Raw genomic sequence first — 71,493 nt, forward strand, 5'->3', positions numbered from 1 at the left:
CTTTCTAGGATATCAGATCATTTTTTTAGTGTGATAAAAAATCTTCTGGAAATGAAAAGACACAAGATGTGAAAAAGCCAAGCCAGAGAAAAAGAGTAGTTGTGATTGATTCTGATTCTGATGAGGAAACTAACAGAAAATCATCTAAGCGCAGCAAGACTTCTGTGGCTGTTGGTAAGTTGGAAATTGCAATTGATTTTCAAGATAACTCCTTGGTATTTTTATAATTAGCCATGAGTTAGGTTATTGTTGTTAATATCAGTATATAATTAGTAATGGTCCCTTTTTTTAACTACCTTTTCTTTTCTTAAAGTGAAATTACAATTTAGTGTCAACTTAAGGTGCTAATATATAAATTTATTCTTAGCAAATGTGAATAAAAGATAAATGTAATGGATAAATAAGAATTATTTTTTAACATCAACTGTTTCTTAGGAAGTTTTTTTAGTAACCAATTGCCATGCTTTGACGAGAATGTATAATAGTAATACTACAATCGTGCTGTGACAGGACAGTCTCACCAAGAGACATTGACCATGTAGTTCTATTGTTTTTCTGCACTAAACAGGCTGTGAATTTTCACAATCTTGCCAATATAATGTTTCTAAATAGCATAACTGAATTTTTTATTTTGTAGCCAGCTAATGTTTTGATGATCTCAAGGAGAAATTGTGGTCTCGTACCGAAAGTTTGTACACAGTAGATCTCTGAACCGCAATGCTGGACTGCAGTCTGCCCCACGGTAGTGCTGTGTTGGTAATTGTTTGTTCTCTTTATTTTTCCAAATTGGATTACATGTACTTTCTAAACATCACAGAAAGGAAAGTTATTAGGTATACATGATGTTATGTCAAAACGCTGAAAGACTCATCTAAAAACTAAGGAGCTTAAAATAAGTGGTAGTGATGAATAGTCACCGAATTTCTTATATTATATACCGCTAGTGACAAAATTTGCTAGGCCACCACAACATTGTGGAATTTCCTGCAAATACAGCTTGTGACGATAAACCATAAACCGTTCCACTGTATTGGTATAATACAGTATTTCAGTTATTATTTGGTTTGATAATGAATGAGAGAATTGGAAATTTTTGACTAGGAAAGAACTGTGAATTTTGAAAAGTGATTTTGAGTGACAAACCCTGTTTAATTAATTAAAATGTTTATTCACTATTAAAACAAATTAATTTCTTTTGGATTTGTACTGTTGATTACCATCTCTTTTCTCACTCAAAAATCCTCATCACATTGTTCGAAGTAATATTTCCCAATGTCTGCTTACTTGAGAAAGAGTTTTATCATTGATAACTAAACTGTCATCTATAAATTACAAACATGGTAAGTTTTAGATAATTAATTTTTATTACAAATAATACGATTTAGAAATGGAATAAATCAAGCTTGATTTACAGAACATTAAATTCTCTCCTAAAGTAGTATGTACAGTAGAGTCCCATTAATCCGACCTAATTGGGACCGAGCTCTATTCGGATTATGTGATTGTTCGGATTAGCCAGAATTACAGAAAAATACGGTTTTAAACTTGAGAATGGGTCTATTTTGTTATAGAATTATCAACATTTTTTTATTAAAATATGTTTTCTGACTGTTGCATTGTATTTCTTGACAAATAAACGTGTTTGCGAATACTAAGCACATTTACCGTATTTAGTGTGAGAGTTCTATTGTTAAGCAATGTGAGCGTACTGGATATTGTACGGGTCCACGCGCTATGGGACAACGAGAACCTGGGTGATAAGGAGAGTTGGTGCCACACGCAGACGGTGCAGCAGCGCTTAACCTTGCACTACGATACTTAGAGCAACAGGCTACTGCTACACCTGCCGATATCATGTTTATGACACGATGGTGAAAACTACGCGTCATCCAATAGACTCTCTTCAATGCGGCAGAAGACAATAACTGAATTTATGTCTTTTAACAATTAATATTGTACTCAATAATAATATCAGTACTGTACGTCCAATTTTTGTTTGATTTCACTTAATACAGTCATTTAACTCATACTTAACCTATAAGTTTCAATTTGGTACTGTATTTAACTTCATTATTTTTGTACTGTACCGTACACAATTTGTCTTAATAAAATACTGTATGTCTATTTAATTTAAAGTTTTCTTTGTTTATGTACGAAATGATGCACCCATTTTCATTGTTTATGTAATTAGTTCCTATAACTGTTCATTATCGTTATAAATAATTCCTCCTGGACCTGTTCGGATTAACCGACGTTCGGATTACACGTGTTCGGATTAGCGGGACTCCACTGTATATATATATATATATATTTTACTTATATTATGAGTTTTATGAATTAAATAAGACTTTTATATTGTTTCAGAAAACCCTAAAGAAATTAAAAAGGAAGAAGATTCTAAAACCAAATCAAAATATTTTGAGCCGGAAAAAGTTAACGCAAGTGATATTTTTTAGCTCCAAGCCAATAAAAAGGGACAATGCCCGCAATATAATTAAGGTATGTTTTATTGGATTAAATTTGATTGCTTTTCTTTTCAGCTCTTCACACAAAATCCTACCAAGATAAAATATAGAGACTAATAATTTTGTTTTTTCAACTACGTATTAAATAGTATAATACTTTCACGTGTATTTATTATAGAAAAGTAATTAAAATAAAATGATTTTTGTACAAATAAAAATTGTAATATGCAAAGGTTTGAAATAAAATTGTTTTTGCATGATTTTTGGATCCAACAAAAATTAATTAGAAGAGTAAATTACACATCAAAGCTTGTAATTTCATTTAAGGAGAATGTTATATTGGGTTGACTACATTTCCCATTAAAAACAGTAATATGTTCTCTTTTTGGTAAATTATTCAGGTAGGTTTGCTGGAACATTTAAAACGTATTTTGCTAGTGCACTTTTGATTTTCACATCAGTTTTTTCATAGTAGTATGTCATAATCATTATTATTTACATGTTACTTGTTTAGTTCTAATTTTATGTACATAATAGTACAAAAAATGTTAACCATGAATTCATTTTTAGAAAGCTGTTCCCAAGGAGGATAAGGAATTCCATATTGATAAAGATTTGGAATCAGAATTGTTGAATCTTGATGCCGTTGGACTTGACATACTGGACAAAAGTACAACTGATTCTCACATAATCAGTGAAACAGATCAGGATAATAGTAATTCAATCAGTTTAAAATCAAACCGATGAATTAAATTCAGTAAGTAAAATAATTATATTTATATTTTATTTCAATACAAGTTGAGCCATTTCTGTTCACATTTTGACCCTTTTAATTCCGGCCATAAAGTCAAACTAAATAGGGCTCAAATTAACCCTAGAACTGGCAGTTAGATTACTCGGTATTGGCGGGCTACTTTTGGGTATTTTGCAGATGTCTTAAAAAAAATGTAAGTATATAAATCAATATAACCATGATATATTATATATGGTTGTATTCATAAATAATTGTAGAAAATATCTGCATAAAAATATTTTGTATAACTATCCTGTACAGAATACCAAACATAAACGCTTATAAGGAAAAAATAAAATGTGGGACCACCCCTGGAAAACAATATTTTTATTGTTCAATTATAAATTCAAGATAGCCTGATTTTTAGAAATTTTATGTAGTTATTATCATGTTATAAATTAAATATATATCATGATAATTGTTTGATCTGAATGTTTATAATTTCAGAATATTGAAACAATGCGCGAATATGAAAAAGCATGCAAAACAAATCCAAGCTTTTTCAGATCTGAAGATCTGTCATATAAATTTTCCTCAGTTATGGCTCTATTTTATTAATTTAAGAAAGTAGACCTAGTTTAAAAAAGGGTTAATTTTACTATATAATATTAGTTTTGGCAGCAGTCATGCAGAGAAGTCCCAAGCAACTAGCCTAGCATGCAAACATAAAATCCAAAAACAACCAATTCATTATTAATGAATTCACACAAAGATAACACTCATTACACAACACACAACAACAAATTACTGCATAAATTACACCACTACCAATTACTTCAATTAAATATAACTCAATTTAGTAGATTTTCAAACAATAACAAACAACTTAAAAATGTTTCAAACTCTGAATTCGTCTCTTTGGATAGAACGTAAGCGGCTGTCAAAGAAGATTAGCATTAGGAGTCACAGATTACAGATTCGATTGGTAACGAAGGCTCAGCTAAAATAAAGAGTAGACAATAGACAATAGACAAGTTTCTTTATTGACATATTCTTAAAGAATAGTAATAGAGTCACATATTACAAAAAGTTAGCTTATGATGAAACAAAGTCAAGGTTTTTGTAGTCTCCATTCTCCATTGCAGGCATTCAGGAACTCATCCAGTGTATAAAAAGGTTGATTTACTAGGAGGTTATGCAGTCTTCCTTGTAGGGCATTCCTCTTCAATCCTTTCATTGTATCTGGTAGAGCATTCCACAATTTCCGGCCGATGTAGGATGGCTTTTCCTCAAAGATTGCTGTGCGATGTGGGGGCAGAACATAGTTAGTTGCATGACGAGTATTGTACGAGTGGAAGTCTTTCCCTGTTTGAAGACTCAGACTATGAGCATGTAGAATAACTTCTTGAATGTACAGAGCAGTGATAGTCTTTATGCCAAGGGCTTGGAAGGCTTGCCTGCAGCTTTTGTTGAGGTTCAAGGTCAGCAAGGATTCTGATGGCTTTTTTCTGTAGGATGAGCACCCTGTAGGAATTCGTCCTCTTTACATTGGTGCCTAAATATCATTAGTACAAGGCGGAAATACTTTATAAAAAGTGTTTTTACAGACGATGTACCGACCGACCGCCCATTTTTAGGTGGCTGCCAACACGTGTGGCAACGTAACCATCAGAAAACGGGTAGTTACGAGTTTGAGGGTTAAATAAAAGAAATATAAACATATAAAGTATAACACTATAAATAACTCAACAATTAATTAATTGCATAGTTGGTTGTCATTAACAGCTGCTGATATACATATAGAAGTATAGCAAGTTCCTACTCTTCTTTTAATTAAGGTTCTTTTCAATTAATGGATATACCACAAATTATATGTTCTATAGCATTGTGAAATACTGTATACAAATTTAGTTCGCAACTTTATTGGAAAGATCGTTTCTTTGTGACCATTTTAGTGTAGCGCAAGTGTAAGTTTCATAATTTAAAAATTAATCTGTGAAATTCTTAAAAAAAACAGACATTCTAAAAAAAAACAGTGTTGGAATTTGATTGGTGTCCTACATGTGAACTTTAGGATATAAATAGGTAATGCAATATTTTCCATAAAATGTTACAAAAAAATTGATGTTTTAGTAGTTAATTAATGTCAATAAATAGGTATTTATAATTGAGATTTGAAGCATTGATAATCCACCTTTTAAATGCTCTTAAAATAAGAAAAATATTATTGAGTTAAATTTTTTAAAATAGAGTCCTAGCACTAAACATTTTCTTTACTGTGATGAATTATATTTTCTTTTAAGTAGAAATAATGTTGGCAGCATCTAATTATGAATCAGTTTGTTTATGTATTAAAATGAACATTAAAAACGGGCATTGTGAGTTTTGGCGAGTAAGGTGGATGCATTGGCCGCACCAATTAATCCACCATCTATCGTTATCCGTTGTTCTTTGTGGTTTGGGGCCATGCAAAAAACAATTTTTGGCATGTTCAAATGGCCATGAAGAATGGTGTGGAATTATACCTTATATGCAATATCATTAATTAATATTCTTCTGTTTGCACAGACAATTTGCCAAACTGGTGTCTCTTGGCATTGACTTTAGAAATGTTTTTACTCTACCTCGTTTATAGATCTTCAAAAATATGAGGTGTGTTCAAAAATGATCCAAACTTAATCTGAATAAAGGTTATTTATTTATTAACATGTTTTTAATAAGTTATCTCCTTAAAAATAGTCCCCTTAAGATTCCAAACACTTATTCCAGTGCTCTTGCCACTTGGAAGTATCTTGAAAGCCTCGTTCGGAATGAACTTCAGTTTTGCATTATGTTATTTCTTGTCTCAAATGAGAAACGTTTAAGGGACATCTTCAAGAGGGAACACCCAGAAATTGTGAACTGCAATATTAGTTAACGAGGATACTCTGTTTAACCATGAAGTTTTGAACATGGGGGAAGAATGCACTGCAGTATAGTCCTGATGAAGCTGTCCAGATTTTGACAGGCATCCATGAGTCGGGATGTTTTATACCACATTGGATCACGTAGAACATGCAGAACTTCTGAATAGTGCTCTTTAGTGTCGTTTTCACTCTCAAGTGCATTCTTGTGAAGAACTAATTTTTGCTGTCTATAGTCAGTATGGCCTAGAGTGTGCTTCAAACTTGAAGTGCTTTTTTCAGATGAGGCGATTTTACTTGTTTCTATTAGGAAGACTGCATTTTGGTATCTGGGTTATACACACATTCAAAATTAATCGCCTACGACTTTTTTGAGCAAATTTGGGCCAATTGTGTGCATTCTAACATATTCTGAGCAATTTCAAGTCACACCTGTTTTTGTTCTTCTGACAAGTCCTGTGGAACAGTTTTGCAAAGACTTTCTAGTTGTCAAATCTTCTGTTGAAATTCAATAAACTGAACCTTTACTGATGCTTTCCTTTGAAGCTAATTCATAGAGTAATAATTATCAATCCTCCACCACTAAAAAGCAAACTCGATCGATATCTTTATCATTTTGATTTGTACCTGGTCTTCCAGAAAGATATTACAATAGAAGAAATACATTTACCAAGTAGCCAATTTTTTAAACTATTCCTTAATTTCATATATGAAATAATATTTCAATTTCATTATGTCACTATCACCAACTGTTATGTTAACAGGTAACAAATAAACAGAGTCCTGATCTTGAAAAATTCACACGTGCAGAGAAACAAAAAGATAAAACTGAATGTGATGATATACCAAGGAAAAAGCTTAAAACAAAGGGGGATACATTTTTGTCTGAAAGTATTAATACATTTAATAAAGTTAAAACTAGTCCTGTGAAAACACCAGAAACTAATAACAAATATAAGTCTCCTAGTAAACTATCTCTAAAATCGCCAAAGAAATCACCATCAGAAAATTCTTTATTTAAGAAATCTCCTTCAAAGAAGACATTAACCTCGAGTACCATTCCAAAGACATCACCGTTTAAAAAAAGTTTGTCTTTAGATAAGCCTATCCACAAAAATCAAAATGATAAAAAGGAGTTGAAGAAAGACTCAGAAAGTAATAAAGCTATTTGCTCAGAACCTGCAGTAAAAAGTAAAGATGCAAAAGAAAAGCAGCATTCTACCAAACACAATGAAAAAGCCTTTTCAAAAACGTCACAAAAAGATACAAATACATTGTCAAAGGAAAAATCTGTAACATCTGACATGAAATTAGAAGAAGTTAGTAAACTGTCAAGTGCTCTTAGTAATCTGTGGGTAGAGAAATACAAGCCAATTACAACAAAGCAAATCATCGGCCAGCAGGGAGACAAAAGTTGTGTCAATAAACTGACGACTTGGCTTAAGAACTGGCACCATAACCATTCAGGACAAAAGAAGTTGGTAAAGCCTGGTAAGTAATGATTTTTTAATTCTTATTGTGAACAAAATTCTAAATAATTTATTAATATCTTGATATTATTGTTTACGAGAATAATGTATTAATAGAATAAACATTGTATTTGTGCTGTTACTAATAAATAATACATAATTTATGTTCTTTATATAAAGTAATATTTACATTTAATGTAAAAATAAAAATAAATTTATAATGTTTTTTTCAGTTTTGTCGTGGATGGATAATCTTAATCTGTTTTTAATGTTTTGAGGTCTAATGCAAATAATAGGTAGTAAAATAAAATCACATGGAAACCTTGATAATTGGTATTTAATTTGTATTATTTTGAGTACATTTAGAAAACTCAGTGTAAAACCCTCCATTAACAAGAGCACTTTTGTTTGTTTGTTCTGTTTGGAATAATCTTTGTACACACCAACTGATATGGCAAAACAAAATAAAAAATTTGGTTACATTCTAAGAAATAAATCATTTAAAAATGGATTTTTTAAGATGTTATCTTTTGTTTGAAACTAATAACATAGAAAAATGGTTTAAGCATTGTGAAAATGGAATAAAAAGTTTGTCTTCTGTAAAGATTGTAAACTGTATGTCTAGAATCTATTTCTAGAACTGAGACAAAATATATTGTAATTTTCCTTGAATTTTTTCCTTGAACCTATGATTTAAATTACATATCACTTGGTTTGTTTAAGAGCAAATAATAAATAACCAATAAAAAGGTTTCAACCTTGGAACTAATAAACTTTGTAAATTATTTCTGAATTTAATTTAAATCTCAGTCATTTAAAGAGCCGAAGGTCAAAAACTGCCCTTTAAATCTGAATCAAAGTGACAAACATGGTAACAAGTGTCGAGTGGTGACGCAGAATCCAGCTGGGCCAGGATGGGGGAGCTGAAAGGACAACCACCTGAGACTCCATCCGAGCTGAGCGGGAGATAAGTTTTGGCCACATTAGTGGCCTCCATATCGCAAAGTATTAATATCCAGATATACAAAATTCGTTAATGAAAGTTTGCTAATCCCAGGCTAATATCTTTTTAATGTTTCCCCCTATACTTGTAAATTATATCTAGGATGAATAAATGCAGAGTTTTTGCAGTCTATTTATAATCCAACACTTTATTTGTTTTGTTTAGGTCCTTGGGTAAAGAATGATGATGGAGCGTATTTTAAAGCTGCTTTACTGTCAGGTCCACCTGGTGTGGGTAAGTCATTTTCATTTATATTTATTGATTCTGGTCAATAAACTATAATCTAAGTCATATATTTCAATTTATTAGTTTTTCTAAAGTTCTGTTTAGCAACAGAGCAACAACAATAGGACAACTTTGATTGACAAGGATTGACAATAAAGTAATTATGATCAGTACAATAAAAACATTCACATTTTTGGAAATAGAGTACTAACCCAGTATCAATGCTGCTGGTTTAGCAGTGAAAATACAGTGTATAATGTTGAAGTTATTGGCTAAAGATCGTGGCTCAGTAAACTTTCTAGTCTGTTTTAAAATGTAATTTTGTGAAACAGATTTAACTTGCCTTATACAAATACAAAATTTACGTCTAATAACTAAAGGTTTCGAGCACAAGGGGTATTTGTCAAATATCCCTTCAATAGGTTTCTAAAATAAAATACTAGTTTATAGCACAATGAGTGCACAGATACATGTGCCACTGTGCTGTAATTAAACATCTTTAAATCAGAAGATCATGACATTCAGTCAATAATAGTGTGTTAAGTCAATGACACCATTTTATTTTCAAAGTTAATTAATATTTTACTTACCATATTTTCCACTGCATTAAATTGTAATTTTCCTACTATAATCGTTCTTTATTAAAAATATTTGAATGAAAATGTGTTTAGTTGTTTCTTTATGAATGATAGAAATATATTAGAAATATTACTGACTACAAGGGACTAAAGAAGTCAGGGTTAGTAACCCTGTTATACCCTGATTTACCCTTGTTATAAATTAAATAATGTAAAAAACATATTGTTATAATTAATTACCTCATGATAGTAAAAATAATCTAAATAGTGGACATTTATATCTTGAACACTCATGTAGACATTACAATATATATTATCATTCAAATGAGATAACCATATAATAAAATAAAATAACATTATTTAAAAAATTAAAACACGATAATTATAAACTTTGATTGATAATATCTCAACACCTTTAAATTCATAAAAACTATTATATTTTTGATGCCTTCTACAATTTTATTTTTCTAAGTTTATACTACATTAATATTTCCAGTACTTTTGTTTTATGAAGTGTAGGGCCTCTGAAAGTATGAGCTCTAGGATAGTTGTTTCACTCTCCACTGTGTAAGACTGACCCTGTTCAGCAGTTCCCCTCATCTCTCACCTCAAGTAGCAATACAAAACAATAGCAATATGTTATTAAGTGCATGTTTTAGAGTAAGTGAAGTTGACACACAACATGGTGGTTGTGATTCCTGACTAGGCGTGCTATAACGTTTTGGTATGATTCGTTTAATTAACCTAGTTTGTAATTATGTATTAGGTTAGTTATTTACCTGAAGAAGAGATCAGATTGCAGATCTCGAAACATAGTGTTACTGATTTTTTTGTTTCACTGAACGATGGCAAATGTCCGGAAACATCCTGTTTCCTTCACAATATGTTACATTTATATTTTCTAATGTTGTTTTACAGGGAAGACAACTACGGCCCATCTTGTTTCCAGGGAGTTGGGGTTCGATGTGGTTGAGTTCAATGCTTCAGACACTCGGTCGAAGAAACTGCTTCACCAAGAAGTATCAGAGTTGCTGTCAACTAATTCTTTGTCGCCATTTTTCACAGGTATTCAAATATTTTAATTAATAACGTGAAATACAATTTTTTTGTAGCAATCCTTAATCCTCGTACTACCCAATGACTTATTTTGAGTTGTGTTATTTCCGATTCTATGGCGTATTTAAACCATTAAACAGAGCTTTAACCCCAACAAATATGATATCTATGTGTTCCCAATGAACAAAACTATCCCAAATAGGTATTAACATTTCTGATAAAAAATCTCTTGATTTTTAGAAACTTATTAAGTAGTTGCATAGTTAGTACCAACTGCAAAGTTGTGAAAAGGATAGAAAAATTACCTGTATTTCCAAGTGTCATACCATAGGAAAAACTTTTTGTATAATATTTCAATAAAAAAGCTTATATTCTATACTATTTGAAAGAATTATTGAATTAGAAAAAACAATACTATCAGGAATAAATTTTAAAATAATTTTTCAAATTAAATTTTTCGCTATGATTTTCAAATTTGCATTTACCTAATAAAACATACATTTGGAATTACTGTGACATGACTTTTGTTGTGTTTGCATGTAAGGTAATATTTTATAATGACCTATCAAAAGATAAAAAACCATTCTATTATTGGTAAATTTGTTTTTTGTTGTTGTGTATGTTAGTATGAAATGTATGCCTTATATATTTTTACTGTATACTGGGTGATAAATTCTGTCTTTTGGCCATTTTTTACAAAATGGGAAACTCAATATTAGGTTTTTCTGTAAAATTTAGCAGCCACTAGTTTTTACAAGGATATTTTTTATGAGTGCTAATATTATTTTCAGTTCACTATTCAAATTCTACACACATTCACAAAAATAAATATGTATAATAAGCTTATCTTTGCTTAAAGCACATAGATTTAATAGTAATTTGGAAAAAACCTTGCAAATTGGCCAATATGGCCTTGTCTATACTGAAGTTACTTCATGCTCAGTTGGAGGGTTGATTTATTGCTTATGCAAAATTCAAGGAATTATAATGTGCTTGTTTGTACATCCGTTGTATTGAATTACATTTCCATTTTTTTTATATACAGCACTTGGTCTTTAAATCATTAAAGAAAAATTAATTTGGTACATAGAACATAATCTAGTCATTAAAAATTTTGGAATTTAACACTCTTCTAGCACTTGATTGTTTTCAATACTGTCATGATTAATTTTGTATTTACTCACAAAACAATCGTTGTAAAGTAAAAGCAAGCAAATCAATAACAATGCAGACGACGAATTAGCAGAACGGCAACAAACAGCTGCCCGGCTGCCGCGACCGCAACGCGACGACGAGTTGTAACAAACCACTTTTTTACGATATTCCATTTTGGAAGTTCATTGGCTATTATAAAAATATACCAACTCTTAGAAGTAAGTAGACAATTTGTAAGTAATAACACCAAAAAATTGTTGCTCTGTCTTAATTCAAAAAAGTACAATAGGGTACTTGTAGGGCTGAGTACTTATGTCAGCGCATTATATTTCAGTAACTGAGTATTAAGTGTAATAAGAAAATATGGATGTTTCAGGTAAAGGAGATCAGGTAACCAAGAAGCATGTGTTGCTGATGGACGAGGTAGACGGTATGGCTGGCAACGAAGACCGAGGAGGTGTACAAGAGCTGATACAGTTGATCAAGGGTGCACGAGTTCCTATCATTTGTATGTGCAATGATCGCAACCATCCCAAGATACGCAGCCTCTCCAACTACTGCTTTGATTTGCGGTTCTCTAAACCCAGAACTGAACAAATCAAGGTTTGGGACCTTCAACTAACTAAATCACTTTAAATTATTTAATTAAATGGTCTTTTTTTTACATATCTCAATGTTTTATTGAATGAGTTTGTTGGCACAGTTTCATGAGATAATATGTAGAGTGAATATGAGTGTATTGTTTAATTAATTAACTTCTCCAAATTATATTGAGGAATGTATATCTCAGCAGAGCAGAATTAATCTTTCCACAATTCCAATTGTAATGAATTGCCATATGATTTTTCTAGTTTGGCAAAGAAAGTTTTATTACTTTTTCAGAAATAGTCTCGAAACGAAAAACAATCTTTGTTGCAATACCCAATATAACTAATATCTATATTTTCTTGTTCATACTACGTTGAATCTTTGCCATACAGGATAGTTTTTCTCTTAGGGCAAGAAGCTTAGAAATTGCACTTTTTCCTAATACCAACCTTTGTGCTGGTTCTGTAGTGACAAGATATTCTGGATGGGTGAGGTTGGAGGACATCCATAGGGTTGTAACACAGCAGTTTTTGCTATATCCAATGTAGGTTTAAACTGGAAGATATAAACTAGCCAGAAGTGAACCCTTTTGGGGATCTTGTACATATTAGGTAACGGGGATAGCGCAGTATCATGAATGGCTGAAACTTAAAATATAATATGACCAGTATGACTGATAGTGATCAATATCTACAGGCAGATGTGTATTATTGGCGTATTGATCACTATTGGCCATACTGGTTAAGTTTCGGCCTATCATGATATGTTTAAATGGCAACACCAACTACAACCATTAAAAGAAACCATCAAGACACTTCCAGAATAATTACTTGATAAACAATATGTTCTGCTTGTCATTTTAATATGGAAGAAATAATTCAACTAAAAAAAAAATTGAGTAATACCGGTATGTTACTAACTGCTCAAGAATTAGTTACCATTGCATTGTAAATGCTATTGTATTCACTTATTAGTTACTGTAGATATTATTAGATAATTAAGTTAATATTATATTTGATCCTTTAATTCAGATTTGTTTGTATTGTAATATTTCTATTGGCACCAATAATGCATCTCATGTTGATATCAGCATTAATAACCCAGTACCTCATACCTTCAATTAGAGTGATTCAGGTTTAGTTCTTTAGTCAATAATATTTTAATGATTTCTAAAATAAAACCCAAAATTATGTATAGCGTTTCTATATTCTAAAATATTTTACTGTTATTCGGAGATTTTATTATTCAACAGGCATTTATGACATATATTTAATCTTTGCCATTGGTTTTAAGTGAAAATAAGTTGGCATTATCCACAGAATTCATTGGGGTCTGTTTAAAGGAGAAATTAAAACTATATCCAGATGTTTTGATAATTATATAAAATGCTAACCAAGGTATAGGATTGATAGTAAACCACTTATCTGTGTGTTCTGTTTCAGGGTGCAATGATGTCTCTCTGTTATAAGGAGAAATTGAAGCTAACTCCAGATGCTTTGACAGAAATTATAGCGAGCGCTAATCAAGATATAAGATTAATAATAAACCATCTATCCATGCTTTCTATGGAAAGTAGTGGTTTAGCAAATAGTACAAAGCATATAAAGATGGTGAGAATTTAACCGTAAATGTAATTTTCATTTAAAACTGTAACACAGGCCTGATTTGAGCTAAGTACAGTGCAGAAACAAATTTAATACTTCGGAATAGCTGATGGACACACAGTCTGAGGTGTCAAGAGTTTTGGATCTAAGTAAGAGATAGCACTTGAAAGAGCAATTAAACTGAACACAAATATATAAGTTTTGATTAATATTTTAAAAACTCTAAAATAAACGTTAAGTTTTAGAATAGTAAGTTTAAAACTAAACAGCTGATTAATTTTACAAACAATCAGAATGAATCACATTACAAGAAAAAAATATGTATGTATATATTTCTAATTATATTTGAAATTTGGTTTTTTCTGATTGTGCTCAAAAAACTATATATAATTAATTACAAATTATCGTAGTAGTATTGTAGGTAGTTTTGGAAACATTTGTCTATAGTAATGTTGAAATTTCTCTGTAGTTTTTCAAATGTCTATATATTATATGGACATTGGTACTAATAAATCCTGTCAGTAACCATGACACTTTTTATCATTATTTTTATCTTGTACTACACAAACTTTTCCTTTTATTAAGGAGTGGCAGGTCCATCTTAAAATCTTGACGGCCACGGGCCGATATACTGGCTCTCGAATTTCTTTTCCGAAACGGCCGTGAGCCGAGATATCGGCATAGAAAAATCAGTTCGAAAACGGCATCGCGCCGAGAAATCGGCACCCTTCATTTGATTAAATTATTCCCTTACCTCTTTATTTTCGGTTTGTAATATAATATCAAACGAAACGTAAACATATATCCTTTCAAATTATTATAATTATTATAAAATGTTTTTACTTTTTTTTTGTTCAGTAGAAAGATGCAATTCAGAAGGCAGTGACGTGTCAAACAAGATGTTCGGTTCTCTTTGGTAGCAGCTGTTTGTTCGTTGTGGCTTTGTACACTTGGTTTTGTTCTTAGACGTTGTAATGTGAGGTTATGTTACATTTGCTGTGAAGTTTAGTAATGTTTCTTTTCTGGTTTACATTTAGCAATGAGTAACAAAAGACGTCGTGAAGCATCGCCTGTAAGTGAGGACACATTGTTTTCCTGTCTTCAAAATGCTAATGTAAGGACTATTAGTAATGACACTTCCAATTATGATCTCTTTTCTTCTGAAGACAGCACTAGTGACTTGGACGATACGGACGATGATCCTACGTTCGATCCTGCCAATTTAGGACCGTCTACATCACAAACCAGATTTGGTCTGCCCCTACAAACTAGGCCTAGATTTTTTGATGTGAGTTCTAGTTCTGATTCTGAGCAAAATGTTAGCTTAGGCCCTAGTGTAACAAATATTCCAAGGCCTAGAGGTAGGCCTAAGGGTAGTACTAATGCTACTCCTAATGATAGTGACTTAGCCTATTCTCCAGAAAGAATATGGGTTCCTGTCAGTGAAAATGATGATTCATCTATTAGGCCTAAACATGATTTTTCATTCAATGAGATTCCTGGTCCAAGACATTGCCCACCTCCAGACTCAGCTCCCATTATGTATGTGCTGCTTTTTCTCACTAATAACCTTATTGAAAATTTTGTTACCGAGACCAACCGCTATGCTCAAGATGCCATAAATAGTAGTGGAATGAACAGGGTATGGGAAAAAGTTTCTTTTGCGGAAATGAAAGCTTTCATAGCAGCAAATTTGAATATGGGACTGAATAAAAAACCTTCTATAGATATGTACTGGAGCTCTTCTTCTTCTCAGGTTACACCATGGTATTCTCGATTGTTCAGCAGAAATAGATTTGAAGATATTTTAAGATTTTTTTCATATGGTTGACAATAAAAAATTGGCAAAACACGGTACCCCATATTATGACCCCACAGCAAAATTTCAGCCACTTGTAGACCATGCTAATAGAGTTTTCCGTCAATATTATATCCCTAACCAGCATCTAAGCATTGACGAGTCTCTAGTTGGAACCAAAAATCATACCCAACTATTGCAGTATATGCCTAACAAAAAGCACCACAAATGGGGGATCAAACTTTGGGTGCTGTGTGATTCCGTCTCAAATTATTGCTTAGCATTCTTTTGTTATAAAGGAGCTAAAAGCAATGAAGACCAGGAAAACATAAGAAAAAGAGGTCTAGCTTTTACTGTAGTTACAAAATTATTGGACATGGGGAACTATCTGAACAAGGCTTATCACTTGTATACTGATAACTTTTTTACGTCCATTCCTCTAATTGAATATTTATATTCAAAAATGACATTTGTAACAGGTACAATCAGGAAGAATAGGAGAGGAATCCCTGATGAATTGTTAGGAAAAATACAAGGTAGGGGATAAAAGATACATGAGGAGTAAGGAAATTTTAGGTTTAGCTTATAGAGAGAAGTCATCTCAAAAAAGTCAGGTGATTCTTGTGTCTTCTGATAGCAAAGCTGCTAACGTACAAGTAAGCAAGAATAAGGGAACAAAAGTGGTAATAAAAACAAAACCAGACATGATCCACCAGTATAATAAATTTATGGGTGGGATCGACACCACGGACCAGATGTTATATTCATATCTAGACGAGAGGCGTACCGTAAAATATTGGCGTAAGATCACATTCAATATTTTGTCTAGAATGATTTTTAATTCTTATATTCTATACAAAATGAACTGCAAAGACAAACCTAAGTCACGTTTGAATTTCACAATAAATGTTATTGAGACACTTGCTCAAGACTGGCTAATTGCTAAGAACATTCCAGCTAATTTAGGAGGAGGTGATGGCCAAATGCCCCTTAGTCGGTTTGGAATGGATAAGATTCCTGAAAAGAAAGAAAAGAATTGCTGTGTCTGCAGTACAAAAAATCAAAGAAGGAGAACAAGACTGCATTGTTTAAAATGTACCAAAGGAGTACATGCAGAGTGTTTCCATAAACACAAATGTGCATAAAGAAGCACAAAAGACCGTGTAAATATTGTATATAGATTTGTTAACTATAATTATTATTACTATACATTTTTAAATGTTCATGTATAAAGTGTTTGAAGACAATTGTGTAAACAAGAGAAAACTATAAGGTGACCATTGTACAGTAATTCACATGGCCTATGGACAAACAAGAAGTTACAAGGTAAACACTTGTTATACCAAACTTTCATGTTGATTCGCATGGTGTGCTGTGTTGTAGTTTTCTATAAAAATATTTCTAAAAACTTTATTTCTGAAGATATCCATATGATTTTTTCTATACTTGTTTGAAAATATGTATACTTTCTTATAATAATAATGGTTTCCTTGAAATAATTTTTTTTATCCTAGTTGTCACCAATCAAACACAGAAAATAAAAAAAACATCCTAATTTTTTGAAAAAAAAAAAATAAATAAAAATAATAATAATAAAAAAGTTTAATTGTTACAAAAATATATTTTGATGCTTTTATATATACTACTAAATAAAACAAAACAAACATCACTAAGATACTACTATTTATAGATGAGTTACACCAGTGTTTGTAGGAGTGTGTCAAAAGTGCCATTTTGAGGCTGGCCTTTTTGGCAAGTAATCTGGATATAATGGCTGGGGTGTTTAGAAGTACAAATGAATTTATGGCTTGGCCTTCAAAGGGTTAAAATCATGTTTATCCCTATCTAGAATAGAATAGAATAGAATAGAATATTCTTTATTGCACATATTCTTGGAGAACAGGGCAAAAGTCATGTTTATGTTACAATAAATTGGTGTATGAGTTATTGTTTGTCAAAAATTGTGTGTTCTACATTGAACAAATTCTTGGATTGTGTAAATTGGTCGCTCCAGTAGCCAGTTTCTCAAGGAGGCTTTGAAGTTCTTTTCTGGCAGTCTTCTTAGGGATTCAGGTAGAATGTTGAAGAACATTGCTCCTCGATAAGAAGGTTTCCTCTCAAATAAGCTGAGATGATGTTGATTTAGGAGAAAGTTGCTCCTGTGTCTGGTTTTATAGGAGTGTCTGTCTCCAGTCCTTGCTTGCCCTGATTTGATTGTATAGAGGATTGTCTCTTGGATGTAGAGTCCTACTACAGTCAGAATTCTCAGTTCTTTGAAGGCTGTTCGGCATGTGTCAAGTGGTCCTAGTCCTTTTAGAGCTCTAATTGTCCTTTTTTGTAGAACCAGCACCCTTTGGAGATTTGAGATTGTCGTGCCTCCCCAGGCTATCAGGCCGTATCTCAAGTGAGATTCAAACAACGAGTAGTATGCTGTCATAGCTACATCAGTGTTGCTGATTTGTGCAATTCTCCTTATTGCGTAAAGACTGCTATTTAGTTTTTTGACAGAGCTGGTTGATGTGTGGTTCCCAAGATAAATTTCGGTCCAAGGTGAGTCCTAAATATTTTCCGAATTCTATTGTAGTTACTTCTGGGAGACCATGATAGTTATTTTGAGTAGCTGTAAAAATTAGTTGTTGGGTTTTTGATTAATTTAAAACCAAATCATTTAGGTTGCAATATTGTTTAGCCATATTGAAAGCTACAAAGGAGTCAATGTCTAGTTGATCTTTGTTTTTGTTTGCTACAATAAGGGCTGTATCATCAGCGTACATTACCATTTCACAATAGTTTTGAAGGTATTCTGGAAAGTCGCTAGTCAGAAGGATATACAAGACAGGTCCAAGAACAGAGCCTTGCGGCACTCCTCTGCTTACTGGTAGTGGTTCAGATTTTACTTTTTTGACTGTGTTGTGTGTAGTGTAAGTAATTTCCACAATCTGTGTCCTATTGCTGAGGTAGCTCTTGAACCAGTCTATTTCTTTGTCAATGATTCCCAGAGTTTGCAGTTTTTTTGTAATGAGCTTGTGGTCTAGACAATCGAAGGCCTTGGTAAAGTCCAAAAGTATACTTGTGGCTATATATCCTGCTTCCAATTTATCAATGATGGTTTCAATTAGTTGGACCAGTGCTGTTGCTGTAGATCTGTCTTTTACAAAACCATGTTGTCTCGGAGTAAGAAGGTGGTGCTGTTTGAGATGGTCCAGTAGTCTAGTTAGCACTACTCGCTCCAGGATTTTGGAAAAAGTGGAGATAAGTGAGATTGGCCGATAACTGGTGGCTTTGTTTGACTGCGATAATTCTTGATAGTACATAGGTTCCTCTTGGTCCGAGGAAGAACCCTATTGATTTTGGTTGTCAACCAAACCTCTAAACAGGTGTCAACAGTTTAGAGCAGTAAATTTATAAATATAAATGATATGTTTTCTACCAATCAATCTTATGTGTAACCATTACCTCAATGAGAAAACACATAATAAACAAATTTATAAACAGACAGATTATACTATAAGTTACCTGCACATGTAATGAATTACTTTGTTAAATTGGTTAGTTTCATATAAATATAGGAGGTTTGAATTTAAGCTGTAGTTTTGTTATATTCTATCTGACTTTTTGATACTTCATTGTGTTGGTTAATTCTCTTTTGTAACATCCTCATACAGGCCAGTGGCCCATGAAGACAGTCAAAATAGGGCTAAAAAGGATACTGGCCTCTTCTCAAAAAAGGAAAAATATATTCAAATAGCAAGCATTATTTTTTATGGATTGTGCCGTATTTGAGTATATTTAATGCGCTATTTAGATCTTATAAAAGTGCACAACTCATTATATAATTTTGTTGGCTTTGTGAATATAGTTTTTAACTATATATAATATGACTCTTGATTTTACTAGGTAATAAAAAAATAGATTGTTGTAAGTTTTTTGTTGCTATCCATCTCAAATGTATATTTAGACTTGTAGTACAAATTTGTACTGTTCAACCTCTTTTACCCGTTTTATAAACTTACTCATAAATAAATAAACCCTTTTTCACCAACAAATTTTGGATGTGTCCTTTTATCAGCAATAAGCAAAATGATATCGTAAGAAATCAGGTCTAAATGTATATATTGTTGCATTTTCATTAAAAAATTCATTCAAATAAATTTTATGATATTTACAGAATTTTTTCAGCAATTTATTAAGGATTATGTAGATTTTGTAATTACTGTCTGCTACAAAATGAAATACCAAGAGAATAGAAAGACAAATGTACAAAGTTTACATCTATCTACCTCAGCTGTAATCTGCAATGGTTTTCATAATATATATTTACTACTTACACTGTGGATATTATACAAAGTAATATATATATTATATAACAAACTTTATAGCAAAGTATCGTACTACAAATATCGTACTACAGTTTTTGTCTACCAAGAAACAAGATTAAAATTTTAAAACAAGCAACGGCTTATTTCCTGACCATTTCATGTGCCATCGAATTTTTCAATAATGTCAATGAACCTCAATCGTTAAAAAAAATTTAACATCTAAGTATAACAAAAAAAGTATGTAGGCTTTGCAATTTTGCAAAAAAAATTATTTCCTTATGTTTTATTTCAATGTTCTTCAGTGTACCCCAAGGAGTACCTTAAAAATTAAGCAATCGTGCATCCAATAGAGTACACAATAATCTGTGGTATTTATTTAAGCGCAGAATCAAATTTAAAAAACCACAAAGACAGGCAAACAATAAAAACGCAATAAGTAAATGCATAGCAACGTGTACCTCACTGCGTGCACAACGCGCTTTATGTAAGCCCTGTGTGTACCTGACTGCAATTGTGAAAGATTGTGTGTTTCCCTATGGAGTGCATGTCATCGTGAATGTGTTAAATGCCTTATCAATTATGAAGAAAATTGAACAAAAAAAAACAATAGATGACAAACAGCTGTTCCAATATCTTGGCATACAGTGGATACAAGTTACATTGTCTGAAAAATAACTGCAATTAATTACACCAGACATTGTGTGTATTCTACGATGTATAAGTAGTACTAGAAAAGTGGTTGTAGAATCGCCCACACAATCCTTCTCACACAGTTGCATGTGGTGATATATTCTCTTCCTAAAAGGGTTTAATAATTGATTTATTTTTAAATATTAAAATTGATCATTATATGTTGTACAGGGGCCTTGGGATGTTGTGAGGAAAATTTTCTCAGAGGAAGAACACAAGTCAATGTCTATACATGATAAATGTGATTTATTCTTCCATGACTACAATGTAACGCCTCTCTTTGTGCAAGAGAACTATTTAAATGCTGTCCCTCACAAACCGGAGGCGTAAGTTAAAAATTATTTTACCAGTAACACTATGTAGTTTCAGGTAGTCAATAATGTGTATCATTGAAAAAAATCTTCGAACAAGATTATCGTTACTTTGTTTTGTGAAAGTAATAATGGATAGTGAATGAAGTATTTATTTATTTTTTTAATAATTAGTGTTTTGCGTTTGGTTTGGTATCCTTTTTTAATATTAACCATTCAAACGCCACAAACGAATTCTATAAATTCCCTTTAATGCCAGGACATCTATAAAGTATAATTGTTCTTTTAAGTTCAAAGCAAATTTTTTTATAGATATGTTATTAGAGGTAAGCACAAAAAATATAAAACAGGGCATTTTAGTTAAAATTAGGATAATTATTGATAAAAATCAAAAAATAACTATTTACCATACACTCATTTGATCTAAAATTCAAATTCATAGTACAATCTAATCAAATTGAAAAATTATATAAACTATTAATTACTATTTATTATCAATTGTTTCGCTGATAAGGTCTATAATCTTATCTAATTTGATCTAAATTTAAATTCATGGTACAATATAATCAAACTGAAAAATTATATAAACTAGTAAAAGCCGACCACACTATCAACTATATGCTTATTGTGCCTTTATCAGAAAAAAGCCTTATGTTGTCAGTCAATCTAGGTCTATAAATGATATTGGTATTGAATATGATCTATTTTGGTTAAAATATATTCTCCTGGATATTACCATAAAATTTGAAAATGTATAAGTTCGAAGCTGTTATTTGTACAGTGTGTCCATAAATTACTGTATCAGACATCACCACATGAATTGCCAGATTGAAATACTGTAAATAAGAAAATCTCATATAAAATATATTCTATCTTGCTTGTTGTACCACCTGCATGTGTTGTTGGAAATGTTAGACCAAAACTCCATAATGGTTAAATAGATTAGATTGAACTATTACTTAATATATAATCAAAGGCCATTCAAAAATGAACAATTTTCACATTAAAAATTCTTTTCTACCTTTAATCATTACAAAACTGTGGCAAATAAACTGTATTTATGGGTACCAAATGGAAATGTACATGGTCTCTATACAATTAGTTTTGTAAAGCAGGCAATTAAGAGAGCAAAAAATAAAATAATAAAAAAGTTGAATTCACTATGTTAATAAATATCATTTCAACCTTGCGCTCAAGGTTAGTAGTTACTATGATGCAACAACTTTTAAATTATATAGATAACGTGTGTTTGTAGGTTATTTGAAATTCTTTAGATTTAAACGTGTTTTTATAGAGTTGAAATTATTTCAAACAATTTATTTGGGGTTGATTTAATGGGTAATTAGTTTTAACTAAATCCCTGCAGTTATCCATTTGACCATTAGATATTTGAGACTGGTGGTCTGAAACACACTGTATAATAAATTAGTGGCTCTTAAGCAATTTATTAGGTTTAAGTAAGGGTAAAGGTAATTTGGTTTCATGTTTTCAGGAAAAATAAAATTAAGAAAATAGAGCTGTTTGCATCAGCAGCGAGGAGTTTGAGCTTTGGTGACTTGGTAGAGAAAAATATTCGTTCTCATAATGCTTGGAGTCTTCTGCCAGTACAGGTAACTATTATACATTATTTTACGACATTTTCATTGATTTGAAAATACTCTATTAGCATATATGGGCAGTATCAAATGTAGTAAAATAAGTAACTCATTTTCAAAAGTAAAAATATGTACAAAAAATATTAAAATACTGCCCAGTTCTACACCAAAATATTTACTAAATAAAGTAAATTTCTTGGTTTATAGCTTACAACTAGAATAACATAGTTTTACAAGATGATAAATAATACTTTAATGGGAGTTTTCACTGTTGTCTTTCTCCAAAAAAGATTTTTCTTAAATTACATTGGGTTTGTTAAAGCAGAAAAAAGACACTAACTCCTTATTTTATTTATTACTATATACACAATTTTTTTAATGAGATAAATATATACATATGAATTTTTGTCTGTATTTTCTTTATAGAATCGTAAATTATTTGACCGATCATTATAAAAATTTGAATGTATATTTCCATGGAGAAGGTTGTACGCTATACCCATTGATGTAACTAGCCAGCCAACAGGCAGCACTGCAAAAGATCAAAGTTTTCAACGTGCCTGCACATTATAAATTGCAATTACGAGACAGTTATGTATATTAAACAGCCAAACACTGTTTGAAGGCGTTAAGTTATGATGTATTTTTGTCTTTAAATAAATTCATAGTTGAACCTAAATCTTGAATGTTAGACTACTTTAGAATGAAGTACATATACATGTACAATGGCTATAAACGTACACTTTTGACAGATATTTTTATCGTGGCAACAAGGCAAATTCTAAATCGGCGTTGGAAATATAATTCACTTGAACCAGAAGTGCTCATGCATGGGCAAAGCGTACAAAAAGTGAGGAAGCCACAGTATCAGCTAGTACAATATATAAAATAAATTAATATTCTTCAATATTTTTATACAGACGAGGCACAAGATGATGCCAGTTAAATAGTATTCACATGTAGCTTATACCTTGTATACTGTATCTATGAAATAATTTGAAAAAAACTAAAATATGAAAATGTCTTACTGGTGTCACAACCTGGTGGCAGGAGCTGCAGCTAGGTCTGCAACTTAACAAGTTAATATGCAGTCAGTCTTGTGTATGAACATCCTCCTTGTGATATGTCTTGAGTTTTGAAAGTAAAATGTTATTTAATTTCTGTTTGTCAACATATCTTTCAGGATCCCTTGAGGAATAGATAAAATCAAGATAAAAGAAAGTATTGTGAATCTGTATGTATAAATTTCATTTAACAATTTGGCCCCATGAAATAATAGTAGAGACCCATCTCAACATAAAATGGTAGCTTATAATTCTCTTACATGCAGAATCCTACGATTACCCCTAACAAAAGAAGAAATTCATAGAGAATGACAAATCATTATCCAAATAGCAACAGAAAATGGATAAAAAAACATGTACAAATTAGAACAAAATTTAAATTGAAAACAACTCCAAAAGCAATAACAAAACAAATATAACTTTTTAATAATACAAATTATAAACAGCTTACAAACCAAGCCAACACATTTTTTTTTTTACTCAAAAAAACTTGTCACATTAAGACAAAGACAACACGGTGTAAAGTTGCCTACTCCGGAGATTGACCTGACTACAGCTAAAAACAGCAGTGCTCACCACTTCGCGACTCGATAATGACTGTACCACTAGCAGTCGAAAACGCGTTTGTTGTAAATAAGGTAACATTCATTCATTCAGTACCATAGTGAAAATTGTTAAGTAAGTAATAATATAACATTGTATTCAGAACTGTTTTTTCACTTTTGTAATTACTTGTTTTTTATTTTCAGGCAATTTTTAGTTCATTAGTTCCAGGGCAAGTTTTAGAGGGCCATATAGGGGCACAAATTAATTTTCCTGCATGGTTTGGAAAAAATTCCCGTCAGACGAAAATGACTCGTCTTCTACAAGAGCTGACCGTGCACTCCAGACTCAAGTTAGTATTATTTTGCAAGTGGTCTAAAGTACGAGGTCCAATCAAAAAGTATCCGACCTCGTCGTGTATCGCGGCTTCTGCTGCCAATAATGAGATAAGATTTGTTGCGACAATAGTTCCTACTATGATAAGGAAAGGTACAAAGTCTTATCTTGATCCCCCGACTGGTTCGCCGGAGACGGGTCAGTATGTACTGATAAGTCAAGTGCGCGTATCGGTTTTCTCTAACTGTGAAGATGACGGAAAAAGTGGAACAACGTTATTGCATTAAATTTTGCGTGAAACTCGGAGAGAAAAACAAAGTGAGACCATTCGGAAAATTCAGCTAGCATTCGAAAATGAGGCAATGAGTGTTACGCAGATTAAAGAGTGGTATAACCGTTTCAAAAGTGGTCGAACCTCGGCAGAAAGTGACGCGCGTTCGGGCCGACCAAAACAAGTCGAACTCCGGAAAACATAGAGAAAGCAAAAGTTTTGATCTGTGAAAATCATCGAATGACTGTGGAGGAAGTAGTAAGTACTGAGTTAGATGTCAGTTTCGGATCAGCTGAAGCAATGTTAACGGATGACTTGGGATTGCGCCGGGTAGCCGCAAAATTTGTGCCAAAATTGCTGACAGACGAGCAGAAGCAACGGCGATTGGATGTTGCCGAGGACATGCTGCAATGTTGTGAGGATGATGCGGACTTTTTGACATCGATAATAACTGGAGACGAAAGTTGGGTGTATGGATATGACCCTGAGACCAAATTTCAGTCATCACAATGGCAGTCTCCCCAGGATCCTCTGCCAAAAAAAGCAAGGCAAGTTCGAAGCAATGCCAAAGTGATGCTTACTGTTACCCTGAGGGTCAAACTGTGAATGCACAGTACTATTTAAGTGTCCAACGTCGTCTCCGAGATGCGATTCGCCGCAAAAGACCTGACTTGTGGGCGTCTCAAAATTGGCGGCTACACCACGACAATGCGCCAGCTCATTCAAACTTTTTTGGCGAAACACGGCACTCCGCAAGTTCCTCAGCCTCCGTACTCTCCAGATATGGCTCCATGCGATTTTTGGCTCTTCCCCCAACCTCAAAAAAACCATTGAAAGGCACCAGATTTGAAAGTCGAGAAGCAATTATGAAAAAAACGACGGCTGATCTCATGGCGATGCCGAAAAGTGATTTTCAAGACTGCTTCCAGAAGTGGAAACGTCGCTGGAATCGTTGTGTTGCTTCTCAGGGTTAATTTTGAAGAAAATTAACGCCAGCTTTTTTCAGGTAACTTCAGTTTTACGTTGCACCAAAAGGTAGGATACTTTTTGATTGGACCTCGTATTTGTTATTTTATAGTATTAATTCGTCTACACAAGTCCCTGTTGTTATTACTCTGCATCTGATGACAGGATATCAGGAAACAAAGAAGCGATGAATCTGGACTACGTGGTGCCCCTGGAGAGGAGCATAGTTTCACCACTGGTACGGGATGGTTCAGCTGGTATCCCCCAAGCACTGTCCATCCTTAGCGAGTACAGTCTGGTCCGAGAGGACCTAGAGAGTCTGTCAGAATTGTCCTCATGGCCAAACACCAAGACTTTATTTTCCGAAGTTGAAAGCAAGGTAATTTGTTAAAATTACTTTACTCAAAGAAGCAAGTAGAAAGTAGAATAGAGGTAAAAAGATATATTTAGGATTTTTTGTAATTTTTAACCCTGGAGTTTGGCAGTTATTCATTTTTGAACGACATGGACCACCACTGTAGTGGCAGTCTTTCAAAATTGAACATATAACATCATTATAAAAATACAGTATTTGAAGTGTAGAGATACTTAGGAATTATTACTTGTAAATGGAACAAAGATAGCATGCCATCACATGGTTAAATAAGAACATTTGTTGGCAAAATGTTGCACACTAATTCATTTTCATGTCAAATTCAAAACAGCAATTCATCTGGCTGTTTACCCCTTTTAGTGCTAGAAGTGAAAAATCCATATTGAAAAGTGTTTGAATTATGTATCAAACTATTGTAACAATCACATTTTTATCTAATTTGTAAAATTAATAAAATCACTAGCATTTTTATCACATAGCAACATTTCCACGGAAACAAATTAAAAGTCCAGTTTGAGGTGAAATAACTATTATAAAAAAACTTTTAGTCAAGCGCTAAAGGTTTGTTTTCCTATAAAAACCCAGGGGTTTTGAAAAAATTTAGTTAAAAGTTAACTTTTTATCATAAAAAAACTTTTTTTAATTCTTTTTTGAAATGTTAATACTTTACAGATAAAGACCACTTAAAAACAATGCAAACTCATGCATCATAATAAAACATTACTTACCAAAATGAAACTCAGACATAAATATAACCTTACTCACGAGTTTCAAACAAACTCTACAACACTATCACTGGCACAGACATCTTCTAAAAATTTTCTTATTTGACTTTTATCACTTTTTAACCCTAGAAGTGTGGAACCAGCATATTTTATGTCGGTTGTAATTTATGTGTGTTGTGCGGAACCAGCATATTGTATGTCGGTTCAGTTTTTCATTAAAAATAATTATTTATCTTCAAACAATCACCATGTTTTTGGTATCATTGAAATTGTGAGATTCCACTCTACAATTTTCATATAAACCTTTATTTTTTAACTTCAATATTACGGTCGTGGTGAAATGTTTTCTGAAGAAGTCATCATTTGAGTTGAATTTCGCGGGTGGCCGGGTCAAAGAAATACGTCATTTTAAACCAATCACAGCAAGTTACGTATTGCCTGCAAACAGTGCTGCCATATGTCAATAGATGCGGAATGAAATATTCTTTTTTCCAGTGCAAAACAGAAAGTCATTAGAACGAATAGTTGATTTACTATGAATATTCTAAAAAGGGACAATTCTAAAGTTGTAAACCAGCATATTTTATGCTGGTTAGTATAATAACATTCACACAGTTATTTATTGTCAATAAAGAAAATATAAAAAAACAGTGTAAAGTGAAAGAAACGATCTACCGGTACAATCTTTCAACGGTAAATTTAGTTCAGTAGATTTCCGGCAGAGCGAAACGAAAGAGATGAATCACGGCGTCGCATCAAGACCAACCCAACCCATCCCTGTCGGCCATTGTTGACCATTTTATTTCACCACGAGCTTATTTTTTTACCGATTTTCATAATTTAGGTATCTATTTTTTCAGGTTTAAATACTCAACTGCATAAATGCATATGAAATGACAAAAACATTATAAAACAATGTTATTTTTAACTATAATATCTATTGTTTATATATTGTCAAAAATTTTACAATGCAAGGTTTTACAATATTTGACGCACAACAATTATTTTTTACTCAATTTCAAAAATTATTGAGTGTATTTCTTTCAAACATTATGTGCTAACATAATATAACAAGTAAAAAAAAATATAAAAAAATGTTTTCAAATTTTTTTTACATTGCAAACCGGATTATTTTTTATGAGTAAATTCTTCAACGTGGGACTGTTAATAAAAAATGTCATAACTCAGTTCCTTCTCAAAGTATTTGAACATATCATATTTTATTTTAGCTAAACAAACATACGTACTAAGAGTATATTAAAAAAATTACATAAACATAAAGTATAAGTGAACATTTTTAGCTTGTTTCTGAATTTTGTTACAAAATATTTTCATTTTTCAAAATATTTTTTTTTGTAAGCTTATAATAAAATAATAGTTTATTTTGTTGTTGTTTACTTTTAGTGTTTTCAAATAGCATGTATAATTTACAATAGAAAACTGTTTTTCATATAAATATAATAGTCACATTTGGAGGTAAAAAAATGAAAAGCCCAAACCCTTGTACATTTTTGTAAATTTTCGCTTTTGTAAAAAACAAATGGCAAAATTACAATTTTTGTTTAATAGAAATTTTTAATATATTTTCTAATTTGGCATATAGTTCTCTACATTTTATACATTTAACATTTTGACCTTACTGTAATATTTCAATACCTTACAGAGGTCCAAACTTGAAATTTTCATATAAAACTTTTTGCAATTTCTAATTATTTTCATGAAAATATATACTAAACCAAAGAATATCAAAAGATTTATTCCTATTTCAAATAGTACAACTTCTGAGAAGAAAAACGATATATAACAATATATGTTTTCTTGATATTAAGTATTTTTTACGAATTTTTTAAAAAAACCCTTGCAACACGTCAAAAATGGACTGACGTTTTATCTTTGGTAACATGGACACACTTCTAGGGTTAAATAATTGTAATAACTATAGTTGAATTAAAGACAGAAGGGTATTGGGACGAGCTCGACCGAAGACAGCCGAACTGCCTCACGAAGGCTCGCCCTACCGCTCCACCAATCACAGCCGAGCACTTTCCTTTTCGACGGAGGCAGCGTTGTCACGTCTCCTCTGTTGTAGCTGTCATCCGGTAGGTATCAGCTGGGTGATGCGCAGTAGCAAACCGTGCTTCATTACGTTATTGGTTGTTGGTTATGTATGTTGTTTCGTGTGGTGTTATTGCGCTTCTGTTTGTTCGTGGCCAAGTGTTTAAACAGTCTTTTTCAAGACTAAACCTTATTTGAAAGACAAGTGTACGCACGTACTTCCTAGTTTTACACTTTTGTGACAGACATTATTTAATTACTGTCAATTCCGTACCATGTCTCAGTGCGGTAGGCCCCGCACTCGCGTGATAAGTGTGCCTTGCACCAAGGTTGGAGAAAAAGGCGTTCCATTGCGAGGCCAATCTCGTGAGTTGGTTTGTCGAGTGAGAGACTACTTCCAGCGAGAGAAAATTAACAAAGGACCGATACTTCCAGTAGAAAAAGTTATCGAAAGAACTGCTGCGGCTTTGGAGATAGGAAAAAATACAGTTGTGAGAATTGGAAAGGAGAAAATACAAAGTGAACAGAGTGGCTTGAAACTGAACACTCCTGATAAGAAATATTCAAGGTTTAAGCCTGTTACGGAGCTGGACGCCTTTCAAAAAGATGCCATCCGCCGCCATGTCTACGGATTCTTCGTAAGAAGAGAGTATCCCACAGTAAGGAAGCTACAAGTAAGTCTTGCAGAAGCAGATCTTTTTCGTGGAAGCAAATAATCTGTTGCCATTATATTGAAGATATTGGGTTTCAAACACAAGAAATTTGGTAACCGTAAAATATTAATGGAAAGAGGAGACATCATTGCTTGGAGGTGCAGATTTCTTAGAGAAATAAAAGATTTAAATTTTGAAGAAATAGTTTGGCTTGATGAAACTTGGGTAAATTCTGGGCACTGTAAAAAAATTTGATGGACTGATGATTCAGTATACTTAGGACTTAACACCTGTGCTTTGTGGTGTAGTTGTGCAGTGTTTTTCTTTACAGTGTTCTGTGAAAATTGGGTAAATGGGGACAATAACTACTGTCCCTACGCATATGGACATATATTACTGAGAGTAAAACATTAAACTAACGTTTTCATTGGATGGTATTTAAAATTTAGCCTAGTTCATCACACAGTGCCAGGCATAACCTAAAACCCAGCTTTTTACTATTTCATAACTAAGAGTTTTAAGGGTAAAGCTTTTAAATTTGTATAACAGTGACTAAAAAATAGGAAATCCCTATTTTGTAATAAATATTAAACATACATACATACTGAAATGAACTGAACCATCATAGGTAACCTGTAAAGGCCTAGGCTTACCAGCATGATCATGTTTAGACATCTGTAATTTAGGTACATTGCACTGCATATTATTTATTAATTGATTCAACACAAGTTAATCAAAACACACCACTACAATCATAGTTTTTAACTAAAAGGACAATCACAGGAACTAAAAGAGGCGTTTATTAACTGGCAGCCTTCTTGAGCTTGAACTGACAGGTGTAAGACAAGGTCCCACTGTCTGACATATCATCTTATCAGGTAGTGGTAGCTCAACTGGCAGAGAGTGACTATCAATGAGCAATACAACCCAGAGTTCATGAGTTCAAATCCTGCTGGTGGCAAAACTTTTTGCATCACTTTTTATGATTCATAATTGTTTGTATTTGTTTTTGTGATGTTTTAAAATTTTACTGTCTTATAAATAAAGTTAACATCTCTAGATAAACATTTTTATTCCGTTTGATGACCAGTATTATGCTACTATAATAGAAAGTGTTATAATGAATAGAACGAAAGCCCTCTGTAACAAAACACTCTCAAAACATCCCTGTGGTACATGCAATATAGGGGTAAAGTACTCAGGCATAAAATGTACAGGTTTGTGTGAACAATGGTATCATGCCAGCTGCCAAAACATTATAGACAGAAATTTTAAAAAATGGAACTCTCATGAAGTTGAAAATTGGCAATGTTTAGAGTGTAAGGTTGGCCAAAAAATATTTTTATCAGATCAAGAGGGCCTGGCTCAAACTGGGACAGAAACAGACAAAATTTTTGAATTAGACACCACTCATGACATAAAATTTCTGGAACCTACAAATGCCACTTCATCCTTACTGAAAAATCAAACACACGTGGAAAATGAAACAGATCTACCAACTAACTCCATTCAGGAACTTGAACAAAGTCTACTTGCAAATGATCCAAAAAACAATGAAGATAGCCTGATCATGGCAGCAAAGATTGGTTCGGTGCTTTTAGAGGAAAATAAAAGCCTCAAAGAAGAAAAAAACAAGTTAATGGCCCAGGTAATCAACATGGATGCCAAAATTGAAGACCTACTGAGCTGTGAAGAAACATATATCCGAAGAACCGAACAACTCCAACAACAACTGGCTGAAATGGAATTACAACGAATTAAGGACAGGGAGCATATTCTAGAAATTCAGCAAATTTTTGAAGATAACGACAAAAAACAAGTTGTTCAGTTAAATGAGTACGAATTTAAAATTAAAGAGCAAGAAAACAAAATATTTTCACTTAAAAAAAGTTTATCTAGTCAACAAGAAGCCACCCATATAGGAGACAAAACATTTAAAAGTGTAGAAGTCCAAACCGAAAAATACTCTAATTCTCCTGTAACACAAACTTCACTAATAATCGAGATGGGTATGTTGAAGAAGAACTACTCAGCAATGGAACAGAAAATCACAGTCTTGGAGATGGAGGTACAAAGCCTTCAGAAAATAAAAACATCAAAATCCACTGGAGGAAAATCAGGTGAACTCAATAAATCCAGCAACTCAAACAAAACTTTCGGAAGGAGACCTGATCTTGGTCATTCAAAAAATGTGTTTAGTGTTTCAATGCAAGTCAAAAAAATGAAAGAAAACTCCTTGTACCCTGTGAAGTTACCTGATATCACTTCTCAATCACAAGAAGTCCATCTGTCAGGAAAAGAAGGAGAAACTGACCGACTTAGTCTAAATGAAAGTGGAATGTGGGGTAGGTCGACAAACTCAGATCACACAGCTTCCTGAAAGCAAATATTTTCACTCTACAGTCGACCATCACAAGGGGAACATAAATAAATTGCATGTTGTAACACAAGTGCACAGGCCAGACATTCACTCTGAAGGAACAATATTGACTATAAAAGAAGACAGAAACATAAAAAATACTACTAGCAACAAAAAGCCTCCTTGTACAGCCAAACTACTGGAGCAAGGGGACACTTACGAGAAATTTTTAGAGAGAAACTCAGAAATACAGTGCAAAACTAATTGGCTCCATTCAAAGAACTTTTTTAGTAAAGCAGATTCTGAAGATGAAGAAAGACCACTTTCTACTGTAACTTCCTTGTACCATTTGCCTCATAATACCCTAACAGGGCCTGCATCTATCCACCATAGACAGCCAAGTGAAGAACTGAATTGTTGCAATGTTGAGGAAAACATCAAATCAGGTCAACTAGATAATTTTTTAGTGCTTCGAGAGAGGTCAGAAAGCAGACAAAAAACATACAAGTCCATGACATTCATCAATTCCAAATTGAAGAAATACCAAACCTTGAGGTCTTGCAACAGTCACTTTTATCAAACATCTCATGTCCCAAACCAAAACTGAGTGTGATACATCAGAATATAAGAGGGCTTGCAAAGAAAGTTGACAGATTAAATCACTTTCTAACTTTTATCTCACCATCCATATTGATTCTTACTGAACACGGATTAAACCACGAAAATCTTAGCAACACACGAATCCCTGGATATACTCTGCTGACTGACTACAGTAGAGACAGCCACAAACTTGGAGGAGTTGCCATATACACCAAAGATTCAGAGAGTATCAAGGCAAGCGCTATCGACATCTCTCAATTGTGCACACAATTTACATGTGAAGCAGCCATGGCGAAAATAAAAACAAAAAACAAAGTCCTCTACATTCTAGGAATGTACCGTTCCCCTAGAGGACAAGTTGAGGCAGCTATACAAACTATTGGCAATATTCTAGAAGCAACACACACTAAAGAGAGGCCAATACTTTTAATGGGTGATGTAAACATAGACAGACTCAAGGACTCAGCAGGAAATAAAATACTCGAAAATGAACTCTCCTCACATAATATTAGAAGGTTACCTCTACCAGCAACCCGCATTACTACAGCTACGGCTACTTCAATTGATATGATATGCACCAATATTCAAGAGAATCATATTGAATTTAAAGTTTTTGAAGCTGGCATGTCAGACCACACTGGACAAGTTTGTAAAATTGACACTGACACAAAAAGAAAACAAAAGCAAATTCAAACATACAGAAGAAACTTTTGCAACAAAAACCTGGACTCCTTAAAAGACCTCTTAAACGAAGAAAACTGGCAAGACGTTCACCTGGCATTAAACGCAGATCAAGCATACCACAATTTCTATCAAACAGTAAGAAGAGCTCTTGATGGCACATGCCCTTTGAAAAAATCAAGATCAAAAGGGAGAACTAACCCTAGATTATTTTGTGATCAACTTGCTGATCGGTACAGATCTGAATACCTTTCGGCTATGCACCAGTACCAAACCAGTGGTGATCAAAAAGTTAAAGAATTGATGGTCCAGAAAAAGAAGGTATATGATTTGAGGCTTAGGGCAATAAAACGCAGTGCCACCTCTCAACATATAACCCAAGCACAAAATAAACCAAGAGCTATATGGCAAGTAATTAATGCAGAGAGACACAGCAAACAGCATCGAGATCACAAACTTGAAATCCTGCTAGACGGTAAACTAGAAAAGGATCCTGAAACCATAGCCAATGAGTTTAACAAATATTTCTCTCAAATAGCTGGAGAAACCTTAAAACAGAGACCTCAACATAATATACCTGACAGTACTCAACGACCCTCAATCAACCACTCCACCCCTTTTAGATTTAGACATGTTTCTTCCAAAGATGTCAAAGATGCAATAGCTTCCTTGAAGCCCAAGCTCTCTTTTGGGATTGACGAGAGGGTACCAGCAAAAATGGTTAAGCACTGCGCTCAACAACTTGCCGTTCCTATTGCAAGCATAATCAATAAATCTTTTGCTTACAGCCTATTTCCAACTGCTCTTAAAGTCTCAAAAATCTACCCTTTACATAAAAAAGGGTTACTCACTGAAATAAAAAACTTTCGGCCTATATCACTGATCTCACCTTTTTCTAAAATCATTGAGAAGATTGTCTTAACCCAACTACTATCCTATCTTAAACATGAACAACTCTTGAGCGATGATCAACATGGGTTCCTGAAAGGAAAATCCACTGCTAGTGCTCTCACAAGTATTATTGAATTCGTCATTGATCAGTTGGACGCCCGCAAACATGTCTCAGCGATCCTTCTTGACAAGCAAGGCTTTTGATTGTCTGGGTCATGAACAAATATTAAAAAAACTTGAAGTTTTAGGAGTAAAAGACAAAGAAAATGCATGGTTTGCCAGTTACCTCAAAGGGCGCACACAGATAGTTGAAGTCCAAAAAATGTTAAAAGGAACAAAGTATATATGTAAGTCTAACCCCCAGCCAGTTACAAGAGGAGTCCCGCAAGGATCCGTCCTGGGCCCAGTTTTATTTATCTTGTTTGTGAATGATTTGCCAGATATCATAAAAACTAACAGTAACTCAAAATGTGTAATGTATGCTGACGACGTCCTTCTGAAAAATGACAGTGCACAAGGGCTTTTCCATGACTCTCTATCCACACTTGAAAAAGTAATTAACTACACCAACCATAATGATCTGGTGTTAAATGCTTCAAAGACAGTTCACATAAACTTCAGTCGACTTGCAGAGCCAGCATTGAACTTACCAGGTGTTACTTCAGAGGAAGAAACAAAATTATTAGGTGTGACACTTGATGACGGCCTCACATGGACTAGCCACATAGATAGCCTCTGCAGAAAACTTAGTTCCGGAGTCTATGTAATCAAGAGAATACACTGGGTAGGTGGATTGATAGCTGCAAAATCAGCCTACTATTCGATGATGGAATCACATATCCGCTATGGCATAACGGTCTGGGGGGGGGACTTCAGAAGGCAACCTAAATCGGATTCTGTTACTACAGAAGAAAGCCATTCGTGCCTTGGCCAACTTGCAACCACTGGACAGCTGTAGGGAGGCATTTGAATCTCTAGGAATTCTCACTGTTGTAGCCCTTTACATAAAAACTGTCATACTAGAGACACTTAAATGCGACTTACCAAGAGGGGAAAATATCCACACCCACAACACCCGGAATGCCACCAACTACGTTCTGCCATCCCATCGTACTGCCCAGTTCCAGAGAAAACCATCATACATCGGATGTAAGCTGTACAACGCTCTACCCACATCTTTAAAAGCTCTCGGAAGGAAATCACTGGCAGCAGGACTTCTCAACTGGCTCAAGTCAAGACCTCTCTATTCTATGAAAGAATTTTTTGAGGCTGCACAACAATAAAGGGACGAAATGCAAAATTCATGAATTAAAATAATTACAACTGTGTTCACTATCAAAATTAATGTTATTGACACCATTACGTATCTTGATGATACTGTAAATAAAGAATTATTGTATTGTATTGTATTGTATTCTGTTGAAGATACGTTTCCTGTTCCCGTTGGAAAAGGGGGGAGGATAATTGTGTTGCATGCTGGCAGCTCTGCTGGATTTATTCCTAACTGTGCATTACTTTTTACATCAAAGAAAACCAACGAGTATCATGAAGAGATGAACCACAAAGTATTTTCAAAATGGTTTCAAGATGCTTTACTTCCAAACCTAACGAGGCCCTCGCTCATTGTAATGGACAATGCAAAGTACCACTCAAAAGTAGTTGACAAACCACCTAACAGCAGTTCTAGAAAGGATGAAATAATAGAGTGGTTAAATAATCATGACATACAGTATGAAAAAGGCGATGTTAAAAGCTGAATTGTTAGAACTTATTCAAAGAAACAAACCTCAGACAAAATATGAAGTCGACGAAATTGCGAAGAAATATGGTCACAGAGTACTTCGTCTGCCACCATACCACTGTCACTTCAATCCTATAGAATTAATCTGGGCTCAAGTAAAGGAATATGTTGCAAGAAGCAACAGGAAATTTAATATAACTGAAATATTACAGTTGACGAAAGAGGGGTTGGAACGTGTAACAGAGTCTGATTGGAAGAAGGTAGTAGACCACACGAAGAATATAATCCTAGATGCTTGAAAAAATGAAGGGTTGATGGAAGACTCCGTTGAGCAGATGGTAATAAACATCGGCAATGACAGCTCCAGTGAAGAGGATTCGGACAGTGACAGCAGCGACAATGAAGAGGAAGAACGCGGCAGTAATGTGAGTGGTATTTTCCCTCTCTCTCCGGTGGCAGAAAGAGTGTTGGACTTTGATGAACTGTAAAAAGCCGTACTGATTGATAGTTTGTAATGATTGGTAAATATTACACCTTACATGTTACTAATAAAATTTGTTAAATGCATTTTAATGGCACTGCTTATTTCCTGGTTAAACTGTGCAGCAAAGTCAGTTGGCTTTTTGTATATGTACTGTTTAGTATTTAATTTACTCAGAAATAAAAGTAATTTCCAAAGAGGTTTTAGCCGATTATAAAATGGGCGCTATTGAAAAATTATAAGACAAATAAAAATAATCGACTCACTAAATCTTACATTTTGTAAATAAATCCACGTTTCCTATATATCAAATTTATTTCCTAAATTGAATGATAAGAAAAGTAAAAAAAAAACATCCTTCATCACAAATCTGTGGTTAAAGTTAGTAACATTTATTAATAAATTAAAAATATAACAAGTTTCGAAATATTTTTACAGATTTTTTGTCAAGTAATTAGATTACATTAAGTTGATCGATAAAAGTCACACTGAAGGAAATTTCATATCATAGTCGGATTGATGCCCTAGTCGCAAATTTTGCATTTTGGTCACTCTAGCAATTTAAGTTTAGACTCAACAATTAACAATTATTATACTTTAACAGTTTTAACAGGATACCTTTTATTGGTTAAAAATACTATCCTAAACGAGCTTTACCAGGTTCAAACTACAGTATCTTTATTTGTTTTAAGTTGATTTTTGACCGCGGCACAGTGGTCATTTCAATGGATTTGCTAAGACTTATAAGAATAACTTAGCAGACTTGCATTTACTTAACGAATATAATTTTAGTTCTTTTCAATATACATACTCCTTTGTGTTTTGAAGGTAACTATTAATAACAGTAAAATGTACCATATTCAAATTATTATTATTAGGCCTATGTATATATTTTCAATAATACACTCGTGGTTTCAGTAAAAATCTTTTACAGGGTTTTGATTTCTGATTCAATTACTTATAAAATAACAATTCTCAAAACAACGAACGCTATTAATTTATCGCTTCGATAAATGTGTCCACATGTTTCCGCTGTGAACCACCCCTACCTAGAAGCGGTTGATGTGAACGCTGTGGATGATCGAGTCAGACAGAACAACTTGGCAACACTGTAGCCGACCGGTTCCCGAAGAGCCCCGAACCTCGGCCATCGCTGCCGGGTCCCAATACCCTTCTGTCTTTAATTCAACTATAATATAACTTAAAAACACTAAATGAATAAAAAAAAGCACAAATATAAAAGATAAAAAATCGCTTCACTATTCATCACGACACTGGAAGCCAACTGGGAAAATGTTGTATTTATAGTTGTTTACATCATATAAAAGCTGTACAAAGTAGAAATAACAGTTGTAAAGGTTAGTTTTCATGTATTGGTCTTTGGTATGATGTAAGCCAGTACAGGATAAGTTATACAGGTACTACAAGTGAAACAGAAATTGTCTTATTCTGAGACAGGCACTTTTCATGTAGATACGTATCGTCTCGGAGCAAGACTCTTGGTACTCAAGTGTATTTTTACATTGTCTTGTAGCGAGATCCCTGACACTAAAAGGGTATATATTTATATATATATAAAATAAAAGCCTATTCTAATAATGTAATTACATACAATGTGCTCTCACATATTTGCATACACACATTAGCATGAACAAATGATCACAATGGCTCTTCTATTGTGTTTTATATGTTGAAAGAGTTTATTAATTTTCTCCCCAACGGGAACTCGATTTATAAACAGCTGGATCCTAAGACCTACATTTGATCAAATGTTTGAAAATTGTGTTGTAGGGTATGAATGACTGTGTGAGGTACTAAAAAGTACAGTGCATTTTTTTATTATCTTGGGTCGTCCATTCAAGATTTATTGTGGGATTAGTTTTCCCGTCAACAAAGATTAACGGGATCGAGATGAAACAAGTTCGCCTCAGCTATCGTGCCACGACATGTTCGCCGCTTGACGGGTTGCGGCAAAAATGAACGATAAGTCGCGCATGCGCTACAACGCAAACTCGTCAGACGGACCGGCCAGCAGAGGAGCGAGAGGTCATTCTACACCATCCTATCACGACGATAAGACGTACACTGCGCTGCGATCTTAACCTCACTCCTGCCGACTTGTTCGTGAGATACGGACGTATCGAATTCTTCTTGCTATTGGTAATATATTACTTCAATTACTATACTATACATAATTAACCTTTCATTAATATTCTGTATCGTTTTTATATGTTGTGCCACACGAAATTTACTAATAACGTATTATTCTTGGTATTCTTTTCCTTTACTTACTTTCTTACTTAATCTATGTTCGTGAAATACGGACCTAACCTTTAAATTTAGGATTATTGGTTCTTTACGTTACTTACTTTCTTACTTAATCTATGTTCGTGAAATACGGACCTAACCTTTAAATTTAGGATTATTGGTTCTTTACTTTACTTACAATCTTACTTAATCTATGTTCGTGCAATACGGACCTAACCTTTAAATTGGTTATTGATATTATTGGCTCTTTACTTTACTTACTATCTTACTTAATCTATGTTCGTGCAATACGGACCTAACCTTTAAATTGTTTATCGGTATTATTGGTTCTTTACTTTACTTACTATCTTACTTAATCTATGTTCGTGAAATACGGACCTAACCTTTAAATTTAAGATTAGTGGTTCTTTACTTTACTTACTATCTTACTTAATCTATGTTCGTGTAATACGGACCTAACCTTTAAATTTGGTATTAGTGGTTCTTTACTTTACTTACTATCTTAGTTAATCTATGTTCGTGCGATACGGACCTAACCTTTAAATTGTTTATTGGTATTATTGGTTCTTTACTTTACTTACTATCTTACTTAATCTAATGTTCGTGCAATACGGACCTAACATTTAAATTGGTTATTGGTTATTGGTATTATTGATCTTTACTTTACTTACTATCTTACTTAATCTATGTTCGTGCGATACGGACCTAACCTTTAAATTGTTTATTGGTATTATTGGTTCTTTACTTTACTTACTATCTTACTTAATCTATGTTCGTGCAATACGGACCTAACATTTAAATTGGTTATTGGTATTATTGTTTCTTTACTTTACTTACTATCTTACTTAATCTATGTTCGTGTAATACGGACCTAACCCTTAAATTTAGGATTAGTGGTTCTTTACTTTACTTGCTATCTTACTTAATCTATGTTCGTGCAATACGGACCTAACCTTTAAATTGGTTATTGGTTATTGGTATTAGTGGTTCTTTACTTTACTTACTATCTTACTTAATCTATGTTCGTGCAATACGGACCTAACCTTTAAATTGGTTATTAGTTATTGGTATTATTGGTTCTTTACTTAACTTACTATCTTACTTAATCTATGTTCGTGCAATACGGACCTAACCTTTAAATTGTTTATCGGTATTATTGGTTCTTTACTTTACTTACTATCTTACTTAATCTATGTTCGTGCGATACGGACCTAACCTTTAAATTGTTTATTGGTATTATTGGTTCTTTACTTAACTTACTATCTTGCTTAATCTATGTTCGTGCAATACGGACCTAACCTTTAAATTGGTTATTGGTTCTTTACTTTACTTACTATCTTACTTAACCTATGCTCGTGCAATACGGACCTAACCTTTAAATTGCGTATTATTGGTTCTTTACTTTACTTACTATCTTACTTAATCTATGTTCGTGCAATACGGACCTAACCTTTAAATTGTTTATCGGTATTATTGGTTCTTTACTTTATTTACTATCTTACTTAATCTATGTTCGTGCAATACGGACCTAACCTTTAAATTGGTTATTGGTTCTTTACTTTACTTACGATCTTACTTAACCTATGTTCGTGCAATACGGACCTAACGAATAGACTATTGCTCTGGGTCTACACTTTTCTTACTTAATATTTGTAAATACGATACTGACCAAACATTATATATTGTTCTTAGTGTTGATATTACTTTTGCTCATACTATTTTACATAGCATACAGTGTGTTGCGATTTGAGGTAGCTTTGATTTAGATAGATATCTAGGTAGTTACACTTTTGTCTTTTCTTTAATTGATGATAGTAAATATCTTATTTAACGACGTCATTTTATTTCAAATTCTTAATTTTTTCAAGGCCAGTTGGGTAATGATGATTTACTAAATGCTTGAACGTTACCACCACCTTAGGTGATAGCAATATATCTGAACCCAACTGACATACATAATCCATAAGAATAAAATTTAGACCCCTGGATCGAATCCCCGCTTGATTGGGCTCATCTAGGGTATGCAATACGTGTCATTCTTAACAGTAAATGGTTGTGTTGAGAAAAGACACGTCACATTTTGGCGCCCGAACAGGGACGGATATTCGAACAGACTCGACTGATTGTTTACATTACAGTTATCGTCACGTAAAAATAACCGATAAAAATTAAATATCTAGACTCATATTCTATTTTAGTCCTACCGTATCTACATTGACACATCATGTTTCCATTGAGCTTTCTCCGAATCTGGAGGCTCTTATGCCTTCTGTTTCATTCAAATATACTGCCTACTGGTCGTTCGAAAACTACTGACCCTAAGAGTGAGGATAATAAGTCACACTCACAGACTGGAACTTTAACTACAGATGTTGCTATTACTAGCCCTCTTAAAGACGCAAATGTTACTACCACAACGACTAAAACGTCTACTGCTCCATCAAGTCAAGTCCATTCCGGTACAATACCAAAAGTATTGCCCGTTACTACTGAATCATTAGCCTCAGGGAAACAAACCACGATGAGGGGAAGTTCCGAAAAGGTTGGATGGATTTATAATCTGAAGAAGCCTGAGTTGATTGAAGAAATGTCAAAATATGGGTTACCAATCGAGGGAAATAGTGAAGATCTACGCTCTCGTTTTGTGACTTTCTTAAGGAGCCAAGGATTAGTTCGAACTCCCTCTACATATACAAAGAGTTTAGATAATACACTCTTAAGTGCTGAAAAATACTGAGGTTCAGGGTACTTCAACTATTCCTGCTGCCTCTACTCTTAATACCAGAATGGAAGATTCCTCCCAACTTGAACTTGCCAGTTTTCGAGAAATCTTGGGTCTTTCTCAGAGCGCTAGTGCAGAAACAGTAAAAAGAGTTTTAGTTAATTTAAAAAATATGTCTTCATCCGAAACCAATCATATTCAGCAAGAACCTTTACAACCGGCAAGCCAAAGTCCATATACACTTTTAAATCCTAATACGGCCGTTACTTACTTAGCTCCCCGAGATCCTATATTTACCACTACGGTACCAATAGATAACGGAGTTCAAAGTAACGAGTTTCGGGATACTGCCCCCATTAGCGCTAAAAAATTCGGCCCATATATGCAATATTGCCAGGAAATGGAATCTGCATTATGAAGGAAATGGAGATCCAGTATCTTTCTTAGAGCGACTTGACGAGTTAATGGAATGTTACGATATATCCAAAGAAGAAATCTTAAGAGCTCTTCCCGAACTATTACGAGGAAAAAGCCCTGTTGTGGTTTAGAAACCATAGAGAATTTTGGGATAGTTTTGAGGATTTTCAGACTTCGTTTGAGATGCAATACTTACCACCAGGTTACCGACGCAATCTTGAGGATGAAATTCGCCAGCGTACACAAGGAGAGGCTGAACCATTTCGTAGCTTTATTGTGGCCATAACCACACTAATTCGACGAAGAGGAGGATATAAACTAGAAGAAAAACTCGATCGTATTTATTGCAATATGAGACCAGAATATAAACTAATTATGAGAAGAGGGAATGTATATTCTATACAGGATATGATAAAAGAAGCCGAATATTACGAAAGCTACGAAAGAGAGCGTCTTCTTTACAAACCTCCACCTAACCCTGCACAAACACTGATCCCAGAAACTGCGTACCGTACTATTCCACAAAAAATAAGCAGGTAAGCATGGAAGGAATGAGACATCGCCAGTACAACCCCACTCCCAGGATATGGACAGATAATGGAAACCGGGGACACCAACAATTAAGGCAGTCGGTTAGACCCAATTTGGTTCAAACGGTGCAATATTCACAAGCGGCTACTTTACAAAACGATCAGAAACAGTACAGGCTCGGCGAGGTAAAGTCAAATTCAGGTCCAGGACCTACAGTGAACCCTTCTACTAGGAATATCCGTAGAGAGGCTGTTCCAATTTGCTGGAACTGCGAAGAAACTGGACACAGATTCAGTGAATGTACTAAACCTAAGAGACTCCGCTGCTATAACTGCAAAACGGAAGGTATCAAAACAACGGATTGCCGATGTAATTCGGGAAACGCTTTGTGGATCCCAGACCAAGGAGGTCAGCTGAGATCCCGATATCATTGCCCAACACGACCTCCAACGGGGAAAATCTCCTGTGCCGAAGAATTAACACATTACTCGGGTAGTTTCGGACTTGGGAATCTACGTGATTGTCGACCATATATAACTGTTAACATTCTTGGAAAAACATTTGACGCTCTGATTGATACTGGTGCTATGGTTAGCATAGTAGGCGAAGATTTAGTAGATCATTTAAAATATAATTCTATAAAACCCCTAAATACAAACATACCTTTGCAAATGGCCAATGGTTTTAAAGCCTATGTAAAACACTCGTATTTGGTTAACTTGGAGGTTAACGAATCCCATATTGAGGCAAAACTCTTGTATGTTCCAAACCTTACTTCGTCGTTAGTATTGGGGATGGATATAATAAAGGAGTTAAATTTAGTTTATATAAACACACCGTCTTCAAAACGTGAAACGCAAAATGACGTCAATGATAGCAATATAAACTTAATCAAAAATTTGAGGGCAGATGAACATAAACAGTTGGATTTAACTCTACATAAGGAATCAGACAAGGATTTCTCGGCTATAATCACAAACCCAAGAGACTGTCGATTTCCCTCTACTCAGCCTGAAACGTCCGAGCTCACAGCACGCCTCCCCGAAGGTCGTCAGACTGTAGTGACGGCATGGGACCCGATGCTTGAAGACCCCAAAGAAGCCATCGACAATAATTATGAGGGAAACGAATCCTCGGTTACCTTTTCAAATCCGCCTGATAGTGAAGTTAAAAACGCAGTATCTACCTCCAATAGAACTGAGTGTCTTTCAGGCCATGAAATGGATGAACTGAGGAAGGAAAGTGGTCCAACGCCAAACACATCGCATCAAGATGTTAACATCCAAAAAGAAGCCGCCGCCGAGGATGACTTTGAGATGGTAAATGAATGCGATGTGACGTTGTCGAGAGCATGTTCTCCATGCCTTTCGATCATGGAAGATTCAGAATGGGTAGACAACGAACTAGGAATGGATTTCCAAGAAACGTCACCTAAGACAAACTTAAATTCCAGCACCAATTGCATTACCACAATTCGAGACACTCCACAATTAACCCAACCACCACAACCGGAGAAAACTGAAGCCCCAGAAGAAATAAAGCACGTCCTGGATTGCTCGTTGGACGTCAGAAACGTGCAGGCTGCTTCAAACAAACAAAAAAGATATCGTCCAAAAAGGATTCGGGTATTCAATCCGGACGGCACTTTTGTCCGAATAGATGTGCGAAAGTTGCCACCTGAATTGCGCTGAATTGGTTATTCCAATAGTATATTTTTCCAAGAAGGAAATGTTTTTATTTTTATTAACCGAAGATTAATATTTTGTTTTATTTAGTTCAAGGCAACTGAACTTTCTGCAGTGAAGTGTGTCTCTTTAAAAATTTGAAAACAGTTTATTTTTTTTTTAGTTTTAACAAAATTATTATAAAAGGTCAGCCATTTTAAGTTTCGTTTTCATGTTTTCATTTCAAATTTATTACTGCATTTATATACATTTATCAACATATGGTGTTCTTTTTATTGTTTTATATCATGTTTATTATAATTTAGTACACAATTTTGTTGTGTTCAGAAGAAAAGAATGTTAATTTGTTTATATTTTTAAGTAAATAATTCCTTTGTTAAATTTAGTTTCTACATCTTACTACTATAGTTTTACACTTTAAAATAGAAATTTGTAGAATTTAACTAAGATGTTTAATTTTGTTCGCTTTGTTCTCTTCCCGAAAGAAAGAGGGGGGTGTGAGGTACTAAAAAGTATAGTGCATTTTTTTTATTATCTTGGGTCGTCCATTCAAGATTTATTGTGGGATTAGTTTTCCCGTCAACAAAGATTAACGGGATCGAGATGAAACAAGTTCGCCTCAGCTATCGTGCCACGACATGTTCGCCGCTTGACGGGTTGCGGCATGAACGATAAGTCGCGCATGCGCTACAACGCAAACTCGTCAGACGGACCGGCCAGCAGAGGAGCGAGAGGTCATTCTACACCATCCTATCACGACGATAAGACGTACACTGCGCTGCGATCTTAACCTCACTCCTGCCGACTTGTTCGTGAGATACGGACGTATCGATTTCTTCTTGCTATTGGTAATATATTACTTCAATTACTATACTATACATAATTAACCTTTCATTAATATTCTGTATCGTTTTTATATGTTGTGCCACACGAAATTTACTAATAACGTATTATTCTTGGTATTCTTTTCCTTTACTTACTTTCTTACTTAATCTATGTTCGTGAAATACGGACCTAACCTTTAAATTTAGGATTATTGGTTCTTTACGTTACTTACTTTCTTACTTAATCTATGTTCGTGAAATACGGACCTAACCTTTAAATTTAGGATTATTGGTTCTTTACGTTACTTACTATCTTACTTAATCTAATGTTCGTGCAATACGGACCTAACATTTAAATTGGTTATTGGTATTATTGTTTCTTTACTTTACTTACTATCTTACTTAATCTATGTTCGTGAAATACGGACCTAACCTTTAAATTTAGGATTATTGGTTCTTTACGTTACTTACTTTCTTACTTAATCTATGTTCGTGCAATACGGACCTAACCTTTAAATTGGTTATTGATATTATTGGTTCTTTACTTTACTTACTATCTTACTTAATCTATGTTCGTGCAATACGGACCTAACCTTTAAATTGTTTATCGGTATTATTGGTTCTTTGCTTTACTTACTATCTTACTTAATCTAATGTTCGTGCAATACGGACCTAACATTTAAATTGGTTATTGGTTATTGGTATTATTGTTTCTTTACTTTACTTACTATCTTACTTAATCTATGTTCGTGAAATACGGACCTAACCTTTAAATTTAGGATTATTGGTTCTTTACGTTACTTACTTTCTTACTTAATCTATGTTCGTGCAATACGGACCTAACCTTTAAATTGGTTATTGATATTATTGGTTCTTTACTTTACTTACTATCTTACTTAATCTATGTTCGTGCAATACGGACCTAACCTTTAAATTGTTTATCGGTATTATTGGTTCTTTGCTTTACTTACTATCTTACTTAATCTATGTTCGTGAAATACGGACCTAACCTTTAAATTTAAGATTAGTGGTTCATTACTTTACTTACTATCTTACTTAATCTATGTTCGTGTAATACGGACCTAACCTTTAAATTTGGTATTAGTGGTTCTTTACTTTACTTACTATCTTAGTTAATCTATGTTCGTGCGATACGGACCTAACCTTTAAATTGTTTATTGGTATTATTGGTTCTTTACTTTACTTACTATCTTACTTAATCTAATGTTCGTGCAATACGGACCTAACATTTAAATTGGTTATTGGTTATTGGTATTATTGTTTCTTTACTTTACTTACTATCTTACTTAATCTATGTTCGTGCGATACGGACCTAACCTTTAAATTGTTTATTGGTATTATTGGTTCTTTACTTTATTATTTATTATTATTTATTATTTATTATTAACGGCAAGCAGCCAATTTACATACAGTATGCAATAAGATGGCAGTACAATGTATACAGTGCAGTAAAGAGTACAACTAGTATAAAATAATACAGAGCTAGCAATGGCAGAACACAACACAATATAACAATGATCGATTCCAAGTCCCAATAACTGTCAATCACAACAAGAAAGTTTAGTTATACACTAATATCATATAAAAATCAACAATATATTATGAAATAGACCAACGTACAATAGAATTAACAACAATGTATAAAATAGAATAGTATAACAACAACAAGTACACGTAAATAACAACAACCAAAATAATATAAATACACCAATGATGCAAAAAGTCGAAATTAAATTAAATGTACCTTACAGTAGAGCAGAAACATAATAATAAATACAAAATAGCAAAAGCTAAAAAATGAAACAGTCTTAAAGTTACAGGGGATTTTAAGTGTGTTGAGACAAAACATAAGTGGCCCGCTTTCTGATTTGATGTAGGCCATCAGCGAAAAAATCGCACTCTGATGCAACACGATTCCCCAGGCGAACAAATCTTGCCAGTGGACTGTTGAAGTCGTAGTTCGTGGAGTGGTACTTGCGGCTGAAAAGCCCACTAGATCTGGTGTTTACAGGGATTCTGATACCAATTTCAGCGAGAAGATCTGGGCACTGAACATTTTTACTTACTATCTTACTTAATCTATGTTCGTGCGATACGGACCTAACCTTTAAATTGTTTATTGGTATTATTGGTTCTTTACTTAACTTACTATCTTACTTAATCTATGTTCGTGCAATACGGACCTAACCTTTAAATTGGTTATTGGTTCTTTACTTTACTTACTATCTTACTTAACCTATGTTCGTGCAATACGGACCTAACCTTTAAATTGCGTATTATTGGTTCTTTACTTTACTTACTATCTTACTTAATCTATGTTCGTGCAATACGGACCTAACCTTTAAATTGTTTATCGGTATTATTGGTTCTTTACTTTACTTACTATCTTACTTAATCTATGTTCGTGCGATACGGACCTAACCTTTAAATTGTTTATTGGTATTATTGGTTCTTTACTTAACTTACTATCTTACTTAATCTATGTTCGTGCAATACGGACCTAACCTTTAAATTTGGTTATTGGTTCTTTACTTTACTTACTATCTTACTTAACCTATGTTCGTGCAATACGGACCTAACCTTTAAATTGCGTATTATTGGTTCTTTACTTTACTTGCTATCTTACTTAATCTATGTTCGTGCAATACGGACCTAACCTTTAAATTGTTTATCGGTATTATTGGTTCTTTACTTTATTTACTATCTTACTTAATCTATGTTCGTGCAATACGGACCTAACCTTTAAATTGGTTATTGGTTCTTTACTTTACTTACGATCTTACTTAACCTATGTTCGTGCAATACGGACCTAACGAATAGACTATTGCTCTGGGTCTACACTTTTCTTACTTAATATTTGTAAATACGATACTGACCAAACATTATATATTGTTCTTAGTGTTGATATTACTTTTGCTCATACTATTTTACATAGCATACAGTGTGTTGCGATTTGAGGTAGCTTTGATTTAGATAGAGATCTAGGTAGTTACACTTTTGTCTTTTCTTTAATTGATGATAGTAAATATCTTATTTAACGACGTCATTTTATTTCAAATTCTTAATTTTTTCAAGGCCAGTTGGGTAATGATGATTTACTAAATGCTTGAACGTTACCACCACCTTAGGTGATAGCAATATATCTGAACCCAACTGACATACATAATCCATAAGAATAAAATTTAGACCCCTGGATCGAATCCCCGCTTGATTGGGCTCATCTAGGGTATGCAATACGTGTCATTCTTAACAGTAAATGGTTGTGTTGAGAAAAGACACGTCACAACTGTAAGAAAGGTTGGAAATACAATATTCTCAAGAAATATTATGAAATTTAAATTTATTAACATTTTAAAAATCAAGGCTTAAACTGTACAATTTTAAACAAGAAACAATTCCGATCATATATTATTGTCAACTATTGCTCGGACAGTAGATGAATAGTTTATCATGAGCTGAGTTTACCTCAACACACGAAGAAGCACTGGATGAGAAATTACGTAACAGTTGCACACTTAAACCTGTCTGCTGTCCACCCGTTCATAATCGTATGTGTAGTAGCCTACTGTCACGGTATGTTTACTGCTTATCCCCATTTTGGTGTTTGGGTGTGTGTGTTATTTTTCATTTTTGACTGTACATGAAAGATTATGATATTTTTTAACTACCTGATGATAGAACTTTTGTTCCGAAACATATAGTGAGATCTACATTTGGAACTGTTTTGGCAAGGTATTATTATACCAAAATGTAATTTCGTTATCCCTCCAAACCATCCGTCATCAGAAACTATCTTTAAACAAAGAATCATCTATAGAGCTGAGGCAGGTACATCCACAGCCAAATGGAGTTATCTTACTTTTACTAAACAATGAGTAATCCAGAAGAATATTTAGAACAAGCTTGGAACAGCTCATTATACTGCTGCATTTAGTTTCTATAGTAGTATACTAATGCTTTTCTTTCATTTGTCATTGCTTATGTACAAAACAATAACATTTTATATATAATTATAGGTTAAAGCTGCATTCACCAGAGCCTACAACAAAACCAGTGTTCCAACACCTTACGCCGCTGTACCAATCAAGAAGGGCAGTAAGGCAGATTTTGACAGTTTGGACACAGTTCCTGAGGAAGAAGAAGATGTGCCGGATGTAGAAGAGGAGGAAGAGGATAGCCTGGAAGTTGATTCAATGATAGTGGTATGTGTCAAAAACATATCTGGAACAACTGGAACAGTTTACTTGTTTACAAATACTTTACAAATATTAAAATAATTGAGATTTCAGATTTGCAGTGGTTTCAAAATCTGAAATCAAACTGAAACCCCCATAGAGTTTGAATATATTCAAGCAATGCCCCAAACTAATTTGTTGGCTGTGAAAATTTGTAATAGAAAATTAATCAATTTGTTCCATTTCATTTGGTATCTTTTTTAATTTAACTCTTAACGCACCAAGGAAATTTGGTGCAGATACAGTTAGTGTGCAATTACAGATTTTGCATTGAACTTTCATGTTTTTCAAAGTTTTAATCTATTTTCTATTTCTTGGAAGATGAAATATTATAATAAATAGAAACATTTCTTGAAAACAGCTCAGCCAGTATTGGCTGCATCATAAAATATTAAGTTTTCAACTTATAATAAGCAGCATATGCATATGCTGTGACATTCATTGTCAGACAAAAGAACGTATAAGAGTTAGTTGCACCACATTAATTAAAATGCATTCATAATAAGGTGACTATTATACAGTATATGGTAGAGAAAAGTACAGGATATAATTATTTTCCCAGCATGTGGTTATAGGAACTTTCACAATGTGGCATTTGAAAGGTCTATATTTTTTCTTGTTAAAGAAGATTTTAATGAAAACGTTTTTTCTATGTTCTTTTAAATTATAGTTACTGGCCTATTTTTATCAGACCTCAATACTTTAATAAATTTGCATAATTCAGAATACAAAAATTGACAGTAAAATATTGTCCAGTGTTTAATAATTGGAAATAAAACTTGTTATACTTTAGTTATACACTCCTCTTAAATCAATCCATTATGGAAAAAATCCATTTGTTTATATTTATGTTATTAAAATTTAAAACAATGAACTATGGTTTTCAAACATTCTACATTGCAACATAGTTAAGTACACCTTGTACATAGGCAAACTTTATTAACAGTTTTTGTTTTCTGTAACCAATGAGCAGCTAAAACTTGGATAATCTTGATTATCAGTTTATGGAATAACCCACCCAATTTATAAAGAAAAAATAGCAATTATTGAACACTGTATGGGATTTAATTGCAAGTCATTTTAAATAATAATTACAACTGTACAATTAAAGAAGATAGTGAACATATTTTCTTTGATTTAAATAAATTATTCATTAATAGGTTCCCATTTTTTGTAGATGGGTTGCTCTATTCTTTTAGATGCATCGTGATCTCCTTCCCTCATAGACTTTGACTCATAGAGTGTGTCCTGATGTTTTCTATTATGCTTGGTTGTATGATCAATATATGCAAAATAACATTAAAAGAACTCGTCACAGATTACTGAATACCTAAATCACTTATTTTCCTAAATAGTCAACATAAGGAGCCATTTCAAAACATGAACTTGCCCCCTAAACATAGTCGAATTGTTTTACCCCACCTAACTACCCACCTTTGGCTCTAATACATAGAAATCATGAAGGAAATCTTTTAGCTGTCATAGGGTCATATAAGTCAAAACTGTCATTTGAGGTTGATGAAATCCCCTCAAAAGGAAAGATTTTGAAAAACAGCTAGCAGATCGACTGATAAATATAATTAATTTTAGCAAATTTCCTGCTGCACTGTAGCTCAAGAATCAAGAATCATTTATTGTCGTCCCACATATGTTGTATGCGTTGACAAAGTCAGATAAGGTTTACAATAATGTACTATTAAATCAACAGTCAAGAACACCATCTCTATAGAGAAATTCAAATAAATATACAATTAAAATATTGTCAAAATATAGTATTAATTAAAACTTAATGCTAAAATAAATAATAATAAATTAATAATAGAATTAACAAACAACAGATAACAATAAATAATAATTGTTAAAAATTAAAACATAGCATTATTAAAATTTAAGGTCACTTAAATCATGTAAAAGTATTTCTTCTACTGAATAGAAAGCCTTCTGCTTCAGCCATTTCACAAGACAACTTCTGAAATTCCTTAAAGTAGTGGTAACTGCATCTGGTGGTAGGAGGATAAAAAGTCGATATAAAAATACAAAAGATGAATTGTTACAAAACCAGAAAACTTTCACCCCATCTCATTAATTTCCAGTTTATAAAAAATGATTGTAACTATAGCACTTTGAAGAATGTTCAACGTATAGAGCAACATTATCACATTAGCTTTGAGGCTTACACAGCCAATGCTATGACTATCAGCTAAATTTTCCTGTTCACATTGTTGACACAAAATAGGACATTTGTGATAGCATATTAGTTATTTGCCATTGTTATCTGTTACAACATGTTAATCACATAACAACGTTAAATGTCGAAAATCCTATTATCCTTTCAAACCATCCATTGTTAATAACAAATTTATTAAATTCTTAACATTTTTTGGGCCTGCTATGGGGTGCAATTTTTGTTGACATGTTTAAACTGAAACTGCCAATAAACACATTTGCTTATACAAGTGAGTTGAGGGGGTTGGAGTTGTAATGTGATTGGCTTCAGAACAACCATCAATGGCCAATTTAGCATTGTTAATTGAAAAAAATTAAGCTTAAACAATTGATTATTACCTCACATTTGTTAATTTATTACAGGTTAAGAAGAAGACATCAGCAAAAAAAGTTGACAGTGCCGGACCTTCTACCTCCAAAGGGAACAAGAATTCCAAAAGAGGCAGGAAAAAATAAGGTTTTTAAATCTGATATTCATATTTATTTTTGTGATTGTATTATATATTTCAGAGCTTTTACATGTTTATTAAATATTTTACATCACATTGTACATTTTCCTCACCTTCTCATTTCATTATCATATTCACATTCTCATACCTTCTCATTTACATACTAAGTTGTTAAATTGTCTATAGTTTTTTGTGTCAACTTTTTATTTTATAGTTTTTTTTCTGTTGGTAAATAATAGTTATACACTGATATGTAATAACAACCCTCCACTTACTGTTGTATATTAACAAATACATATTTTTTTCACACCAACTTTTTGGGCTTGATTATTTTAATAAATGGCTACCATACTTGATATTTTCTTTTATATTTATATAATACCGCAAACACTATTATTCTTTGTTTCCTATTTAAATATACTGCCTTATTGTCCACTGGTTTAGTATACATTTGATTATAGTAAGTTTGTATTACAACTTTTTTTCTTTCAGAACATTATGATTTGATTACATTACTTCAGGCTTGGCTGAAAAGATTATGTCTTAACGTGTTGAAGTATCAGATCGGAACCAAGATTCAAATAACCTGGGTCCCCACAACGATAAGTAGAGTTACTGCCAACAAAGGTACAACGAAAAGCATACAATGGTTTCATATGTCATTGGGAAATTGTTAGAGTATTCTCCAAACTAAAAATTTAAAATTAGCTCATTCAGTGTATATGTCTGTGAACTTTGTTGTGAATTTTAATGTACCGTTGTCTAGAGCAGGCAGAGAGGTTGTGGAAGAAAAGATCGAAGTTTTTTTATAACTATCAGGCCCAAATTTCATAAGATAATATTTGTCTACGTGTGAAGGTTTCTCGGTTAGTTATTTTTTACAGATTACATTATATATTTCTATAAATTAATTGATAAACTTTTAAATGGTAGTTAGAAGCACTGGGCAAGCAACAAGTGCTAGTCCCTAGTCATGCAAGTGTAAGAGGGTGCCGCAGCACGTGACTGCTGCATTGACTCCTCCATCGATATCTTCCTCATTTTAAAACCAGCGGACTAGATTCAAGACCAACTGCATGATTCTTAATACAAGTAACACAATGTTGAACTACATACAAACCCAAAGGGCAAACAAAATAAAATATGCTGTTGAATGATGTAAAACAGTAGATTACTTTATTTTTATGATTATAAAGTAAACAAACATACTCCTGGAAAATATAACTGTATGTAATGATGTAAGAATTCTTAAAAATAGCCTACAGTCTAATCACTTTCGTACAACAGTTATTAGTATGTTGACAATTACATCAGTCTGTCATGAAGCACAGCACTAAATTTTAATTTTCCACCATCTTTTTATTAATTGAATATAAAACCCATTGTGAACTAAAAGTATCCTCCTATGAAGTCCATGAGTCATTTTTGGAATGAAGTCCAAAACTGGGTTTTCAAAGAATCCAGGCGATTAGACACGCGTAGCAAAACAAAATGTCTAGTCAATCGAATCAAATTGTACATCAGAAACAAATTCCATATATTCAAGTGTCAAAGGCAAGTTTTCAAAATTTGTTTCTTTTACTAGTTTATTCACAGTTTTTTTATAACCCATTTGCTCTGCCCTGTGCAAATAAAACTGTTTTATCTGGCCCTTGCAATGCCATGTTCTGAATGTTTATTTGGGAAAAATATCAGCCAAATATGCAAGCTGTATTAACTGTTCTTTATCAGCAAAATGTTCTGCAAGCTAGAGATTAGCATCCCGAAGGAAGACCAACATCTTAACTCAAACAATCTGATCAACAGTTAACTCGAGCCCATTTTTTCTCACAAAGCGGAAATTAGTCGCTTTTTAGATGAATTTTAACAAAATTAACAATTTCCACTTCATCATTTATTGACGAAGTTTGATCGGCTTTTGTTTTGATGCCAGAGTTTGGTTGTGAAGGCAGTGAACCCACTTAATATTAGGCATGTTGGTTTTCAATCTTGCAATCAGGCCACTGTATTTACGATCACTGCATATTGAAACACATTTTTCCAAACAATCTTAAAGGGCTCAGTAGCTTTTATGAACGTTTGTATACATGCATTCTCCTATTGAGTGATTAGGGAGTGGTTTGCAAAATAGAATGTTCTCTTCGATTGCCTCATGTATTTCATATCGGAAGAAACACAAAATTTGAGGTCAACTGCCAACATTAGTCGATATCAGTTTGTATTGAAAAAAACTCACTTTTGTTTAGTTTGTCTTAATTGATCCTTAACGCTTTCAACCATTTCAGAAATTCTTCAAGCTACTGAATCATTATGATAGTGGGATTTTTTTTAATTGAAATCTTCCTGGGAACTTATCACCCGTGAAAAGCATGTCAATTGCAGCAGGAAGTATAAATTCTTCTACTATTGTATGAGATTTGATGCTTTAGCCAATTTTTAATGCTACATCATGTGAAGGAAGCATGAAGAATATTTTGAGAAAAGGTGGTTCTTTCCAACCTACCTTCTAAGAAAGAAGGTGGTTGGCTTTTTTCACATTCGATTTTGCTTATGTGAAAATATAGTTGATCACAAATTAAAACAATGTGACAAATGATGGATTGGTGCTGCAAGATGGATCTGTTTCGGAAAGTAAGTTTTTAATTTATATTTAATAATTTTTAATTTGTTATAGCCTGAAGTGCAATATATAAATAGTCTATAATGTACCTATAGATACTCTTTTGGTTTGTATTGACAATGTATTTGTCAATACTACAAATAGGGAAAATGATTTCTTTCGATACATTTTTGAGGGCACAAATAATAGTAAATATTACATTATTAACTCCACAATATATGGCTATCTTTACCAAATGCGTGTCTACAATATAAAATGTTTAAAAAAGGTTTTAGTTTATTATTTTTATGTTAATAGTAAATGTAGATGTTTGTATGTTTTATCTGTTGTGTTGTTCATTGTTCCAACACTGCTATTTAACACTTGTGTAATGGTGATATGTCCATTTGCCATTAGTAAGTCTACGATCATAGACCACATTGTAATAATCACTCTTGAGTCTGAAGAAGAAGAACTTATTAAAATTTCATGTATTTATTCTGCTTGATAAATTGGTTGTAGTTGGGGTGAATTAAATTTGACTCTAAAATGTTTCAACTGTCTTTATATAATTTATTTTCTTATTCTCTATACACTGTACAACTAAACTAAACTAACTTAACTTCTAATAATCACATCAGTTTCTTTACCCAATTGAACCAGTAATTCATGTCTTTAAATTCGTATGTACAGTCTATTTAAAATACATGGTCTTCTGGGAATGACAGTTGCAAGTATTACAACATAAAATATAGACTTTGGGTTCTGTACGAATATGTATTATAAAAATAATAGTGAATATGTAATCAATCCAAGTGTGAACACATTTAGAAGAATATAAAATCTATTAGGAAAAATATTTTACTGTACAAAAGATATATATTAGTATGTTACGATAAACCTCTGAATTGATCTATTCTATTACGGTAGATGAACACGGATCAATGCTTGTCGTGAACTTGTTGATTCTTGTACCAAGAAGCTTCGAGCTGGTGGATGCCTTCGGAGGTGAAGGAGAGCAGCAAGAAGACAGAGCAGTGGATGAGGGCCCAGACTTGCATGTAGAGGGAGGTGCAGAGTCCGTAGAGAGTAACCGCGATCAGTCCGGTCCAGAACAGTAGGGCCAGAAGGAGAGAGTTGTTTATGGCTGACTGAGCATGACCATTGGTCGGGTGAGTCGTGAAGCGGCGGTGACAGTAGAAGTCTGCCAGAGTCTGCTCCTTCTGCTGCCAGAGATCATTGACCCACTCCTTCAAGCCAGCATCGCTCGTGGGCATCTCACTCGTCGGATATCTGCACAGAGCGCTCAGTTAAATCGAGTTTGAAACAATATATGTTGTTTATACAAAATAAATGTACTCTTAATAGAAAGTGCTCACCTTTTTATATGGAAATGCACTTCTTCAGGGAATATACCTCGCAGAACATCCATCTCGGACTGTGGCAGTGATCCCGGATATCCCACACTGAAGTCATAGACCGCATCCAACTGCTTATCTGTTAGAAACAGAAATGATTGTCAGATATTTCTTTTCATTTAAAGCCTTAAAATATAAAACAGACTAAAGTGTAATGAAAATTAAAACTTTGAGCTCAATTAATATTCTGGAGAGTAAATCTTTGTGTGATGTAACAACTAAAAAAAGGAGTGCATGCAATTGTGTTTATTTATGATGATGATGATGATGATGATTAGAAGATCAAGTTCCATAACATCACAAATAGTTGAAAATATTATAAGGGATTACTTACTTTCTTTCATTTTGTTGGCAAGGAAGACAAAGCCTGTTTGTCTTGGGATGCAGAACCTTGGTGTACCGTTCAAGATGGTGAGAGTCCGCGAACTCATTGCTTTTTTTCAAACTTCTATCGTTAAAATCTGTCCCCTCTGGAAATATTAAAACCTAAAAATGAAAAAACATATAACAAATATCAATACTAATACTGTAATCTTGATTAAGATTTTTTTGTATATATTTAAAGGATCATACTAAGTTGATAAATGTTGCAAAAATAATCATTTTTATAACCACAATATTATACAAATCTTTTTACTCCTTGGGCACCAGGCAACATTTTTACAGTACAGAAATTACAATGCTCCTGGAACCTGGATCGTAGCCCTGGACTCAGAGGACCTAATCAGATATTGTTTGTTTAAAGCTTTTTATAGAGAATGGATGATTTAAATGGATAACAGAGTTTATAACATTTGCTGTCGTTGATAAATAAACAAAGTGCTGTATTAGTCATATACAGGGTTTGTCCGGAAAGTAATAGGACTGATTTTCTTTCACCGAGACTGTACTTCGGACCGTGCGCGCACCGACTGGATTCGGTGGAGGGCGTTCCTAGCTAACGAACAAGCGGCTGGTCAGTTGTCTCCGAGCACCTGAAGAGTCAGGACAGGCATTTTCACGTGACATGTTTCTGTAAGTGGTGCAAGCCGAAAATGCAGCGTTCGTTAGAGAAGAGGTACACGATTAGATTCAGTGTGAAACTCGGTAAATCTGCGACAGAGACATTTGATATAATCAAGCAGGCTTACCCAAATGTTGTTTTAGGAAGAAGTGGTGTATTTCGGTGGCACCAGGCCTTTTTGGAGGGCCGGGAAGAGGTCGCTGATGAAGACAGTGGTGGAAGACCTTCGACTTCGATAAACACCGACAATGTGACTCGTGTGCGCAAAGTTTTGACCTCAGACCATCAACTAAGTATTCGTTTAATTGCCCAGATGTTACATTTACCGAAATCTGTGGTTCATGAAATTGTGACGGAGCATTTGAACATGCGCAAAGTGTGTGTGAAGATGGTCCCAAAAGAGCTCACTGGCGACCAGAAATTGCGGCTCACACCGCCATTCTTGTGAACAGCTACCTGACCAAGGCCGGCATCCCAACTCTTCCACAGTCGCCCTACAGCCCAGATGTGGCCGCCCCAGACTCTTTTTTGTTTCCTCACCTGAAAAGGCAAGCATTTTGACACGACAGAGGGGATCCAAGCAGCTTGCACCGCGGCTCTCAAGGCTATTCCGGAGAATGCCTTCCGTGACGCCTTCAATGCTTGGAAATCGCGCTGGCAGCGCTGCATCGACGCAGAAGGAGCCTATTTTGAAAGTTTTTAAAGAATTGTAACGATTTGCTCAATAAATTTTTTTTAATCGACTCAGTCCTATTACTTTCCGGACAAACCCTGTATTATAAGATTCTGGACTCTAGGAGGCACTTTACCAACATCTCTATTGAATTCGATTGAAAAATACAGTTTTAGAAATAATAACTGAATTCAGTTGAACATGGATAAAAGTTAAATGTTATTAATGTGAAATCATAGATGATGAAATATCAGAAATCTAGCTCATTTTCATTAATAAAAAAATAGGTGTCAAATAATTATAATAATTCAAACTTTTATTAAAATCCCTTGTCTTTTATGTACAATTGAACTTAAATGATTTTGAAATAAAAACCAAATTGACAGTTCATGTTGGCTGGTAACAGAAAAGCAACTTGTCAGTTGCCGTTTGGCTCAAGAGGAAAATCAGGGACCATCAGGTGGTCCATAAACACTATTGTTCCTTTACAGTTACAAAAAAAAAACAAGCTGTGGAGAAAACAGCTGATCTAGTCCACATAGTCCCTTCAAGCGCTATGGATAAAAAAAATCACTTACTGTTTGTTTCAGTTTATTATGTAGTACTTACAATAATTGAATAAAAATATTAAAAAGTTATAAAAAATAACTGAATTATTCAGTTTTTTACCAAAGAGGTAATAGTTTATGTTATAAGCTAAGTTCAAAATGATAAAGATTTTTATATTAATTATTACATTTATAACATTCATCATACCATAAATAGGAAATATAAGACAATAATATACAATTTCTAATTAAATAAATGATTTTTGCTATAATCGTTTATTAGCAAAGTTAAGTTTTATGTTATTTTGTTTAAACATTACTGTTTTGATTTGGTTAATGAAATCATATTTTTTTCATTTTTGTGTACAGCAGACAGACTTAGAAAATGCACTTTCTTTTTATTCACCAAGTAGTTAAGTTTGTATACTGTATTTCCTATGAAGTGTGTGAATTACCTCTTATAAATTTCAAAGTAGTACTAAAACATTTTGTTTAAGGTTTTCTTTCACAACACATGAATTTTTTGAAGTTGTAACCTATTTGTTTTGAATGTAATTGCATTGATTCTTAACTTATTGGTGTCATGCGTAACAGTATGTTTCTAAACAATAAATGATTTTATTTGGTATATTGTTTATAAATAACTGAATTTTAAATTTACTTTCAAGATACCAAGATTGTAATAAGAATTCATGCAAAACTAATATTTGTTCAATTTAGAATAGACAATACTTTTAAAGGGATTTGATAGATTTATGAGTATTGACACTGTACAGTGAAAGCGACTTACTTGATATGTATATTTAATGTCACTTAAGTAGTCCAGCACATTGTTCAGCAGTTTCTGGTCTCTCTCCCACTGCCGGTGAATGTACAGGAACCCTGCCATCTGCATTACCCACCCTGAACATACATCATTGCATCCATTCAGTCTCGTTTGTTTGACAAGTCCAACAAAAGAAAATAAATGACGTTAATAAAAAATTATTATAAATACAGAATGTGGTAAACAAATATTTTTAGATAACTTAACACGGTGAATGAAATAGAGATTTCAAAAGAAGACAACTAATTAGAATGATGAGTTAAATATGTGGTTAATATGTATTGTGATCTGAAAGTAATTTGTTGGTTTGTAAGTAAAGTAAAGTGTTTAAACAAAGTTTTTTGGAGAAAAAGAATGTATGCATAAACATATGCGTAAGCTTATTTTAGCCAACAACAACTGTTTAATTATATTGTACCTACAAAAAGTGATTTACAAAAAAATACACGCAATTACGCAAAATATCTAAAATAGTACATTTTTTATTTATCCACTCACCCCTGTCTTCAACTCCACCCAGACAGATATTGTCATACTACTTTACTTAATCGTTTCTTACAGTTTAAAGTACATAATCTAATCCATAAAATTACAGAAAGGAGATTATAAAAAGTAAGTCAATCTTAAGATTATTTTATTCCATGATAGATTGATTACATTTGCATAAATGTAAAGACCAAACACAAATTTACTGGGCCCGTAGACGATTTTCAATTAAGACTAAATTGTATTCAGTAATTTACATAATTTTTCTGAAGTGAAGTTGTTCCAAAAATATTTTTTGTATATTACTTAATCAATCTGACATGAAATGGCACTCTCATATCAATTACATTTATTCAAGAATTACCAAAGATATGTATTATTTATTATCATAAAAATGAACAATACATCTCATATCATTCTTTTCTTGTAATTTACCATACTTATGTACATCCTTAGTGTACAGCTATATGTGGTCTCTGAAAAAAATTTGGGGGTTTTGAACGGCTGATACATAAAACTATTCAAGATAACTAAACCGTTTAAACGTTAAATTGAAGTTGAAATGACTAAGTTTTGTTTTCCGTGTAGCATGGGAGGAAACATTGACCTTAACATGTGCAGAACAACCTGGTGCTAATCCCAAAGTAAGATATTTACGGCGCAACAGAAGCACAGCGTGTTCTGTGGTACGCAGAATTGAAATCGATAGTGTCCAGCGTTGGTTACAAGTTACGTATCGAGGTCAAAATTCACCAGATGATAAAGTAATTTGTTGCTGGTTTAACAGTTAACTGGTCAGCCAAAAAACAAGGGATGACACAATCGAAAAAAAAACCAACAATTTTACATACGAAACACTAACAATCAATTTCAATTCTGCATACCACAGAACATACTGTGCCTTCTGTTGTGCCATAAACATTGCACTTGCAACTGGCGCCAGAGTGTCAGTCACTATAGCAAACTGCCACCACGTTACTGTTCAGCACATGCCAAAGTTAACGTTTCCTCCCATGCTACACAGAAAATGAAACTTTGGTATTTTCAATTTGACATTTGAATAGTTTAGCTATCTTAAATAGTTTTTAAGTAACGACCGTTCAAAATACCGGCATTCTTTTTCAGAGACCCTGTATTTTGGGCTAATTATTCTTTTTCGAGTAAGGGACATGTTTTCTTATAACACACAGCAATAAGTGTACGTTTCGCTTCCTGGCATCCCTTGGACCAATCAGGGCCCGGACAAATTCCCAGTCTTGCAGGTTTTAAATGTGTATAGTAATAAAAATTAACAGATGTATACAACTTTTTTTAACCAAAATTCAACTTAAAATTTGTGAAAAATGTGTAATAATAAGATGTATAAGGTAGTATAGCAAGGAGTACAAAAGTATGATTATAAAACACTTAAAGAGAAATGGACAGATACTCAAGATGAACATCAAGAGTCGTAGTAACAAAAATTACATACAAAAGTGCAGTCACTCAAAATATGGAAAATATCTTGGCTTGCAGCCAACATGTGATGGAATCGAAAAATATTTCAGCTGACAAAATGTGAGGAGAAAGGAGTAAGTTTGTCACCTACTATTCATGGTTTGTATATTTCCGAGAAGACAATGAGTCTAATTGTGTTATATTCTAAGTGAAAACGTAAACAAATTAGTAATTACCTGGTCCTGGTGCGTGTCTTATGGGCGCTTTAAGAACAAATTTCATTCTATGGCTCTGAGGCTCTGCAGCGTAAAACATCGCAGCCCACAAAAAGTTCCAGTCCAAGCGCGTCCGATGGTTCATCACCAGGAGGCTGCATTCGGTTGTCCGTACTCGATCCCCTGTCACGATGATCTTCGTTCCGAACAACAGTTCCATCAGAACCTGTATTACATGCCAGTTATTTTATATTATAAATTACTCTTTTAAAGTAAAATCTTAATTCTAGTAAGTCAGATTCTCAAAATTTTGTTTTTAAAGGACATAATAATCTTGTAAACAATTAGTCTTTTTAGTAATCATCCACCCTGTTACATCTTCTTTCAACTAACTATGAGACTTATATACAGTGATAGTGTGAGCTTTTACAGTACTTACAGTGCTAGAAATTTGCAAATGTTTTATATGTATCTCAAAACATTTTATATGAACAACATGTATTAAATTTGTTGCATTTACAATTGGCTAATATAAGTTCAGTCATAACACATTACAAAATATAGTTGCTTTTGAAAGAAATACATTGAGTTGTAATTAGATTGATTATTTGATGTGTTTTTCATTCACTAGTTTTAAATAGGAAATTATAAAGAAATATATTTATGGCCAGGATAAATTTGTAATATACTTATAAGAATATATATTCATGTGTTTTGAAATTTTGGTGCATATGTATATATCAAATAATTTGTGTAAATCCTAAGCATAAGTGATGAGTCGTTCTAGCTTTTATTGTTTCCACTGCCAATGTAGTTTTGAACTAAAGTACTGGTTTATCTATCTATCAAATTCTGTTTAGTTTGTACATTGCTTTGCTTTACTGTGTGGTGTGCTTTTTCCAAAGGAAAACTGTTATGTTATTTTTGAAACAAAATTGAATTCATGGAGAAATAAATGGGTGCCAGATAATATGTTTGATCAATATGTTCAAGCAGTTGTAATTTACAATGGTATTTGTCTTTAAAAATGTTATATAGCTTTTTATGTACTGCAAATGCCCAATACCATGATTTCAATTTAATTTTTTTTATTAATGAGTTGATTTGTTGAGGAAACAATGCAACCATCTAGATAATTTAATAACAACTGAGTTTCAATAAACTCATAATGTGCTATACATTCGAATATAATTAATGAAAAACAGTTACGTAGTTACCAGTATTTAAATCTGTGGAACTTTCATTATCTGGTGAAAAAGCAAACTGTGTCAATGAAGCTATTCTGTCACTCCTCCGTTTGTCACAGGAAACAAAATGTTTCCACACATTTGCCATACAAAAAATCAGTAACACTAGGTTTCTGTCCTTCGATGATCCTTCCATCGCTAAACAAAAACTCCAAAAAAGAATTTATTCAAGACGGTTATTATTTTTAATATTCAAATTACAAGTTTTCTTCATTTTATAAAACATTTTCAACAACATAAAATATTTCAAATTGTATGAATATTAAGCTTACTGTGGTAAATTATCACTACTTACAACAGGATACATCTCCCATATCGCAAAGATGACGTCAATGAAGCGACGATACAAGCGATGATTGAAGAACAGAAGAGGGAGTAACGGACAGCAGAGGACAAGGAACCCACAGAAAATGCTGAGATACCAAAGAATGCAGTAGATCACTCCACGAATCCAGCATCCCTGCATGCCCTCTCTTACTGCAACACTATGTTAAACTTTATACTATTTTACAAGAAAGGCTAAAGACAGAAAATTGTTCCCTAAGTAAGCCACTCCCTAATTAGAAACTGTATTATGTATGATGAATCCTGCAAAACTAGTTTTAGAGACTTAAAACTGCTTACTCTTCCATCTATTTATATATACCAGAAACTCATTATGATCAAGAAAAACATAGCAAATTTAAACTCGTTCTTAAATATACACAATTATTCCACCAAACACAATAGTACTCTTATTTATCCTTTACACAAAACACGAGCCTTTAAGAAATTGCCTGAGTATGGAGGAATTCGTTTGTATAACAATTTACCCAATGATGTCAAGCTAGAGAATTGTTAAGATTTTTAAGAATAAAGTGAAGGGCTATTTTGATGGAAAAGTGTTTCTACAGTGTAAATGAATTATTGACTGAAAAGCAATAAGTTTTTAATAATTGTATAAATTAATTGTGTGTCTTTGTTCATGTTGTGTAGTGGATTTTTTATGTGTGTTATCTATTTTTAAATTTAATGCTTAGTGTTTAATATTTTATGTTTAAATCTTATTACTATATGTTATTTAAACAAGTTATATTCTATTTATATTAATGGTTAATGTTTTATGTTTAAATTTTATCTTATATGTCTTATCTATACAATTTATATTAATTTATTTATGTATTAATTTAGGTTAGGTATTTTTAACAAATTGACATGTCATCTACTTTAAGGTAGTTAATTACTTACTGTACATAATGTTATGTGACAACATAAAAAATAAATAAAAGTAAATAAATAAATAAAGGAGTGTGAATGAAATTCTTTATTAGCCCAAGGGAATATGTTACAATATTATAAGGCTCGTCAAATAGACAAGAAACCTAAATACTAATATAAATTAATTTAATCTTACAATTATACTAAATTTTCAAAATAATTTTAAGTATGGCACATCATGAATCAATCACTATTACCAAGTTCCTGGTGAATTCGACTTAAATTCATCAAATTTGTATATTTTATTTTCCAGCAAAAATTATTTAATGACTCTTTTGAAAGAATTTAATGTTGGAATCTGTTTCCACGCAATTGGTAATTTATTGAAAAAATATTGGCCGTTATAAGAAAATAGTTTTTTAAACTGGGTAGTTTTATGTATTGGGACTGGAATAGCATTAAAGTTCTGTGTAAAAATAATTATGTTGGGAAATGAGAGGTTTGGTTTGCACACTTTTGTAAGTTTGAATCAGGATTTCCATAATATACACGCCCCTCACTGTCAGAATTCAAAGATCTTTAAAATGGTTCCTGAATGATTTGTTTAAGTGTAACACTGCTAGATTGAAGATTATGGGATCACAGTTTGGGTCTAGTGCTTTGTTACCTGTCATAAGTATTAAAAACAGAAATTTAATGTAAAATAAAACATTATTGTCAAAACCACTGTGTAATACTAAGAAAGTATACATGTAAAAAAAAAAAACATGTAACATACAGTGCTGATCGTATAAGAACAAAGATGTTACAAAACTGGCTGTACCACACTCTAAGTAGTATTTTAGAATTATGAAGTATAAAGTATACTCATGAATCTAGTACAGGTTAGATGTAACAGTTAATACTCTAATTAATTAATCCAAGTATTAAATTAATAACATTATTTCCTGTCCTAAACGAAAATCTGTATAGAACATGTATTTTGTTCATTTTGATCAGGGTTACGTCATAGTTTTATCTTAGCTACAATGGATGTTACTGATGTATTCAGTGCATGGATTGTGTTAGTGAATTTGTTTAACCACAACCACAAAGATTAATAATTGAATATATTCAACAGAAAGTTAAATCACTACAACATGCAAATTCTCAAAATTTGGTGTTATTGTACACCTAAGTTCTAAGAAAAGGATGAATCTAAGAACTGTCTACATCTGTTATACTAATCAATGATTCATGGTTTTGACTAAATGTTCACGTCAGAACAGCTGAACCTGATCATGAGTGGCTGCATTACATTAGAACATACTTTGTAATGAACTGATAGAATCTTGTCTATCATCATACTAACTTAAGGTTTTAAAATAATTTAGTCCTTACAATATTTTAGCTCAATAATGTAATATACGTATATAACATATATTATAATACGTTTTGTATTATATGTCTAAAACATTTGTCTACTAGATACTGAATAAAGATCTCATAGACTTAAAAAAATGCAGTGAAGTGCACTTAATAGTTAATTCTAAGTACAGTTGTAATAGTTAAAATGAATATATTTACATTTAAATGCTGTCTGTCTCTTAGGCAGATGGTTGACACTCTTGATTTGTGAGGTTGAAAAGGATTTTCTGCAAAAAAATAAGCCTGTTAATTCAGACTAATTTATAAAAACATTGCCAAGTTTAATACGGCTGGCTACATATTGTTGATTGAAGTGATAGTTAATTACATACAAACTAATTATATTTTTTTTATACACATTACTTAACTCACCTTACAATTGTAAAAATGGACCAATTAAATGATTTTGCGTGTAATGAATTCTGCACAAATGCAAGTCTCATGATGTGATTGTTTGGACTGAGAAAGTAATTCACTCCGACCCCACAAAAGACTCATTTGAAACATGTAGCCAGCTAGTCACCACTATGCCAAAACTATTTTGCTACTTTGCTCATTTTTCTACTCATTAAATTAAGTTTTCTTTGTTTACCTCTATATCACTTTTTTGGTTCTTTGATGGAAAGATAAACTTGCATAGATGATTTAAAATTGAAGACTATAAAACAGAGTTCTTTTAATAATTAACGTAGATTTCAGATGGGTTTATTGCAATTAATAACATTTCTTGACTATACTAAGTAGTTGGTACTAAAAATATTTTAATTTGTCTCATATAATTAATTGCTTTTATGTAATACTGTTGAATAGGAAACCACTTGAGGTAAAGCATTATAAAATGATTACTTTATATACTTTACTGTGGTATGTTACTATACTTAAATTAGACATCTGTAGATCTAATTTACAGAGTACAGATAAGTTTATACAGTGAAGATATTTGATCCACTGGGCATCATATGATATTGTTTGTGATAAACACTCTAAATAGAAAAAACTTCATTGTCCCCAAGGGCTCAGAGCAAAGATCATTATACCGGATAATTTAGGAATTATAAGATAATATACTGGACCTCCAGTGCTTAGTAGTCATGACAACTCTTTTTAACAAACAACATTGCCACTACAGGTTATAGATTATCACTAGAGATTGGTATTATCATGGAAACCTCTGGACCTCAGAGAGTGCTACTGAATGTGAGGAAGAGATAGATATCATCATGGAAACCTCTGGACCTTAGACAATGCTACTGAATGTGGGGTAGGAGGAAAGATTATTACATGAACCCGAATAAGATGTAGAAGGGGGATTTATTACGGGGAAAATTGGACCCATAAGGCGGTATTAGGGGAATTTTAAAAACCCAGAAATGTCTGAATGTGGGAAGAAGTTTACATGAAAACTTCTTTCCGGGGTACATAAATTAGGAAAAAAATTTCTAAACCCTTTGGAAGAAATTTACGAATGGGGAAAGGAAAATTTAAAAGGGAAATCGGAAATGAAATTTCTATGAAGTGGAGTTAAATAGAATTTCCGGAAACCTCCCCTTGATTGGGGGAAAAATAGGTATTAAAAAACCCTTTTTTAACCAAAAAAAAATTGGAGTAGATAGTTTTCCAGAAACTTGGCCGCAAGTAAAAAGGGGCCCAAAATATATTTTTTTAAAAACCCCCGGAAATTTAAATTTTAATTATAAAATAACTTTAATACCAAAACTTTTTTAAAAATTTTAAAAAAATTTTTAAAAATTTCATTTTAAATTTCCCAATTTTACCCTTAAACCCAAAATTTTTAACCCAAAAAAAATTTTAAATTTTTTCTTTTTAAAATTTAAAAAAATTTTTTAAAAAAATTTTTTTAAAAAAAAAAAAAAAAAAATTTTTTAAAAACCCAAAAAAAAAAAACACTTTTCATAATTTTTTTTTTTTTTAAAAATTTTAAAAAAAAAAAAAAAAAACCCCCCCTTTTAAAAAAAAATTTTTTTTTAATTTAAAAATTAATTAATTTTTTTTTTTAATTTTTAAAACCCCCTTTAAAAACCCCCCTTTAAAAAATTTTTTTTTTTTTTTTTTTAAAAAAAAAGGGGGGGGGGTTTTTTGGGGGGGGGGGGGGGGGGGGGGCCCCAAAACCAACCCCCCCCCAAAAAATTTTTTTATGGGGGGGGGGGGGGGTTTGGGGGGGGGGGGGGGGGGGGGGGGGGGGTTTTTTTGGGGGGGGGGGGGGGGTTTTTTTTGGGGGGGGGAAAGGGGGGGGGGGGTGGTTTGGGGGGGGGGGGGTTTTTTGGGGTGGTTGGGGGGGGGTTTGGGGGGGGGGGAAAAAAGGGAAAGGGGGGGGCTTTTGGGGGGGGGGGGGTGGGGGGGGGGGGTGGGGGGGGTTTGGGGGGTGGGGGGGGGGGGGGGGAGGGGGGGGGGGGGGGGGTGGGGGGGGGGGAGGGGGGGGGCGGGGGTGGGGTGGGGGGGGGGGTTTGGGGGGGGGGTTTTGGGGGGGGGGGGGGGGGTTTTTTTTGGGGGGTTTTTAAAATTTTTGGGGGGAAAACCCCCGGGGGGAAAAAAGGGGGGGGGGGGGTTTTTGGGGGGGGGGGGGGGGGGGGGTTCGGGGGGGGGGGGATTTGGGGGGGGGGGGGGGTTTTTTGGGGGGGGTTTTTTTTTTTGGGGGGGGGGTTTGGGGGGGGGGAAAAAAAAGGGGGGGGGGGGGGGGGGGGAAAAATTTTTTTTTTTTTTTTTTTTTTTTTTTTTTGGGGTTTTTTTTTTTTGGGGGGGGGTTTTTTTTTTAAAGGGGTTTTGTTGGGGGGGTTGTTGGTTTTTTTTTGGGGGTTTTTTTGGGGGGGAAATTTTGGGGGGGGGGGGGGGGTTTTTTTTTTTTTGGGGGGGGGTTTAGGGGTTTTAAACCAAATTTTTTGTTTGGGGGGGGGGGGTTTTTTTTTTTTTTTGGAGGGGTTTTTTTTTTTGGGGGTTTTTTTAAAAGGGGGGGGGGGGGGTTTTTGGGGGGGGATTCCCCGGGTTTTTTTGGGGGTTTTTTTTTGGGGGGGGGGGTTTTGGGGGTTTTTAAAATAGGGGGGGGTTGGGAGGGTTTTTTTGGGGGGGGGTTTTGGGGGGGAGGGGGGGGGGGGGGGGTTTGGGGGTTTTTTTGGGGGGGGGGGGTTTTTTTTGTCTTTAGGGGGGGGTAAAAGGGGGGGGGGGGGGGGTTTTTTTGGGGGGGGGGGTTTTTTTTTGGGGGGGGGTGAAAAGGGGGGGTTTTTTGGGGGGGGGGGGGGTATGGGGGGGGGTTTTGGGGGGTTTTTTTTGGGGGGGGGGGGGGGGGGGGGGGGTTTTTTTTTTTTTTTTTTTTTTTTTTTTGGGGGGGGGCCCTTTTGGGGGTTTTTTTTTTTTTTTTTTTTTTTTGGGGGGGGGTTTTTTTTTTTTTTCCCTTTTTTTTAGGGTTCGTAAAAAGGGGGGGGGGTTTTTTTAAAAAAGGGGGGGGGGGGAAAATTTTTTTGTTTTAAAAATTTTTTTTTTAAAAAAAATTTGGGGGGGGGGGAGGGGGGGGTTTAATTTTGGGGAAGGGGGGGTTTTGGGGGGGGGAAAGGGGGGGGTTTAAAAAAAAAAAAGGGGGAAAGTTTCGTTTTTTGTTTTTAAAAAGGGGGGGGTTTTTTTTTTAAAGGGGGGGGAAAAAAAATTTTTGGTTTTTTGGGTTTTAAAAGGGGGGGGGGTTTTTTTTCTTTTTAAAAATTTTTTTTTTGGGGGGTTTTTTTTTAAGGAGTTTGGGGGGGGTTTTTTTTAATTTAAATTTTTCTGGGGGGGTTTTTTTTTTTTTTGGGTAAAAGGGGGTTTTTTTTTGAAAAGGGTTTTTGTGAAAAAAGGGGGGGGGTTTTTTTTTTTGGGGGGCCCCGGGGAGGGGGAAAGGGGGGGAAGGGGGTTTTCCCCGGGGGGGGTTTTGGGGGGGGAAAAAGGGGGGGGGGGGGTTTTTTAAAACCCTTTATTTTTTTTTGGGGGGGGGGGGGCCGGGGGGTTTTTGGGGGTTTGGGGGCTTTTCGGGGGGGAAATTTTGGTTTTTGGGGGGGGGGAAAAAAGGGAATTGGGGAGGGGGGAAAATGTTGGGGACAAAGGGGGGGGGGAAAAGGGGGGGGGTTTTCCCCCAAAAATTTTTTTGGGGGGGTTTAAAACCCCATAAAAATAAAGGGGGGGGGGTTTTTTCTTATGGGGGGGTTTTGGGGGGGGGGGGTTTGGGGGGGGGTTTTTTTGGGGGGGGGGGGGGTTTTTTTTGGGGGGGTTTTTTTGGGGGAAAGGGGGGGGGGGGGGGGGGGTTTTTTTGGGGGGGTTTTTTTTGGTTTTTTGGGGGGGGGGGGGAGGGTTTGGGGGTTTTTTTGGGGGGGGGGAGGGAGGGGGATTTTTTTTTGGGGGGGGGGGGGGGGGGTTTTTTTTTTTAAAAAAAAAAGGGGTTTTTTTGGGGGGGGGTTTTTTTTTTTTGGGGTTTTTTTAAAATTTTAAAAAATTTTTTTTGGGCAGGGGGGGGGAAAATTTTGGGGGGGGGGCGGGGGGGAAAAAGGGGGAAAAAAGGGGAAAAGGGGGGGGGGGGGGAAAAAAAAAGGGGGGGGGGGGGTTTTGGGGGGGGGGGGGGGGGGGGGGGGGTTTTGGGGGTGGGGGGGGGGTTTTTTTTTTTTTGGGGGGGGGGGGGGGGGAGGGGAAAAAAAGGGGGGGGGGGTAAGAAGGGGGGGGTGGGGTTGGGGGGGGGGCAGGGCCGTTCCCGGGGGAAAAAAAAGGAAAGGGGGGGGGAAAGGGGGGGGGGGGGGGTTAAAAAAGGGGGGGGGGGGAAAAGGGGGCCGGGGGGGGGGGGGGGGAAAAGGGGGGGGGGGGAGGGGGGGGGGGAAAAGGGGGAGAAAAAAGGGGGGGGGGGGGGGGGGGGGGGGGGGGGGGGGGGGGAAAAAGGGGGGGGGGGGGGGGAAAGGGGGGGGGGGGAGGGGGGGGGGGGGGAAAAAAAAGGGGGGGGGGAGGGGGGGGGGGGGGGGTGGGGGGGGGGAAAAGGGGGGGGGGGAAAAAAAAAAAAATGGGGGGGGGGGGGGGGGGAGGGGGGATGGGGGGGGGGGAAAAAAGGGGGGGAAAAAAAAGGGGGGGGGGAAAAGGGGGGGATTTTTTTGGGGGGGGGTTTGGGGGGGGAATTGTTTGGGGGAAAAGGGGGGTTTTTTTTTTTTTGGGGGGGGGGAAAGGGGGGGGGGGTTTTTGGGGGGGTTTTTTTTAAAAGGGGGGGGGGGGGAAAAAAATTTTTTGGGTTTTAAATTTTTTTTTTTTGGGGTTTTGGGGGTTTTGGGGGGGTTTTTTTTTATTTCCCCCGGGGGGGTTTTTTTGGGGTTTTTTAAAAAAAATTTTTTAAAAATTTTTAAAAAGGGGGGTTTTTTTAAAAAAATTTTGGGGGGGGTTTTGAAATTTTTTTTGGGGGATTTTTTGGGGGGGGGGGGGGGGTTTTTTTCCCTTAAATTTTTTTTTTTTTTTTTTCTTTTTAGGGGAAAAAACCCAAAAAGGGGGGGTTTTTTGGGTTTTTTTATTTTTTTTTTTTAAATTTTTTTTTGGGGGGTTTTTTATTTTTCGGTTTTTTTTTTGGGGTTTTTTTGAAATAAATTAATGGGCCGTTTTTTTTTAAAAAGGGTTTTTTTTTTTTGGGGTGGTTTTTGGGTTTTTTTGGTTTTTTAATTTTTTTTTTTTTTTAAATATTTTTTTTTTTAATTTCCCTTTTTACCTTTTTTAAAAAAAAAAAGGAGGAAAAAAAATTTTTAAATTTTAAAAAAAATTTTTTTTAAAAAAATTTTTTTTTTTTAAAAAATTTAAAAATTTTTGAAAAATAAAAAAATTTTTTTTTAAAATAAATTTTTTAAAAAAAAAAAATTCTTAATATTTTAAAATTTTTAATAAATTACTTTTTCTTTTTTTTTAAAATTTATTTAAAAAAAAAACCCTTCCATTTAATTTTTTTTGGGTTTCTAAATTCCTTTAAATTGGTTTTTTTAAATTTTTTTTTTTTTAAAAAACAACCCGAATTTTTTTAAAAATTTTTTAAAATTTTTTCCCTTTCTTGTAAAAAAAAAAAATGGTTTTTTAAACAAAAAAAAATTTTGGGGTTTTTTTTCCCCCTTAAAAAATAAAAGGGAAAAAAAAAAAAAAAAAAAAAAAATTTTTTTTAAATTTTTTTGAAAAAAAGTTTTAAAAAAAAATTTTTTAAAAAATTGGAAAGCCTTTTTTAAATTTTTTTAAAAAAAAAATGTTTTCCCTTTCAAAAAATTTTAATTTACATTCCAAATTTTTATTATTTTTAATTTTTTTTTAAATTTTAAAAAAAACATTTTTTGGGGTTTTTTACCCGAAAAAAAAGGGGTTTTCCCTTTTATTAAAAAATTTAGTAAAGAAATTTCCAAAAATTTTTTGGGGAAAAAAAAATTTTTAAAAATTTTTTTTTTTTTTTTTAAATTTTTTATTTTTTTAAGTAAAAAAAGAAAATAAATTTTTTTTAAATTATATTTTTGGTTTAAAAAAAAAAATTTTTTTTAAATTAAAAAAAAATTTTTTTTTTAAAAATTTTAAGTTTAATTTGAAAATTTTAAAAAAATTGGGGGGTTTTAAAAATTTTTTAAAAAAATTTTTTTTTTAATTTTTTTGAAAATTTTTTTTTAAAATTTTTTTTTTTGTAAAAAAAATTTTTTTTTTTAAATTTTTAATTGGTTTGGTTATTTTAAAAATTTTTTTTTTTTTTTAAAAAAATTAAATTTTTTTTTTTATTTTTAGGGGTTTTTAACCCCCTTTTTTTCCAAAAATTTTAATAAAAATTTTTTTTTTTTTTGTTTTAACCCATTAATTTTTGTT

General features: G+C 33.7%; 2 protein-coding genes across 2 annotated transcripts; one reads left to right on the forward strand and one right to left on the reverse strand.

Moving 5' to 3' along the window:
• Positions 1-2,447: 2,447 nt before the first annotated feature.
• Positions 2,448-51,710, forward strand: LOC124371770 (replication factor C subunit 1). The gene is made up of 13 exons (XM_046830114.1): positions 2,448-2,499; positions 3,036-3,222; positions 6,866-7,592; positions 8,739-8,807; positions 10,295-10,441; positions 11,964-12,190; positions 13,618-13,785; positions 20,758-20,912; positions 22,390-22,507; positions 24,306-24,451; positions 25,838-26,051; positions 48,716-48,901; positions 51,524-51,710. Exons 3-13 carry the CDS (start codon positions 7,406-7,408, stop codon positions 51,614-51,616), a joined length of 1,710 nt encoding a protein of 569 aa, XP_046686070.1. The 5' UTR covers positions 2,448-2,499; positions 3,036-3,222; positions 6,866-7,405; the 3' UTR covers positions 51,617-51,710.
• Positions 51,711-54,755: 3,045 nt separating this feature from the next.
• LOC124371769 (lysocardiolipin acyltransferase 1-like) lies at positions 54,756-65,006 on the reverse strand. The gene is given in 8 exon segments (XM_046830113.1): positions 54,756-55,501; positions 55,588-55,705; positions 55,961-55,997; positions 55,999-56,112; positions 58,641-58,753; positions 60,836-61,040; positions 62,357-62,546; positions 64,825-65,006. Coding segments are annotated over 7 exon segments (1,110 nt in total). The 5' UTR covers positions 62,528-62,546; positions 64,825-65,006; the 3' UTR covers positions 54,756-55,149.
• Positions 65,007-71,493: the final 6,487 nt, after the last annotated feature.

Source organism: Homalodisca vitripennis, unplaced genomic scaffold (assembly GCF_021130785.1).
Source record: "Homalodisca vitripennis isolate AUS2020 unplaced genomic scaffold, UT_GWSS_2.1 ScUCBcl_1984;HRSCAF=6292, whole genome shotgun sequence".
NCBI lineage: Eukaryota > Metazoa > Arthropoda > Insecta > Hemiptera > Cicadellidae > Homalodisca > Homalodisca vitripennis.

What these genes read in the sequence shown, in the direction of transcription:
- LOC124371770 (XM_046830114.1), top strand. Translation starts at nt 7,406, where the DNA reads ATGAAATTAGAAGAAGTTAGTAAACTGTCAAGTGCTCTTAGTAATCTG. An exon ending in ACCGTGCACTCCAGACTCAA is followed by an intron (nt 24,452 to 25,837) that starts GTTAGTATTATT and finishes ATCTGATGACAG; the next exon opens with GATATCAGGAAACAAAGAAG. An exon ending in AAGTTGATTCAATGATAGTG is followed by an intron (nt 48,902 to 51,523) that starts GTATGTGTCAAA and finishes AATTTATTACAG; the next exon opens with GTTAAGAAGAAGACATCAGC.